Raw genomic sequence first — 72,089 nt, 5'->3', positions numbered from 1 at the left:
GACAAAAAAAAAAAAATCACAGAGGGAAGAAAGTGTATATGAAAACAACAAGATCTCTTGTTTTGGTTATTCAACTCAATGTGAAGGATGAATATTTGAAGGAGTAATGGCATGACAGGCCAACATTCTAGCACAGATGACAGTGAATAAGAGCAGAATGAGACAGACCTGTGAACAACCAGTAGAGAGAGAGATGGTAGAATTATTAGGTTCAACCAAACTTACAACATGGAATATAAAATTGTGTCTTTGGGGGAAAGGGTTACTTTAATCGGACCTTATGAATCCAATGGCAAAATGATGGTGAGAGAGGAAAGATAGCAGGAAGTCCATCATCCCTGAGATGGGGAGCCACCAGGGCTGGAGGGGCTCTTGGTGTGTGCTGCAGCCTCGGGTTTTGAAGGCAGACTATACCCTAGCAAAGCTGCAGGTGGTGACATTTAAAGCATCCTAAAGCATCTAATGTTTTCACTAGAATTGCATATAAACTCTTATTTTCAGTCTTACAGACTTCAGCAGACAAAGAGTGTAAATGGCATCTAGCTTTCAGAAGTCTAAGTGGAGGAGGCTGTTGGAGGTGCTGCAGGAACGCTGATATAAGAAGTGCTCTCCCTCTCTCTAGCTTGCTTGTTCTTGTTGTTGCCTATACTACCCACAGAGAAATAGCCACCTCCACCCCCACTGCCATGGAAATGTGTTACAATCATCATACCTAAGTGACAAAAGATGCTCATGTCCAAAGAGGGCAGGAGCTTTTCCTCACCTGGAGGGATGATGGTAACAGCAAGAGTTACATGCCTGTTCAAGAAGTGTCAAATACACCTACACATTCAAATTTCGTAATGCATTTACTGCCTTATACTTTTTTAAAAATCTGTTCATACAGTATAACTTTAGCATGCAATAAGTCTCATTTTTTTTTTCTTCCCACGCAGGTTAAGAGGAAAACATCTATAACTACATAAAATGCCTAGCTTTCACAATGAAGTATCTTCTTTTCTTCAGATTTGTGTTTACAATAACAAGTATAAAGCAAAGATGCTATTGAAAATTATAATTAAACTTCACCTGAAATAACATGTTATTTTATTTATGTTCACGTGTATACATTTTCTTAGCTTATTTCTAAACTCGCTAACTAGTTCACTTTTTAAAAGTGGGTACCCTATATACCAAAGAACGGCAAGAAAACGCTTGATGGAATAGGCTTAATACAAATAAAGTTCTGAAGAGCAAATCCATTTCTTTTCCATTCTAGCATGAGATAGAAGCCTTAGGTCATCCTTCCCCAACCTGGTGCCCTCCGGATGTTTCGGACTACACCTCCCAGAATTCCTGGAGACTGGCCATGCTGGTTGGGGCTGATGGGAGTTGGTCCATAAGATCTGGAGGACACCAGGTTGGGAAAGGCTCCTTAGTTTTATAAATAAGTGGCATGTATTCTTAAGTAGTTAAAGATTTCTTAACTTTTTTGGCTGGTGTTCAAGTCTCTCCCTCTCTCAGCATCTTTATTCACCAGCTTCTCCTCCTCCCCCCCCCCGCCCACACTAAGCATCCCCATTCCTTGATTGCAGCCCACCACCAGTGCAACTGATGATGAACATAACACAACATTCCCAAGGGGCAGGGGTGGGAGAAAATTGTCCCTGTGAAAGTAAAGATGTTTCAGCAACCTTTTCTCCCTACCCATTTGAATTGGCCATAAGAATGTGAATAAAAATGCCCTTTCTGAGAAGGTACTTCATATAGGAATCTTGACTCGATTCACATAAAGAAGCAGCCAAACGCTGACTGTGAAATCACACCGTGAGCCGTTTGTATACAATGAGACATGTTCCCCAATTCCACCTGCTATTCCATATCCTTGTTTTCAAGAAAACAGAGAGCAAAAGCATATATAGGATGAAGGTGGCATGAACACTTTAGAAAGGTCTCTTCCACTATAGCTGTGGGTACATCATTTTTATAACTGTATTCATTATTAACGGTGTCCTCTGTTCCTTGCTAGAAAGACTTGTTCCCACTTTTAGTCCAGTTCTATTTATTTTAAGGGACCTCAACAATATGGAAAAAATCTGTCATAAAAGTTAGATTAATCAGCATGTTTCTTTGTATTGCCTCAAGCAGTGTGCTTCGTAATTGGATAATTTGTCTTTGCTTTCATAACCATAGTGGATGGAATCAGGGGACAGCTCAACTCATTTTGTCAGAACAGCCATACATTTATTCAGAAGGTTACTTTGCAAGATGAAGTGTGAGAATTTGACACTGTGCTGTTTGGTGCCACTGTGCTATATTATGCACATAATACAAACACACAAGGAACAGTTTGTAATACATTTGATAAGTGAAAATTGTGAAAAAATTGAAAAGCAAACTTACTTCCGGAGGTAGCTTTGCTGACAGTTGGCAGGTTTTTCTGGTGTGACAGATACTTGTGCTATCATGATTGTTCAACTAGAGCCTTCCCCTCTCACAAAAATTAAAGTAAATGAACTGTCCAATTGTTCTCAAATTAATAGCTCTTATCCTCTTATCTTATTCAAGGGCTCCTATAGTGAACTGTTTTTATAACATGAAATTGGAAAATTATCCCAAAAGCATTAATAAGAGAGCTTTTATCCTGCTTAGACATGGGGGGGGGGGTGCATGCACACAGAATTGCATATATGCAACTACTACATATTCAATATAGTGTCCAAAACAGTTCCCACATGCATGGAGGGATTTCTCCACATGGTCAGGATTGTCATGGTTCCCTATGACATGGAAAAATCCCTTCAAGTGTACACTTGCATTCACAGTCGTCGTCCCCCAACAGCAATGTTTATTTCTATTTATTTTTGATATAAGCTGCCCTATAACAAATGTTCTCAGGGGTGGCTTAAAAAATGCACAGTGTTTGGGTATACATGATCTCCCTCCCTCCTTGGTCAGATAACAGCTGAATAGGGGTTATATACTCCAAGGTTTTTTTAAAGTTTATATTACAAATATGTAAGTAACTTGAAAAGCATGAGAACTATATCATTATCACATGTTACCAAGTAGAATTTCAATAATTTAAGTTGTAAATTTGCTGGGTATTCATACTGCAAAAAATAAGATAAAAAAGCATTGCAGATGCCTGAACTGAAACAATACTGTGGAATAAATTCTGACACCACTGCTGCATTTTACACAAAGGACATCATTTGGATGCCGCAGAGTATCCACAAGTGCGTTTGGCTGAGTGCCATACTTCAGTAGTAGATTATTCACTTTGCATACAGGAAAGCATGGCTCAGGTTCTAAACTCAATCCTGCATCTCCAATTAAAAATTTCATGTAACAGCTCTGTACATATCTCTATGTAAGGTTTTGGGAGACTGCTACCAGTAAGAACAGACAACACAGGACTAGATGTATGAATTTCCTGTCTCTATACAAGGCAGCATTATAACTTTGTAAGATGTTTTAAATTAGATTATGTTATTTGTAACTCAACATACACTCCAGGGATGGGGAGCCTGTGGCCCTCCAGATATTGGACTACAATTCCAATTGTACAATTCCACCGGGACGGGACTTACCTTCGGCGAATCTTCCTGGCAGCAGCAGCTGCAGCGGCGGCACGGCAGCTGCGGCGGCCGGTCCTCTGACCGGCTGCTGCCGCCGCCATTTCCAAGTTAAAAAAAAAACAAAAAACAAAAAAACGTGATAGGCTACGTAAAAATTTACGTAGCCTATCACGCACGGCTAAATTTTAAAAAACACCGTGATAGGCTACGTAAATGTTTATGTAGCCTATCACGGCTGACTAAAAAAAAAACGCGCGTATGCAAATGGCAGCGCCCATGGGCGCCGCCATTTGCGTTCCTTATTTTGGCACGTCTTAGTCTACGTAAACATCGACGCTATTTGCATTCCCCTTATTTTCGCCATCTTAGTCTACGTAAATGTTTACATAGACTAAGACGTGCCAAAATAAGGAACGCAAATGGCGGCACCCATGGGCGGCGCCATTTGCATACGCGCGTGTTTTTTTTTACTCAGCCGTGATAGGCTACTTTTTTGTTTGTTTGTTTTTCTTTTAAATCAGCCGTGATAGGCTACGTAAACATTTACGTAGCCTATCACGGCTGACTGCAGGGACGCAAATGGCAGCGGCTACAGCCGCCGCCATTTGCGGAGCCAGCCGGCCAGGATTCGGGGGGGGAGGGATGGAGCACCTCCCCCCCGTCCAGAATTTCGGGGGGGAGGGACGGAACGCCTCCCCCCTGGCCAGAATTTTGGGGGGGAGGGATGGAGCGCCTCCCCCCCACCGCAAATCAATTTCGTTAAAAGGTAAGTGACTTTCGTACATCCCTAGAAAATTCACTGATCCAACCTGTTGTAGGTCCTGGAAGAATTCCCATCTAGTTCCAATGGGAAGCCAGTCCAATATCCCACTTTGGTTCTCAGTCATGGATGACTGACTCTCTCTTATGTGATAATAAACATATACAGTTTTCTTAGGGATGCATCAACATTCCACTTACTGACACTGTGGACTAAAGCTGTAAAGACTGCAGTTCTAACACTGAAATCAGTGGAAATTACTGCCCAAGTGAATGGCTTGTGTCTAAAGAACTATGAGCATGATAGTGCTACCCATTCCCTCTTCAACCCCTTGCGTATGCTAAAAAGACACTTGAGACCCTCCAGAATAGCAGGCCAAATGGCATGGGGGCCTCCAGCTAGAATTGGCTGAGGAAGTTGAGGAATCCCCCTAGTGCAATTAGAAGCACCTTCCATTTGTGCTGGGGGTCTTTAGATACAAGCCATTATGGTAATTGTTTTGGTGCCAGTTTTTAGATAACATGAGCAGATAAATTGTTATCATATTCACACAAATACAAATTGAAAATTAATCTGTCCTAAAAAGTCAACCAGCCTTAAGACAAAGGTAGGTAACATGGTGCTTTCCCAATGTTTTGGACAACTCCCATCAGCCCCAGACATGCCACTATTGCTCAGAGGTTATGGGAGTTGTAGGCCAAAACATCCGGAGGGCATCAGTTTGCTTAACCCAGCATTAAGAAGAAACACAACATACTTAATACACATGGTGAATCACATTTTAATGCTTCACGCTTATCAAAATCTTATACCTAAAGTAAGAAACAAAAGTGTCTCCAATTTTTAGAGGGAAAATTACCTACAGTAAAGAAAACATCTCCTGTATAAAATAGCATATGGTAGACTGTACATGACAAACACAGGTTATACTCAATATCAACACTTCAAAGAAAAGAACTACTAATACTGCCATTACCAAGCAATTTAAATCATGATATAATCGCACAAACAGATGGAACTAGAAAGCTTGCCAGAGTCTATTAAGCATGTAAAGTAGAATGACAGATAACCGAAGAGGTTTTTTCCCCCTGTGATCAGAGAAGTAACAAAACATAAACAAAGTAGGCCAAATACAGCATTTTATTGTGTATATATGGGAGGGTCAATGTAACATTGGAATCAATAATCAAACAGCGAAATTTAGAGGCAGCTAAGTTTCCAATAAATTTAAATACTCCCATATTCCATTACAAATCTGAATTTTTAATGATGGTTATCACTTGCAATGGATGGTGCTTGTTCTACTCCTGTTTCCATAGCTGTATATCCCTTGATTATTGGTGAGGGGGACAGAACCTCGGTTTTTACTTTAATAAATAATCAGTCAATCTATTATTTTATTTATTTATTTAAAACATTTGTATCTTGCCCTATATCATTAAGATCTCAGGGTGGCGTACAGACAGAATCAGTTTAAACCATATAAAACAATAAATAATTTGTTGTTGTTCAGTCGTTCAATCGTGTCCGACTCTTCGTGACCCCATGGACCATAGCACGCCAGGCCATTCTGTTCTGCGCTCTCTCCTGGAGGGTGCTCAAGTCCATATTCATTGCATCAGTGATGCTATCTAGCCATCTCATCCTCTGCCGTCCCCTTCTCCTTTTGCCTTCAGTCTTTCCCAGCATCAGGGTCTTTTCCAGAGAGTTTTCTCTTCGCATTAGGTGGCCAAAATATTTGAGCTTCAGCTTCAGTATCTCCTTCCAATGAGCACTCAGAGTTGATTTCCTTTAGGATTGACTGATTTGACCTTCTTGCAGTCCAGGGGACTCGTAAGAGTCTTCTCCAGCAACACAGTTCGAAAGCATCAATTCTTCAGCACACAGCCTTCCTTATAGTCCAGCTCTCACAGCCATACATTACTACTGGGAAAACCATAGCTTTGATTAGACGGACCTTTGTCGGCAAGGTGATGTCTCTGCTTCTTACTATGCTGTCTAGGTTTGCCATAGCTTTCCTCCCAAGGAGCAAGTGTCTTTTAATTTCATAGCTACAGTCACCATCTGCGGTGATCTTGGAGCCCAAGAAAATAAAATCTGTCACTGCTTCCATTTCTTCCCCTTCCATATGCCAGGAAGTGATGGGGCCAGATGCCATGATCTTTGTTTTTTTAATGCTGAGTTTCAAACCAGCTTTTGCACACTCCTCTTTCACCCTCAACAACAGGCTCTTTAGATCCTCTTCGCTTTCTGCCATTAGGGTGGTATCATCTGCGTATCTGAGGTTGTTGATAATTCTCCCAGCAATCTTATTTCTGATCTGTGATTCATCCAACCCAGCGTTTCTCGTGATGTACTCTGCATATAAGTTAAATAAGCAGGGCGACAATATGCAGCCTTGTCGTACTCCTTTCCCAATTTGGAACCAATCGGTTGTTCCATGTCTGGTTCTTACTGCTGCTTCTTGAGCCTCATACAGGTTTCTCAGGAGACAGGTAAGGTAGTCTGGTGCACCCAACTCTTTCAGAATTTGCCACAGTTTGTTGTGATCCACACAATCAAAGGCTTTAGCATAGTCAATGAAGCAGAAATAGACGTTTTTCTGGAATTCTCTTGCTTTCTCCATGAACCAGTGAATGTTGGCGATTTGATCTCTAGTTCCTCTGCCTCTTCGAAACCCAGCTTGTACTTCCAGTAGTTCTCGGTTCATATACTGCTGAAGCCTAGCTTGTAGGATTTTGAGCATAACCTTGCTGGCATGTGAAATGAGCGCAATTGTACGGTAGTTCGAACACTCTTTGGCGTTGCCCTTCTTTGGAATTGAAATGTAAACTGACCTTTTCCAGTCTTGTGGCCACTGTTGAGTGTTCCAAATTTGTTGGCATATTGAGTGCAGCACTTTAACAGCATCATCTTTTAGGATTTTAAATAGCTCAGCTGGAATACTGTCATCTCCGCTAGCTTTGTTGTTAGTAATGCTTCCTAAGGCCCACTTGACTTCACTCTCTAGGATGTCCGGCTCAAGTTCAGTGACTGCATATTAAACCATTAAAAAGCTAAAACCAATTAAAATATAAAACAATAAAAGTTGAAACAGTGCACTACTTTAGGAAATGTATTTAGCCCTCAAAGCCTTTGGTAAAAATCCATGTTTTTACTTGGCGCCGAAATGAAACCAATGTTTGCGCCAACTGGGCCTCCAAGGGGAGGGCATTCCACAACCAGGGTGCCACAGCAGAGACGACGCTCTCCCACATCCCACCTTAGCATATGTTTCACACTGGTGGGACGCAGAGGAGGACCCCTCCAATAGATCTCAGTCCTCAGGCAGGCATATATAGGGAGAGGCACTCCCTCAAATATCAAGGTCCCAAGCCGCTTACGCTTTTAAATGTCATCACTAAAACCTTGAATTCCATCTGGAAATGTATTGTAGAGAGCCAGTGCAGTGTAGTGGTGAGAGTGACGGACTGGGAGCCGGGAGATCCGGGTTCTAGTCCCCACTTGGCCATGGAAGCTCACTGGGTGACTTTGGGCCACTCACAGACTCTCAGCCCAACCTACCTCACAGGGTTGTTGCTGTGAGGATACAATGGTGAGGAGGAGGATAATGTAAGCCGCCTTGAGTTCCTTGCGAGAGGGAGAAAGGCGGGGTATAAATGCAATAAATAAAATAAATAAATTGGCAGCCAGTGCAATTCCTTTAAAACTGGTGTTATATGATTTTTATGAGATGTTCCGGTCAGCAGTCTAGCTGCTGCATTTTGCACTACCATGATTCCGAGTCATTTTCAAGAGCGGCCCCACGTAAAGTGCATTGTAGTAGTCTAATCAGGAAGTTACCATTGCATGTACTACTGTGGCTAGGTTATTCCTGTCCAGGAAAGGCTGTAGTTGGTGGATCAGCTGAAGCTGGCCCCAAGTACTCTGGGCCATGGAGCCCACCCGGGGTTCCAGTGACAGGAATGGATCTAGGAGTACTCCCAAGCTACACACCTGCTCCTTCAGGGGGAGTGCAACCTCATCCAGGATAGGTTGCTTACCCAATTCCAGGACTCGGGAATCACCAATCTACAGAGCTTCCATCTTGTCAGGATTTAGCTTCAGTTCATTGCCTCCAGGCACTGGTCCAGCACCTTCACTGCCTCAGCTGACTCCGACAAGGAGAAATGGAGCTGAATATCATCAGCGTACTGGTGATGTCCCACCCCCAAACTCCTAATGACCACACCCAGTGGCTTCATATAGATGTTGAACAATATGGGGGATAGAATAGAACCCTGTTGCATCCCACAGCTTAATAGCCATGGGGTAGTAGAACAGGAATCCCCCTATACCACTCTCTGCAATCAGCCCTGCAGGTAGGGGCAAAACCACTGTAGCACAGTGCACCGAACTCCCATCCTGCAAAGCCAATCCAGTAAGACACCATGATTAATGGTGTCAAAAGCCACTAAGAGATCCAGGAAGATCAACAGGGTAGCACTCTCCCTGTCTTTCACCTGGAGTAGTTTGTCAGTCAGAGCAACCAAGGCCATTTCAGTGCCGTATCCTGGCCTGAAACCAGACTGAAATGGGTCCAGATAATCAGTTTCCTCCAAGAACAACTGAAGCTGCCCAACCACCACACACTCAAACACCTTGTCCAAAAAGGAGATATTAGCAATGGGGCGATAGTTCTCACATACTTCTGGGTCCAGGGAGGTCCTCTTCAGAAGAGGGTGCACTACAGCCTCTTTCAAGGCAGCAGGCACCACCCCCTGACAAAGTAAAGCATTTACCTAGGGTTGCAATCCTCTCCACTTACTTGATAGCAAACAGTGGGACTTGTTTCCAAGTAAACGTGCATAGGCTCAGGTTTAAGAGCTATTTCCTTTTTCACCTTGGCTTTAGATATAAATGTAATAGTTTCAAAGCTCATGACAGTACCTGTGCAAAAACATGCATATCGAATTGCACATTTAAAACTGCACGATTACCTCAAAGTATTAGGTTGGAACCAGACCTAGGGTGCAATTCTATGCATGTTTAGACTGAAAAAAGTCCTACGCTTCCCACCATTCCCCAGCCAGCATGCTAAGAGTAGGGATGGGCAAACAAGAGATATTCCAGCTTGCTAAAACTCTCCAAAATTCTCCAAACATCAGCTTGCTGCTCATCTCTCCTTGATTTGCACTCGTGTTTGCAATCATTGTTCATTTTGCATGAACTGAAATATTGCACAAAATGAACAGCTAATGAATGTGAAAGTTGCGAAAACAATTCACAAATTTCCAAAATTGTGCAAATTTCCCCAATGATTACGGTATGGGTGATTTAAAATGTGTGCATTTTGAGAAAGTTCCACATTTTGAGAAAGTTCCACATTTTTCAAATATACATTTTGTTAATGTGAAGGCAAGTTTTGGAATTTGTGAACATTTTCAGAGAAAATATGCTCCCACTCGCATTCAGGATTGTGAACAGGGCATTTTCGAGTGATTTGTGAACTCAGATGAAATTCTCATTAAGAGTAGCTCCACAGAACTCAATGGGATGTAAGTTAGTTATGATTAACTTAAGTTATGATTTCAATGGGTTTGCTCTAAGTATGACTGGATCCAATCCACTGGTTTTCATTTAAAGCGAGGATTCCTAAAACAAAGCAATTACAAGTATTTAGAGGAATATGAGTTGACTAGTGTTCTGTATTCTGATGTAATTAGACACCTAGAATGACATCTAGTGGAATCTGGAACCCCACTGGGAACACTGAATAAACATACACCCTGGTCTTTGTCTCTAAATCCAGAAGTTAATCTTCCCAACTGGAGGTAGCTAGCCAGACCTTTGGAAATATAATTTTAGAGTTGTTAAGCAGCTGGGATAATATTCTCATTGGCTGACATGAGAAATGAATTTTATCCTCCCATTGGCTAAAACAGTCTACATCCATTAAGGGTCCAGTGTTTACTGATCACACATTACCATAAATATGTGAGACTGCTCTCAGCCTTTGTCTTTTGGCAATATCTACTTAGGAGACCAGTTATGCTTTCTCTCAGACCATTTTTCTAGAAGGAACTTTACTTATGCTCTGAAAAACGCAAGATTCTACTCAGGTAGGTAACACATAACTAGCTCTGTTTGATTGATTTTATTTTCTTATTGTGTATGTGACTGTTATTTTCCTTTGTTCTTCTCTCCCCACTCGCTTTTCCCCAAATCAACATCTTTTTTAGATCTGGGCATTTAGCTGAATTGTCTTAAAATTGAATTTTTCAGTAACACCTTCCTCTGTGCAATGCTGCATGGTTGCTAAGTTACCCCACATATTCTTGGGCTATTTCACAAAGTTTTGCTATATTCTATGTTTTCTGGGCTTTGCATAAGGAAATCCGAAGAGTCTTCCACTGTGTGTAGGTGTGAGGTGGGGTGTAATTTTAGGCCTTGGGAATAGAGCTTACAATTTTCTAATTTATTTATTCATTCATTTCATTTCTATACTGCCCAATAGCCGAAGCTCTCTGGACAGCCTAGTGTGTTCAACAAAGATCAGCCTGTGATTGCAGCTCATTGGTGGTGGTGGGGGGGGGCCTTTACCTAAGAATACCACCAGTATGGAAAGTCATCTCTGTCCCAGATCCATCACATGCTATAACAGTAATGTACCGAACACAGAATATGAGCTAACATATGTCTACCTTAGAGAGAACACTGGTAACCCTAACATTTTACTTGAATGCATGAGGTAATCATCAAGAATTTGCAATTTGTCTCGGCTTATATACATAATGGCATCTGTGCTATTGTAATCCTATATTGTAATATTGTAATTCTACAATGCAATCCCATATATGCGTACACAGAAGCTTTAACTGGATTTACTCCCAGTATAGGACTGAAGCCTAAAATAGACCTTGGAAAAGATCCACTGCCCATGCTTAGACTTTATTTATTTATTTATTTATCATTTTTAGACCACCAAATAACCCAAGTTCTGTGGGTAGTGTACAAGTAAATTAAAAGTATAAAACACTGACCAAAAAATGTACATAATAAATCCAGGATACAACCAGCAGCAAGGGGTAAAACCAATGCTATACATAAAGTGAAAATAAAACCAGAAGCAAAAATAGTGCAAAGATCTAGAAGCATGAAAACATTTCTTAAAATGCCTGGGAAAATAAAAAAGATCTTTACCTGGAGCCGAAAGGACTAGAATATGCTTAGATTACAATCATATCAGTTTCCAACTGAAGGCCAAACTAGATGTTCTTTAAATCATTCATAGCAGAACTGTGTGTGACTGACTGGCTTACCTTGGTGTAAGTGGATTCCAATGGAGACTTTTTACACCCATGAGGAGGGAGATGGAATTTCAGCACAAAAACAGGTAGGGGGAAGATTAAATCCTCTCTTCTGGATTGCCATGGCCTCAATCCAAATCAGGGCTGCATGCCCTCACATGGAGATAAGACAATATGCAACCTTCCCAGTGCAATTGTATTAAAGGAAGTGGGGGGAAGACTAAGAAAAGAAAGTAACTCAGACAATCCTTAAAGTTAATGTAGTAGGTAATGCCAATGACTTAATGTCACTTAATGTTGATCAATAAGTAAGTCAGTCACAACTGACTGATTTCAGTGAAATCACTCACTGGGGTAATAATGAGCACTCCCTGCTCTGGAGAGTGACCGAGATGATAATGACTCAGGGAGGAAATTTTACTATTTGTTTGAGACAGTTTAGCTCAAATTATGTTGTGGAGATATAGGAAGCTGAGCTAGTCATTCCATAGGATAATGCTTGTTCAGTTATCTATGTTAATCTGAACAAGCAGAGATCCCAGATTAAAAAGAAGGTTGGAGGAATGGTTGGAAGAATTTAATTTTCTCTTTTGGACTGCAAGCCTTGCACTCACTGAGAAGTTTTAAAACTGAAAGTGTTATTCATAACTGTGAGGGACCAAATACCAATAAAGAAACTGAAATAAAAGGGGCAGGGAGGGGTTCCAGCAGCCTCCAGAAGCAAATTCCTGGCCATTGTGAGACCCACCCACCCACCCCCAAAAGGAAATCTCACAGTGGCCGAGATCTGCCAATATTTCAAGATTTCACAGTGAGACTTGGGAGGAGGCAATAACAGGACTTGTTCCATGCCTGCCAGCCTCAGCGTTTAGCCAGCAACCTATATGGTTGGAGTCACGGATTCAGGAAGGAAGAGTGAGGCCAAGTGAAGGACAAGTCCTCTGCTTGTTCTTCCTTCTTGGGTCCCATTTGCAAATGGGGAGGCTGGTCCAAGCCATCTATAAAGGTGAAAAGTCCAAGGGTTCACAGGCTTGCCAATAATATGAGTTCATTACAAGGGATGGAGGACACTGTTAGTTCTAAAATACAAAAAAAAAGAAGAAAAAGCATATTGTCAGGCCCACAACATGATCTGTTGGTGCCAAATGTGAGGATCTTACCTTTGGGAAAGGTCCCTAAGAAGACCCAGGGTGTATATAGGCTGATCCATTACTTTACTCAAAAGGGAACTTGCTTAATGACACCATGGACCCAACGCTATGCTCGATGAAGTATGCATGCTTTGACACAGCAGTTGCCATGGTCTGATCCCTGGGAAAAGGGGCAATACTGGCAAAAATTTAACAATGACGGGGTTCAGATGCCACACTGTTGGTGGCAGGTTGCATATTCCAGCCCCATTTGGGGATTATCATGTCAGGCGAACCTTGCAGGCACGGGATATGCTAGAGTTAAACAACCCTCACAACCCTAAACAGACTATGGGTTATGCAAGGGTTGTTCAACTCATGCATAGCCCACACTCGCTGGGTTTGCATGATACATCAACCCCTGTATGGGGGTTGTATATTTGAAATGGCAGCTGCATGTGGCCCACAGCCTCACCATGAGATAAATAACCTGTCGTGGCCTGTCATGTCATGTGAACAGCCCCATTAAATCTACCTTCAGGCTCTTGCTAGCATACCCTGATATTTTCCACCTTTTGGGATTCATGTTCAATGGTGCCTTTTATGGTACAATCATCTCTTGCTCTGCCTTTAAATGTTTCAGCACATTCTTAGAGTGGTACATCCATCATATGGCAACCAAGCCATCACACAATGTGGATGACTTTGTCTTTGCAAGAGGAATGCCACTACAGACTGTGCCAACACTCTGTTCCCTGTCCAAGACTCGGCTGGGGAATTGAGGGAGCCTATAGCCCATGAAAAAACAGGGAGCCATAGTAGTTATGAGTAAAGGTGATTACCTTCAGGAAGCTTATCGCCAGGTCCATAACACTACCCATTATATGCTGTCAGCAAAACCTAATCATTGAAGTAATAAAAGAAATAGTGAAGTTAGTGGATAAGGAGCTCCTTACAGGGTATATAGCTAAGTCCACACATAACTATTTACTGGAGTATGAGGGGAGGGTACCCAGATTTTATCTTCTTTGAAAGAAGATAAAATGGAGATTCCCTCCTTCACCATTTCTCCACCAGTCCCAGTCAACATCATGCTGTATTTAATAGACGCTGCAGCAACATTTAATCCAGCACCTGTGTCCACCTCTTTATTGTCAATGCAATAAATTGGCAGAAGTCCAAAACTTTTCTCCTTGTGTTTGGTGGTGTTTCTACTACACACGAGCAGATTAAATATAATATTATTGTGTTATCATGATGGGACTAGACTTTACAGATGGCTAGTACAAATGAATGCTTGGCTACCAAGCCCAGCCATGATTTATAGATTCTAGTTCAAAATATTTAGAGCAGGGATGGCACGGGCGCCCGATTCCATTTAGGAATCCAGCAAAACCTGCCTGCAGAACCTGCTTGCTGAGCCCCTGCCCCCACTCATCCCCTGCCCATGCTCAGTGAGCGGCCCACGCTCACCCCGGCAGCCTCATCAAGCTGCACGGTCACCATTTTTTAAAAAATAAAATAATCGCAAAAAGTGCATATTTGCATATGCGCAAAAACGTGCATTTTGCAAATGTGCATATTTGTGTATGCTAAATGCACATTTTACCAATGCACATAATTGCATATGTGTGAAAATGTGCATTTTGCATCGCCATTTTTTTTTTTTTTTAATGGCAACTGTGGAGCTCAACAAGGCCCCCAGGGTGAGTGTGGACTGCTCGCCGAACATGAGAGGGGCTCAAGTGCGGTCCAGGGGCCAGTGAGTGGAGGAAAGGGCTGGGTGGGTGCCCAGAGAACCCAGATGGGGTTGGGTTCACACATCCCTAATTTAGAGAGAATAAGCTTTTTACATGCTGGCTTCTATAGTGAGTTTATGTCCTTTCACATGTTAAAAATTCAAAAGGAGCTTCTGGAGAAGGGTGTGGGTGTGGGGCCTGACTGAAAACTGGTTACAATAGGATTTTAATTATTGGTACAAAAACTAGTATGTGTGACCTAGGCCCCGTCTACATGGCACTGTTTTCGCCCTTCACTCTGTTGCAACTGCACAGAATTTCAGCTTCAAATTACCTTCTGCTGGGATACACTCGCGATTACTGCATGCTTCCCTAACAGATTCCGCCATGCCCTCTTTTTTTGCCACTATACTTTAATGTGCAGCTGTGCAGTCCCATGAGTGTGGGGTGTGACAATTCATTGGCTGTTTTGTATTTTAGGGGTTCTGTTGTGTCTTTCCATCCCTTGTTAGGTAAAAAGTGCGTGTTCTGTGCTCCTTCATTTCCACATCATCTGTTTGTCAGTTCCCCAACCTGAGACTCTCGCGATGGTTTGCACTCACAAGCATGAGCAGTACGTGCATACCCATCAGTCTGAAATGGTGGCCAGAGTGAAGTTGGTCCTCCCCCAAGACCCCCTGGCCCTTTTGCACTGAGTCCAAAAGCAACCCCTGCAAAGATACGAAGCTGCAAAATGTGCGGAAGTGTGATTAAAGAAATAAAAACGGCTTTCTGTGCCTCTGTAACTGTGCAGAACTGTGAAGGAATGGGGGGAGTAAAGGGGCATCACAGAGTGATGCAAGCACTACACATGCCTAAAGCATACCCACTGCAAAATGCAAAGTCGGTTTGGGGAAGTGACAGATGGCTCACAACTGCGAGGAAACCTGCAGCAAACAAAAAACATTGCAGCAAAACGCCTCCTTGGAAATCCACATTTTCCAGGAGAAAACCACAGATGGCTGTGAAGTGGTGACCAAGTCGTCTGTCCCGAGGGACCTTGTCTCGCAGCTGCCCAGAGTAAAAGGCTCGTGTAGATGGGGCCCCAGTTTAATGTTATTTCTGGAGGGGAGCTGTATGGAGGGATGAGTGAAAGAGAAAGGGGCACACTTTCTTGTGCATGTGACTGACGTGCACCAACACATGATTGTTTTGTTGAACATGAATAGGCATATATAAAATACCACCACATGTAAATAATTATACAACATCAGAAACAGTACTGTGCTTCTTTATGTATGATGCCCTCCAAACACAGAGATACATAAAGTCACAGAATCATGTTGTCTTCCATGAACACAATCTGTACACCCAGATACTGAAATGAAACACAATTTGCCAGTATACTTCTCACCATTTTTGAGACAATCTATTTCTGAATTATGTATGAATAATTCGGCTTGGAAATACTGAATGTGATAACCTATTATGATAACCTCTTATTTAAAAGGAGAGGCATGCTTCATAAGAGAACTGACTTCTAGGGGAACACATTGTACATTTACACCCTTTTTGTTTGTCAGATATTGTTTGTAATGCAAACAAGTTTTTGTCACTCCTGTCTATCACATCTGCATCCTCAACTTTAAGTCTCTAAAATGTCTTCTGAAAATTGTACAAGGATTTTGTTTAAAAACTGTAATTTACATGTAAAAAATGTTGCCATACACAGCCGAGACAGAGACAACAGCTATATTTACTTAGCATATTAGGGAGAACACTGAGATAATCCAAGATTGACAACTATATTATTCATGGAATGATAACAGTAGCATTAGTATCAAAAAAACAAAAACCAGTAGCTGGGCTCAACATTGTCAGAGTTCCTTTGGGGTCAGCAGTGGACAAAGACACCCAGTATTTCTTTCTTCATACACATGTGCATTGCATTATCTCACATTTCTTCCACTGTTCATTTTGCAACAGTTTATATTATCCTCTTCAGATATTATCCACAAATTCATTCACCAGGGACAGTAAGAAGAATGCCCAGCAACACAGATTCTGTTCCCTGAACTCACACTTGTGGTACTATCTGGAGAGGGTAAGAAATAGTCAGCATTTATCATCTGCTCCATACCCAAGCACAAAATAAGGGAAAATTCTGACACTCTCCCCAAGCAAACTACATGTTGAAGACTTAGGAGAGACATGGGAATTGGTGATGAACATCAAGCCTTGGCTAGTAAGCCAAGCAGTTATTTGTGAAGCCATGCTCTTTTTCATGCAACTGTTTGCTTGTTTCTCTACTGCCAATGCCTACAAACTTATGTTTGCATCATTAAATCCCACAACACTGAACCGGAAGACTAATGATGATGGAACTGTACTAACATAGGACTGAAAAGTCAGGTCTTACTTTTAAATCTTTTTGCACTCTAGTGGCAATGCAAGCAGTGTAAGGAGAACATGGAAGATTCAGTCTACATGCATACATTATCACCACAGAGTGAGTGATATACACATTATGTATATTGGTACTAATATACATAATTATAAGCCGCGGTGGCTTAGTGGTTAAGACGCTGAACTGCAGACTGGAAGGTTGGCAGGACAGCAGTTCGAGACCCAAGTGCTGCGTGACAGAGTGAGCTCCCGTCTTCAGTCCCAGCTTCTGCCAACCTAGCAGTTCGAAAGCAAGAAATTGCAAGTAGATAAATAGGTACCGCTTTGGCGGGAAAGGTGACAGCGTTCCGTGCACTTTAGTGTTCAGTCATGCCTGCCACATGACCACGGAAACGTCTTCGGACAACGCTGGCTCTTCGGCTTAGAAATAGAGATGATCACCACACCCTAGAGTTGGACACGACTGGTTGGGGACACCTTTACCTTTACCTTTACTTACTATTTAAGTCCTACAATGTAAAGCAGCCAGTAAAATATGAAAGATAAAAGTGTTAAAACAAATTTCTGAAATCTAATTACATTTTCAGTATTTATGGTTCATGCATGAGTGAGAAAGACAAATAATATCACAGTGCAGTAGACAGGATGGATGGACCAAGATCTAGGAGATTTGGTCAAGCCCCAAATCTTCCCGGACTATTTGAGTCGCCTTGGGGAAGCCACTATTTCTTAGCCATGTACCTATCTGCAAAATGGGAATAAAAGTGACCAATTTCACAGAGCAACTGTGTACAGCAGACGTATGCCACCTGATTCCTTCCAGATATTTTGGACTAGATTTCCGATAAACCCCAACAAGCATGACAAACATCTGGAGGCACCAGGTTGCCTACTCCTGCTATATACATGCACACAAATGTAAAGCACTTTGGAAATGAGTGTACCCATTCTTCGCTATTCCAGTGACATATGCATATTTGATTATAAATGTCATTAAAACAGTTAGCTTGAAAATATGAAGAAGTACAAAATACTATGACATTAAGCATTTTAAAATAAAAAACATATGCTAGTAATTAATGAAAAGATTCAGTAATCCACATCCATTTGCAAACATCACCAGATCAGCTTCTTGTCAAATATGAAGCTGCTCCCGATCAGTTTCTTGATCCCTAAAAGCACTCCTGTTTTAAAGAGAGGAGTTATTTGATTGGATCTGTAGAACTATTGTCCTGGGAGACATCAAATTGCCATTCAAAGAAGAAATGCTTTCAGAAATCATTCAAAGTTGGCCCCATGTCCTGAAAACCACCAAAGGCTAATTAGTAGGACACTTAAAAGACTGATCCATATTGTGGTTAATGTGAGTAAACTGGCACATATCCAAATATTTCATCTTAATTGGGTTATAGATGGGACTACTAGGGCATAATCACAAAGTAAAAACTGGTAACAATCCATAAATCCCCAAAAAGTACTACCATGCTTGTTTAGAACATATACCTCTATACACATCGGTAGCCATCCTGAATACAAATTATGGTGGAAGGTATGTTGGATTTATCTCTAGTGCTAGACCAGGGTTGAGGGACATGTGGTTCTCCAGATGTTGGTGGACTGCAACTCCCATCAGCCCCAGGCAGCAGAGTCAACAGTGAAGGATTATGGGCACTGGAGTCTACCAGGCCTCACCTTCCCCATCCTTGTGCTTGGGGAACATTTTCCCTCATGGTCCGCACTGCATTCTACTTGTCAGAGTGTTGAGCTGGCCCAGTTACAGCACAAATAACTTTAATCTAGGTAGTAGAGTGCTCTTGTAAGGAATTCAGAAGGGAACACTGATGAGGTTGGAGCTTTTTCCAGAAAAGGGGTTTTTATTGAGAAAATAAAACAAAAGGGCAGTTTACAGTTTAACTACTGAAGGCTATTCCATAGAGAACGAAGAGAAACATAGGAAGCTGCCTTATAATAGGTCAAACCACTGGTCCATCTAGTCCAGTACTTTTGACACTGGGCTGGTTCACACGATCACTACAGGTTAAACAAGCCACCATGGCTTGTTCAACCCACGGTGATCATGCAAAACAGGTTTGTTAACTGTATGACACATTTACCCTGCTCTTCAGCTGACAAGGCTCCCAGAGTACCAGAAAAGGATTGATGGATGATGGGGTACACAGCCAGGCACCCAAAGCCAGGAGTCTCAAGAGTCTCCTGAAATCACACTGAGTTCTCAGCTCCACACCAGTTATGTATGATACTGAACTGTAAGTTTCCCTCTACTGCCACCCCATTTCTGCATGAAGAGGGTAGAGAATTTCTGTAACTTTCCCAGGGGGCACAAAAATCACAGCAAATTCAGATGGGAGGTTTACTTCTATTTTCAAGCATAAATGTGGAAATGAAGAGACGAGACACAAGTCATTGGTATCAAACTGGGTCACATTTACTGATCGATCTGCAAAGAGGGAGACCTGGATGGGCAATTAAACTGTGCCAGTCACTAGCTGGGTACTATATCAGGCAAAACAGTCAAAGCCTGCTGAGTGGCATCAAAGACATTGCTACCCTCAAGACTACCCCTTTGGGTGGAGGTAGGCCTTCCCTTGTCACCCCCTCCCAGGCTGCAAAACACGAGGTGGGTGAGGTGAGTTGGCTTCACAGATAACCCTTATCCCTCTGCTGGGCCGTGAAACCAAGAGCGGAAGGTCTCAAGCATCACCTGTCACCAAAACAGTGCCCCTGAATGTTGAGGAGGGGCACTGGAGAGCTAAGAGAGCATCACAATCCCCTCCCCTCCCACCCCTGCTGGTGCCACTAGAGTCCACCAATGGAGGCCACCCATGTCTCCTCACCCCACCACTGCCTGCAATGCCCCTTCCCCTGCAGCCAGGCAAGCCAGATGCGGGGTAGGACATTTTTATGAGGAGGTGAAATTTACTTTTTCTTCAGTATGCTCTATTGCAGCATGTTGTAGGTTAAAGGACAGTGTCAAAATAAGGTAAAATATTTTTTCCAAAACAAGTAAATAGCCTACATTCCAAAAGATGTATAACAAACGTAACATTCTCTTAATTCTGTATGTTTGATACATTTATAGATTCTCATGTGTCAGTTAACACACACACTGACAGGAGCACCCTAGCTGCCTCTGCAGTCCCCACCAATAGCCAACTCAGGACACAGACGACGAGGAATTCTTTCCAAGGCTTTATTCCTTTATTACTTTATGACTCTTCCAGAATACTAATCGCTCGCACCAAAGCAAGGAACAGCCCTGGGGAAAGACAGCTGAGTAGCCTAAGCTCCAGGTAAGGCAGTTGTTCCCCATCTGAAGGAGAATCACGGGAAGACCCTGAACTTATGGACTAGGGAGAGATCCTCCCTCTTTCCCTCGAGTCCTCGGGATGCAACCGTTGTTTGTGCGCCAAACGAGCGCTACACCTCCTTTCCACACCCTCCATCACTCGTCGCTCCTGGCGTCGGCGTCGAGCATCCAGCAAGCCCCCCTCCAGCGCCCTCTCACTGCCAGGGTCACTATCTATCCCAGGAATGCTGGCAGGAGGAATCTCTGCCAGCTGCTGTGCCTGTGAGAGATGAGTGTGCTCCTCTCCCACGGATTGCTGTTCCTCCTCAGAATCAGAACTGCTCTGGGGCTCTATTGGCTCAGTTTCCACCCTGACACACACCCCTCAAAACTATATAATATACACTCCACAGAAATACATGATACATGAAACATGCTCAACAGAATGGCATTTGTATAAAGGAAATATAGAGAGAACACGTTTACAGTAAAGTCAAACTATCCACTTTTATTTGTTAAAGTATGCATCGCTGCCTGCTTATTAAGAACTACAGGTATCACCAATTTCGATCTGGAGTAGCATTACACTGACTCAAAGCTTAGCGCTTCCTTCCATTAAGCTATTCTCACAAGCATGCACAAAAACACCTATACAAAACCTTCATTCTATGAATGCCTTACGACTTTCCCACGCCCAGCCCAACTACAGCATGTGCCAAGAGGAAGCATGTGAAAAATAATCCTACACTGATTTTCTCTTTTTAACTCATGGTTCAATCCCAAACTTGAGCTGGTCTACTACAATATAGCATTCTATACAGATAAATATGTTTACTCTCGCCCACACAAAGCATCAGCAAAAATATGGCACATGGCAAACACACACAAATCTGAATTAAAATGACTTATAGGGAGCAGACTATTTCTCATGGTGCAGAATCTGTGAGGGCCATCTGGCGGCTTACAGATTTGTGAGCATTCCTGAATTAGTTTATTCATGCTCCCAAGATAGGGCTTTGTTCAATCAGATGGCATTAATTTTCTACAGTATGTGTGACTTTCTATGCATGCCCTCAAACAAGATGTTTCATCCAACACCAGCATGGGGAATAACTTCCAGCTACCATTGCCTTAAGAGTGTTTCCCCATAGAACTAAGTGAATGGCACTCAAGGGAATATTCATTTATTAGACATCAGCTGCTCTCAATTGGGATCCCCTTGGAAGTATTTTCCCTAGCCCTTGCAAAGCAATTCATTTTAAAGATTCCCAAAGAGAACTATACCAAGTCAATTAAAGATCCTTTGAGAAGAGTCACAAAAATGCATGTCTCTGAACTATAACAGTAGTTGTGTTCAGTTCTAACTCATCCCTATTTTGTAAGACACCACTTTTTGTCTTCAGTTGGCTGCCATCCAAGCTGTATGAAAGAGACACATGCATTAGCCCAAAGTCATAAAACATTGTGTTACAGACTGATACTATTTTGAAAATGGTGCTTATGAGAAGACAAGACAGTTTCTAGTCCCTATGTATGTCATGTTTATTAACTGAACCAGATTTAAAACAAAAACAAAAAACAGGATGTCAGTGAAAAGAAACATACAGCTCCAGCGGAACTCTAGAGTAAGCCCTATTGGGAACTAGCATTTAAACATTTCAAATTACTGCTTTCCATATCAAATGTCAGTGGCCCTCTAATCTTTTATATTTATCAGGTATTTCTGTGGAATAACCAAATATAGCCTGAAATACAGATAGAGAGGCCCCTCTCCAACCTATACGGAATCCTGGTAATAATTCCAGAACATATATAAAAAATGTAGACATTAGGCACAATGGCTTCTTTAGAATTTGTGTGCTTCATCTTCCTACCTTAACTGACCCTGATGGAAGCTGTATTAAATTAGGATTTTTTGCTAGTTGTATAGATAGGATGGGTTAATAGAACTTCCACTGGCCTACACAGTTTCAGAACATGCATTCTAAGGATCACAAAAGCAGGCTTTGAAACATCAGTGCTGCAGACACACACAGACCATATTTGAAGTGCACACTGAGGCCTGGACTAGTAGAGGTATCCTTATTTGCTCTAATGTAGGATATGCCCATGAAACTGGGATGTTCAGTATCTCCAATAACTGCAGTGAATGAAGACGTCCTTCTGAAAGTAGAAACTATATCTGATAAAACAACCAGAACTGCAAGGTTTGTCCAGTGAGGAGGAGAATGGATCCATTTTTAGCAATGCAAATTGCAGGTATGGGGGGACCACAGCAGGGCAGTGGTTTAACCTGCCCTGCCTTCACACCAGGGTCACAATCTGGATCGAGTCACCCACACTTAATTTTGAGTAAGGAAAAATATGTAGTCGCTAGCTGCATCATCAAAGTAATGTGTAGTTTGAACCTAAGGTGCACAGTTCTTTTGCAGCTGGCACTTCAAATTAATAGAGAACATTATAAATGTGAAATACAGGGCTCAAAGATATATTGATAGATTTAATGACAATATTCTCATGAAACAAAATGAAATTGTGTGACCCAACTCACCCATGCAAGACTCAAGAGAATATATGAAAACAAGAACTGTTTAACAAAAAACCCATCTTGTTTAGTTTCAAGCTAAAATATTATTTTTAGTCAAGAGATATTTGTTCAAAGAAGATTCCTGTTCCATATCATGACTGCATACCTATCACTTAAAAGGTTCTCTTTAACATACTCAACTTACCATACATTTACATTTTTCTGATGCTGTTGGGTGCCCTTTTGTTCCTTTGGCTGCCACATGTTTGGTGCTATTTTTTTTCTTTCTTTTCAGTTACTGTTTTAGGCCTCATTTCTGCACACTGACATGGTAGCAGCTATGACAACTAACATGGTATTCTTACAGAATCCCTAATGTCACTTTGTCATTAACATGACACTTTCTGTCAAAGTCATGTATGTTGCTTATTAAATAGTAATAAAGGCAAGCAAGGTCATGTACCATGAGGCAAAGAAGAAAAACGGTACCAAGAAGCAGCAGCCTGGAATCACAAGGGCACCGAGCTGTATGCATGATATGTTCATGATGAGTGAAATGGGATATGCTTTTCAACATGCATGAAAACAAACACAAAACTATGCTAATAATCTACGATTCGCTATAGTACTTATTTCCTTGATAAGGCCTCGAGTTTAATAATATTCAGAATGATTTTAAATCTGCATTAGTTATTCCTTGATTTCCCCCAGACTGAACTATATTTCCAATTTTGATGCAAGGTTCTTTCACTCCCAAACCTTGACAAGCTAAAAAAAAAAAGGAACAAAATTCTTTAAATTCCTCAGATATTTTATGTTCTGTTCTACTCTGAAAAGATTTCTATCACAAATGCATCTTATTTGATATTCTTTGCTTTCCTATTTCCCAAAATTTATACTGTTCAGTAATACAATTAACAGACTGAATTGCTATGATAAAGACCATTCCCTCAGCTCTGTTAATCTCTCTTCTGTTACGAAAGAGAACAAGCACACAAAAATATACTGAGTCTGAAGTTTTGAGAATAATGATTTCATGATCATCACTGCATAATTTCAACACTTATTTGAAGTCTGCTGGATTCCAGGGTAAAATGCATTTGGTAAATTGATTCTCTGCATGACTGCTCTACCCAGATTTTCCCACAATATTCTGTTAATTTCTGAAATGGAGTATAATAGTTTTTGAACTCCGTTTTACAATGATCTTCATGACCTGACCCTTGTCATTTAAAAACCTCCATCACTTCATAAAAGTTAATAATACACTCCAAGAATCAAGTTTTTAAAATGACATTACTGTCATTTGCTGTTCTATTTTGCCTTTTTTCTTTTTTACCACTGAGTGCTAATAAGTGCTTGCTGCTGAAGAGGTTTACATTTAACATCTGTCACTTGCATCCAAAAGTAGCACCTACAGGAAACTGTCACATTGTTATTCTCGTCTGTAACACTATTGAATCTGTCTTGCATCATTTACATACAGATAGTTATAAGTATTCATTATTTCTTTCTGCTGACTGCTTCACTATTCCAGTGTATAATATCTTCTAATGAGCATTAAGAAATACATTATTTGGATTTATGATAACCTAACAAAAATCAAAATATACAACAAAGGAATACCTTACAATGTATTTTCATTTTTTCCCTACTTAAGTCTAAAGCTTTAAAAGGCTCAGAAGTTGCTAACAATTTAAAAGAACAATATACTTTTTAAAAAACACCAGAGATCATACAGGCATTGGGGGAGGGGGCTTTTTTTTTTTAAGGCTCACATGAAAAACTGTACTGCTTCTGTAACTTGGCAGTTTATAACTGATCACTTTTCTTTGGACAAACAAATATGCTAGTTTATCAGTTTTAGTCAAATCATATCACACTTACTGTAGCTTGTGTAAGTTATCATTTGGAATATTACCACATTTGTCCTCCACAAACAAATAATAGCCAATTTCCATGGTCTAGTAAAAATTAAACCTCACTTTACTGTTTAAATGCTGGCCACAGAAGATTTCCATTAAAAAAAGCCTTGAAACCACAGCTTATTAAAACATAAGTAGTATGTCAACACTAGCAATGAAGGTCATGGCATTAATAAAGCTTCAACTTCCTTTGGGTTATTACTGTTACATTTGATACTTCACTACTGAGCAGGAATTATAGGCAGGGGTGAATAGGAGAGGGTTGCCTGCAACAGCTCTTATGAGGGGTCCACAGAGACAGACTCACATGTCAGTCCACCATGGGAGCTAATGGTTAGCTGCACCTCCAGGTGTGTGGTGATGGAGAGCATGAGCAGTTCACACCATCTATATCCCTGAGTCATCTGGCAAGAGTGCTGGACATTCCACTGTTAGCTGGCTGTTGGCAGCAATCACAGGTCCCTGCCTGCATTATGCCACACACATAAAAGCGGTCAGTAAAGTTGTGGTTGCATGTGTATTCTTGTCCTTTCCTCCAGGACCATCACTGAGAGCACAAACAAAAGCATTGCTTAACACCACCCAGGACTAGCAAGTTGTATAAGGTTCGAGGCCCACAGCTTTCTGCATGGGGAGAAAGTCAGGACAAATATGGCACTGCCTCTAGACACAATCAAAAACCATATGGGAGCATAACCGAATCAAGATACGTATTTGAATGGGTTAGGGAGGAGTTCCCAATTCCACTGCTGGCATAAAGCCCCAGCAATGTTGGTGCAATGTCACAAAGCATTCACGCAAATGCAGCCTGTCACAGGACCGGCTGTACAAGTTATTTTTTGTTTCCTGAAAAATGAAGTTTAAAGCACATGTGTTGGACTGGATCTAGATCTGGGCCCACACCCCTCCTCCCCAGAGCTAACCCTCCAGCCCCCTGAATGGGTCAGGTCCTACAGAGGGTCAGCTGTGGTATAGGGGGAAAGGGAGATCCCCCAAAATCAGGTAGAGGCATCATCGTGTGCAAAGCCCTTCAGCCAATGGAAGGAAGTTCATTGATCTAACCCATTCATTACATATCCATTCAAATACATTTTTACATTATAAACACCCAAACTGCCTCAGGTTAAACTGCCTCCTTCTTGCAATAGTTTTCTATTGTAACTAAACAAATATATTTATATTATAATCTCTAAACCATATGGATTGCTGAATTTACTTGAGCTAAAATATTCCCTAGTAGTTAAATTAAGGGGTGTGAATGTGCACATGTGAAGAAAGCAAATAATGTAGTCAGGACTTGCATAGTATGAACCACAAGAAAAGAGTTTCTAGGGGCAAGAGGCAAAGGGGCCTGGTGAGTCTGATGCATCCCAAATGAACAACAAGATTCTGCACTATATTCCAAATATTTCTTTGAACATACAGATACAAAGACCAAGACAAATGTCCCATATGGATATCAGTTTCATGAAATAAATGAGCTATATACCTCATTAACATGGTCTTGTTAATGTTAATATATGTTAATATACCTCATTAACATATGCTTTTCACATGCTTGTTATAGCATAATTGCTTTGGCAGGAAACCCCAATTTGCAGTGGGCTACCAAGCCTGCAGAAAAATTGACACATGCACTCAAAACACATGTGACTGAGTATACAGTATACATGGGCTCAACATCCTTTACAGGAGCGACGTGTATAGCAAACTTTTATCAACTCATTCAGTGACAATACATTTTAACCTCCTTATGGCTTGTGTGCATGTGTCTGCATGATTAAGATGTCAATCAGATGATTAGACATAAATTCGTAATTATAAATGGATTTTCTATTTATTTATTACAAAACTTGCTGTGATTAAATACTTCATTTTTTCTCTGCACATGGAAGAAGAAATCGAAAGTAGTGGGGGGATATGCTTAAAAGAAACAAAAACATATGGAAATAAGGAATATACTAATGCAGATCATAGAGAAAAAATAGGACAGAACTATGCAAACACCACCTTCAATTTTCCTAAAATTGTCATTCTAAGGCCAAAGTTCTTCCTTTGCCAAATCCTATGAAATTGTTTCAAAATCCCTGGATTCCATGACTGGCATCAAGCACCACCAAACAGCTGTTATTGTTACACCTAAACACTCATCTGGGTGGTCTATAAGAAGAGCACAATGACCACAAAGGTAACTGGCAAAGTTTGTTTTCCCCTGAGCACCATTACTAGGTTACAGAACAGTATCTTCAAGAATGTTAGTATTTATCATGCAGTACACATAAAGCAATGACAGCCTTTTGTTGAACAAAGCTACTAGCACTAAAAGATTAGGAACAACAAGAACAAAAAGACAGGTTGAGCCAGAAATCACAAGCTTATTGTCTCTGTCTCTGTCTCTTACACAATAAGCAAATTAGACATCTCTGCACCAAATCTAGAACAGACTAGTTCTGTTCTGAATCCCCCGCCACTCAGCTTCATTGGATGACCTTGGGTTCCAACATAGTGAGAGGGAGAAGAAATAATGCATGTCTCTCTATCCAGTTTCCTCATACCACGTATAGTTGGATACACCTCCATTATGCCCCCCACCCTGCCTCGCTCCTTTAACTTGCCTGTTGTCCCCTAAACTAAGAAACAGGAGTTATACAGGAGTTACTCCAGCTCTGATCATTCTTGTTGCCCCTTTTCTGCACATTTTCCAACCCTACAGTATCTTGTTTAGAGGTGCAGCAACCAGGACTGTATGCATTAATTCAAGTGTGGCCCAGCCTTATGTGTTTCTTTAATTTATTTATTTATTTATTTCATTTCTATACCGCCCAATAGCCAAAGCTCTCTGGGCGGTTCACAAAAACTAAAACCAAACAACACACAATAAAACAATTTTAAATATATAGAACATTAAAACCACAATATAACAATACAACCACAATAAAACCTAGCAGCAGTACAGGAGTTTAAAATACAGATTTAAAACAGCAAAGATAAAAATTTAGAAAGCTAAAATGCCTGGGAAAATAAAAAGGTCTTCACCTGGCACCGAAAGGAATACAATGTAGGCGCCAGGCGAACCTCACTAGGGAGCTCATTCCAGAGCCGGGGTGCCACAACAGAAAAAGCCCTCCTCCTAGTAGCCACCCGCCTCACTTCCTTTGGCAGGGGCTCACGGAGAAGGGCCGCTGAGGATGATCTTAAGGTCCGGGCAGGCACATATGGGAGGAGGCGATCCTTCAGGTAACCTGGCCCCAAGCCGTTAAGGGCTTTGAATGTTAACACCAGCACTTTGAATCGGGCCCGGAAATGGACTGGCAGTGGGATTGGGCAGTGGGGTTCTGAAAGCAGTGGCAGGAAGGTGGAAGATGAAATATGGCAGCAAGAAACCAGGCTGGAGTTAAAAAAGGAAGACATCTATATATACTAACATTTACAGGAGGGACAGAGAAAGAAACTGCAAGATTTGTACCTTGTAATATAGGCAGTATATAACATAAAGGAAGTTGGAGGACAGTGTTTTGCCCATTTTGTTTTGTTTATCTTTTTGGCTTGTTGACCACGCAGAATTTTATGGAAGTTGCTGTTATTTCAAAACAAGAATTAAATGCATTGTCTCTTATCCAGTGTGGCTTGGACAAATTCAGTTCCTGCACTGTTATTCTCAAGACCAGCAGTCCCCAAACTTTTGGGCACCAGGGACAGGTCTCGTGGAAGACATTTTTTCCACGGACCGGGGGGGGGGAGGGACTGGGCTGCAGTAGGGGTGTGGGAACCCCCCTTACCTTGGGTCCGTGGGGAGGGAGACGATCCGTCCCTCCCCCCCCCCGGAATCCTCGCTGGCCCTGGCTGGCTCCACTCCGCAGCAAGTCCGCGGAGCTGCCAGCCAGCTCCGGCTGCTGGCGGACTTCCAGCCGCTGGGACGCAAATGGCATAGCGGACGCCATTTGCGTCCCTGTTCTTTGCAGTAATAGGCTACGTAAAGATATAGGTAGCCTGTAACTTGAAGAACAGTAGCCTATTACTTGAAGGCTGGAAGTCCACCAGCAGCCGAAGCCGGCTGGCAACTCCGCGGACTTGCCACAGAGCGGAGCTGGCCAGGGCTGACGAGGATTCCGGGGGGGGGAGGGACGGATCACCTCCCCCCCATGGACCCAAGGTAAGGGGGGTTGTGGCCCAGTTCCTAACAGGCCACAGACTGGTACCAGTCCATGGCCCAAGGGTTGGGGACCCCTGCTCAAGACTAATAGCTTTCACAGCAACAACAGGTGACATTTGTATATGAGGGTACAAGGTAAATGGAAAGGAACTTCTCAAGTGGTGTCAGGAAACTAGTAATACCAGCAACAGGCCTCTCACTCCTACAGAGCAAGAGGTCATAAAGAGGACAGGGATTTGGAGTAAGACCAGCATTTCTTTACATTATATTTCTAAATTGCTTATTTAATGTTTTTAAATGAACAACAACCAACTTGCAAGCTATGTTCTCTGAAATTGCAGAAAAAACAGCAGACACTGAAAATGGACAGGGCTCTAGTCAAGGGGCAGTTCATGCCCCCAAAATCACCAAAAGTTTTTCTTCTCTTGTCCTGCACAGGAAGCCAAGAACACATGAACCAAGAGACTACCTTTTGAGTGTAGTAAACCTATTTTGAACAGGGGCATAAACATAGGGAGTACCAACCATGTCTAAGAGTTTGGACAGGGGAATGATTTGAATTCTATTCTTAGAATGCCAGGACAAGGAGGAGAGAGTCAGCTAAATCTCAACTAATTTCCAGTAAACCTAGCCTCCTTTTTTCATTTCATTTCTTTTCTCATTTTTTGCTCTTATTTGACTTGTGGTGGTGTTGTACTGCTCTGGCTTTCTTTTTGCTTAGCTGTCTTACAGAAATAACTTACTATTTTAGGGCTGAATGTGAAGGTGATCAGAGTACACCTTCCCTCTTTCTCAGCTCCATTCAGGGTTGTGAAAGTACAGAGAAGGGCAATTTCTTCTCACATTCTTGGGTAGGTCTGGAAAGTTCTGAGGAAAGTCTCTGAGGGGTGGGAGACTTTAGCAGAGGGAAGCTCTGACTACTACTCTTTTTTGTTTTCAGTTTTTGTTCTTTCTTGTTTTTATTTAAACAGTTTTTGTTGTCACTTTTTTGTTTTTTTAAGGACTTTGATTATTGATATACTAATAGGATGTTTTCCAAAATGGCCTTGAATGTTTATTTCAAATGCCTGAGGGAATGTTCTGTATATGCTCAGAAGCACCTTCCTCTTTTTCTTGTTTTCTCTACTAGAGTCCCAATGGATTCAGTATACTGACAAACTCACACTCCCTCCCCACTGCACTTCCACTGTTCTTTCTCACACTTCCCTTTGGGTTTTTCAACTCCCCCCACCCATTTTAAATTAAAGTCTCTCTTTATAGTCTTTCCTTTATAGCCTTCTTTCTTTATAGTCTTTTCTTTTCTCATAGCCTGGAGAAGAGTGTATTCCCGAGCATGAGAAAAGTGCCTGCCATCACATCCATGCTGAGGATCCTACAAAGGTTTGAGCCTCAGTACCTATAACGTCACCTCAGATTCCTCGGCATCCAGCATCCCATCTAGAAAAGTAAAGCAAGGAAGTTCCCCCCTCCGAAAAAGACACCCGCCCCTGCATACACACACACTATAAAGAACAGGGAAGACATATCCCCCTCTCATCCTGCAAACACTCCCTTCCTCCCTCTGGGAAGTATCTGGGAAATATCTGATTCTAGATGTTGTGGGTTGAGATATCTGTCTGGATTTGAGGGGAAAAGCACGGAGTCGCTACAACTTTCATTTGTCACGTTGTTGTCCTTTGACACAAAGTCTTGACACACATTGCAGGGAAAGGGAGGGGAGATCAGCATGGCACATACAAAAATGCATAGTTCAAATGACTGCAGTAAAAACTTTATTTAAAAAAAAAATACAATTTTTGACCTTCCTATAACCCTGTGAAATAGGTCACACTCATTCCAACTGCTAAAGTTTTCAGACAAAGCACTAAAAGAATTTCTGCATTCCATGTCGATACAACACACACACACACACACAATCCCCAAATGATGCCTACACCAGTGTAGTGTAGTGGTGAGAGTGACGGACTGGGAGCCGGGAGATCCGGGTTCTAGTCCCCACTTGGCCATGGAAGCTCACTGGGTGACTTTGGGCCAGTCACAGACTCTCAGCCCAACCTACCTCACAGGGTTGTTGTTGTGAGGATACAACGGTGAGGAGGATAATGTAAGCCGCCTTGAGTTCCTTGCGAGAGGGAGAAAGGCGGGGTATAAATGCAATAAATAAAATAAATAAATAAAATACACACGCTAGTGCTTCACAAGACAACTGTTAGCTAGCGTCCAGTGAGAAATTAGCTAAAATGTATGTTCACAAAGAAAGCTTCTCCTTACATCTCTGGCAGAGGAAGGACAGGGTAGTGAATCATCCTACCATTCACCACTGTGTAGGGTTGACACCTCTCAGTTTTTAACCAGGACAGTTCAGGAACTGAAAATCTATGTCTGTTGCTATCTGCATACTCAAACTCCGGCAATGATCTCTTGATCCAGTCTTCCTCTGCTGCCACGTCACATGCTTATCTTTGTTCACACTGTGGCAGAGCACATGCAGTATGACAACACAAGACTTCAGTAAGTCAAGTGACTGCAGGGGAGTATAAAATTGATTGCCCAAGCCTCTAGAGGTATTATTGTATGCATTTGAATAGGGGCTCTTGCACCAGCAGAATCAAGGTGAGCTCACCAAGAGGCCACCATTTGGAAGCCTACACCCCTCTCCAAACAGAAGCACCTACACCCAACCTCTGCTTAGCTGATCTGTAACGAAGGAGGAGGAGGAGGAGGAACTAAGATTTTAGTCTGGAGCTTTGATCTCAAATGGATAGAAAGCAGAACAAATATCTTGCAGAAGGTGCTATATGCAGAATTTGTTTCTAATAAAAATGTGCTTTATATTCCTGTGACAAATTCATATGAAGAAAGATGGGGTGAGGGAGCTATGTTAGAAAAAAGATGTGAAGCTGACTTAGTATAAAAACTTTGGGTCTGCAATATACAATTCCTGCTAGCAGCAGAAATATGAGTTATGTGTTCTCCACCATGGGTAGTATTTGCACAAATGAATGAAGTTGCATCATATTGATATAAAGTGTGCAGTTCAATGCAATGCAATTTTGACATGTCTTGGAGTAACTTACATAACATATGCCAGAAACAATATTATATGAAATAAAAATATGGAATGCTATTTAAAAATATATATACCATAACACTTAACAGGTATAACTAATGATTGCATCACACTAGCTTTCATTCTTGCAATTTTAAAACTATAGCTACATACAAACAGCTTTGCACTGTATAGTGTCTCTAGGTTCAACTGGCATGCATATGAAGTTGCTGTGAAGTGCATAAAGTAAAAAAAAAGTAATCCTCTAAATATAAGATCTTGCATTTCAATGTTAATGTGATACTGAGGTTATTTATATTACTCAGTTTGTCATAAATACAAATGATATGCATTTTAACTGTTGTTCATTGCCTAACAGTTTAGTACTATGTCATTGTTTAAATTAGCAACACTACCTTTAATGACGCTTTCAATTATGGTCGTCTCCATGTTTGCCTGTGTACACAAATTAATTATAGGCTAGACACCAAATAAAATATCATCATGGAAAATGTATTTCATTACATCTACAATTATTTCATCTTTATTACCAAAGACCTTCTCACACTTGCAACAATACATTATGACTTACTTCACCAACTGTGATAGGCTACTATTTGTATCTTGACTGTGGTAACACTACTTAACTATTTTATTGGTTCTAGGAAGTCTGTAATGTCCTAACTCATAAAATTAAATCTTCATTGTCTCCTGAACCAGGGCAGTTGAGAAGGTCCTCTATGAGATAAAGTATTTGGTTATACTTAAAATTATTTTCTTAATAAAATTAAGGTGCAATCCTATGCACATTTAGAGAGAAAAATGACCTACAACTCCCTGCATTCCCCAGCCATCTATGTCTAAACATGCATAGAATGGCACCCTAAGGGTGCAATCATATGGAGATGGTCATCAGCTTCTGAACTTAGAGGCTGACAACTATCCAATGCAGGTGGCTGGAACCAGAGGTGATTCTTGCCACCATGTTCTGTCTGCCCTATATTTTTGGCTAGACAGGCAATTTCGCCTGTCTAGCTGGAGACCTTCAGAGCAAGAGAGGGGAGGCCATGCATAGCACATAGGTGCATAGGAAGCTGCATAATGCAACTTCAGCACTCTCCTCCCTTCCCCGCTCCCAGGACCGGCCCTTTTCCCTGTCTCCATGCTCCATTTCTGAGCACAGAGACATAGCTGGCACAAAGAGAAGGGAGGGGTGAGCACAGTTTCTGGGCTCCAAGGTTGGACCCCTAGTTCTGGCCTCAGAGCCCAGAAACTGAAAAATCCAAGCACTGTCTAGGGGGCATAGGATTGCTCCCTAAGTTATTTAATTTATCAAGTTTCATCTCTTTGAATATTTCCATTGGGGCACATTTTAGGATAGTACACAAACATGGCTCTCCATTGTGCTATATAAAACAATCTCATAACATCAAAGGATTTTTTTTCTGCATATCTAAAAGGTGCTGTCAATAGCCTGGGTGTCCTGCCATTTGAGCAATAAAACTATAGAAAAATTTACTCTGCACATTTGCTGTAATATATTCACCTATGTCCAACTCAGCAAAGTAGTAATAGCTCTTGGCAAGACGCACATTTATCTTGGCTGAAAAGCTGTCAGTAGCAACATGGTGGGTGTCAATTGGCATGAAGTATGCGATGCAAACACATTTGCCAATTACATGCATTAGGGCCTCATAATGACTGATGTCACCAGTGTAGTGTAGTAATAACTTATCTTAAGGACACTAATTGTGTTTTTTTCCCTTTAGCTGAATTTATTCTTTCCAAAGTTGCAAATGAAACCTATAAAGAGTTTCATATTATATTTCACAAACCCCAGGCTCAGTATAAGGATCAAATGGCAAGTTCAGGTAAACAGCCTAAATAGATACTAGGAGTCTCTAGGTGACCAAGTGAGTGATTTGAGCCCATCATTAACAACTGTCTGGCTTGGTTTAACAGGAACACCAAACATTAGTATTCATTTATTAAGAAGACACCTGTTGAGGAAACTCTAATGCCATGAGAAAAAAGTTTCAAGGAGGAAAAGGAAAAGCAGTAGAAATGTACACTCAAATTAGAATCTGGGAAGATATTTTGCCAGATAAATTCCAAGTTCTCTCTAGACATCAGATGTGACTTTTTCTGTGCTGGAAACTTATACCAAGGCCAGTTTTATTAAAAATGCCATCTTTCACCTTGGATTGTATCACTTTACACCATTTACACCATGACCATGGTGACAGGGACCATCTACACTGGGATTCTAATACGATTACACTGGAAAACCCTTCTCTGAAATTATTAGGGTTATGAAATCAGACAGATCTGGGCCATAACATGGGAGAGAATGCAAACAAGAGTGATGCAGAAAGTAAGGCTGTCACTTGATTAGCCTTAGGCCCAGTCTAGACAGTTATAGAATGAGTTAGTGAAGTCCTGATGTGGTAGAATGAAATGCACCACTTCAGGCTACAGGTAGGGAAGATACAATTGTAATGTTCTACTGTGTGTGTGTTTTAAAAAACATGCCCTACTAGTAGAAACTAGCATAAGAGAGATTCTAGCCTAGCCGTCCACTAATGCACTAGTTGTTAGGGTTAAGGTTTGCACATAGAGAATTCAATAAAGGCATCCTGCATCTTCTATCCCATCATTTTTCTATGTGCTGTTGAACAGATGATTTGTGTTTGTCAATTAAGTAAATTTACATTAATTAGTGGATGCATTAAGATTTATGTACATTTTACACAATCGTATATAAGAATTTTATTTAACAGAACTGTAAACTTTTAACTTTTTAATTGGGATCAGGAACAAGGAATTATCTTTTCAGGTATAAATTTGTCACATTAGTACTCTTGATAAGCTAAGGACTAGTAGTTCACAAATGGGGGACAGGATTTATTGAGTTAATTTACTTGATCATCAACCTTTTTGCCCAATCACAAGCCCTTCCTATTACACCTCCATCATGGTTGCAGGAGGGACTGGACTCTGGAGTAAAACACAAAGTGCTGGTGCTTATCTTTAAACCATCTTCAGCCATATAAGCCTGTCCAAATATTACCTTTCATTACAAGCCCTCCACCTTGTGCAGTCAGGTGTGTAGACAGGTCATTTTCAGTTGTGGCACTGGCACCCTGTACCTGGAATTGCCTTCCCAGAGGGGATTGCCTGGCACAAAATTTGATACCGTTTCTGAACCAGGCAAAGAGCTGGTTCACATTTGCCCAGGTCCAAGTGTTTATCTAGTTGGTCTCTTACCATTCTGCTGGTTTCATGGTTTTTTTTTATATATATACACACACACACACACACATACATATACGCATACACACACATACACACATCTATGCATGCTGTTATTCTGTAACTACTGAGTTTTTCAAACTGAAGTGTGGCAGTGAAGGGATACAATGGGTTGCCCAGACTCCCTGCAGTGTAGGCCATATTCTGCACTAATTGAAGTTTCCAAACTGTTTCCAAAGGCAGCCCCATGCTCAATGCATTGTAGTAATCTAAATAGGTGGTTACTAGGCATGGATCATGGAAGCCAGGCTCTGTCCATGTGCCTCTAGTAACCAAGATGGATCAAAGAGCACCTCCAAGCTTCTGACATGATCTTTTAGGGGAAGTACATCCCATCCAAAACATGATGCATACCACTTCCTGGGTAGATGATCTGGTCACTAAGAATATGTTTGTTTTGCCTGGAGAAGGTTCAGTTTTATTGATCCGCATTTAGCACCTCCACTGCCTCACCCGGATGTTAAGAAAAAAAGAAACAGAGCTGTGTGTTATCAACATTTTGGTGGCGCTAAATTCCTGGATAACCTCACTCATTGGTTTTCTGTAGATGTTTCAGTAACCCAAAATATCAGTACCATGGGATTGAACAGAAATCCACCACCACCACCACTTCTGAAAATTGCAGTCAGGGTATGAGCAAGGATATCGTAAGAATAGTGCTTCCCTATACCCAGTTTGGATAGCCTCTCTAGAAGAATAGCATGGTCAGTTGTATCAAAAGCCACAGCTGAGAGGCCCAGGAGAATCATTAGGGTTGCATCTCCCAATTTCTTTCCTGAAAATGGTCATCCAGGAAGACCAAGGCAGTTTCAGTGTCAAAAACAGGGGTAAATCACTATTGAAATGGGTCAAGGTAATCAGATTCATCCAAGAGTCCATGGAATTGATTGGCAAGCATTCACTCAAAACACCTTGCCCAGGAAGAAAGAATCAGCCCCCTGCCTTTTCTTGTTAAGATCTATGGTTCCAGAGAAGATTTTTGTGCTGCCTTTTTAAGTTGTTAAAGAAGATGATGACTTATAACTTAATAAAAACTACTCATTATGAGAAAGCAAGGCCACCATTTTAAATTTTATTTTAAATTCTTTATTAGTATAATCCACCAGAACTAAAAACAGTACCATAGTTTTCAAGCCAAGTCACCGTTCCACCAATTAAAATTAGCTACCTCCATTTAATTGACACTTACGTTGATCTGCTGATTAAACTGATAAAAGCTTGTAGGCTGAAAACTATGTTCAATAAATTAGTTTACAATAAATGTGTAATAATCAGACTAATGTTGTTCTCATTATCGTAACCTCTCTCTGGCAGAGGTGGTTCTTTTGCTTCGGGCATTTTAATTCTTCCAGCAACACTCAATTGACACCATTTGGGCCAACTGCCAAACATTCACTAGTCTGTTTGTATTGACATAACCTCATTGAACTCTGCAGCATAGAATGGGATCTAAACCAAGAGCGGCACTGCAGAAAAGAACAAGGAACAAAAATACCTAATGTTCTATTCCTATGAGATGAATAACATTACTCAAGGTAGTTATATTACCAAGGTTTACTTAATTTAAAAATTACTAGCCTAGAGAATTTTGACAGTGAGGCAGATGTTTTGAATTACTAGCTTTAGGACTTTTAGAGGGTAGTTCATCCTAGAAATTTACCTTCCACTCACAGTTCAATATTACAATATTCTGACAAGGCAATAACTAATTTAACAAGGAGAAACTGTATAGCTTTAAAGGTCTTGACAGTCAAAACGTTTTAGTTATTTCACTGATGTCATAATTGAAGCTGGTTCTCTGCATTCTTCAATGTACAGCCCTACTACACTTGAATGTACACTTTTCATACCCAGTTATTTTTTTCCTGTATACTTGGCCTTCTAATCAGAGCTCAGCCAACTATAACTTTTTCTCCATGTGTGTCATTTTGCCTACAGAAAATGCTCTAGTATTTTCCCCTTGCTCTTTTTTTCTAGGGATGGGGGAGAATTCCGCCACGGAGTCCAATGAGGCCAGATTCCAAGAATCCGGCCCCATTAGGGCCCATGGCGAACAGAGCACTCACCTCCGCCTCCCTGCGGAATCCGTCCATGTCGGATCCGTTGCTGCCTTGATCCTGCAGAGCCAGCCGCCTGCCCCGCATTCCTGGCGAATGTCGATATGGCCGGCAGCCATTGCTGTGCCATATCGCTGTAAGTAGGTCTCCGGACGCAAATGGCATAGCAGACACCATTTGCAGCCATAAAGCTGGTAGATTAGCCTAAATGCAGCCATGCAATAGGCTCACGTGAAAAAGCAGGGACACAAATGGCATCTACTATGCCATTTGCGTCCGTAAAGGTCTTAGTTTAAGCTAAATGCAGCTGTAAATGGCTGCATTTAGCTTAAACTAAGACCTTTACGGACACAAATGGCATACTGGATGCCTTTTGCATCTGGAGTCAATCTGCCCAGCCAGCAATATGGCAATGGCAGCCATATTGCTGGCACTCCGGAGCTGGCCTGCGGGGAGGATCTGGCCGGCGAGGATTCCTCCAGGAGGCGGAGGTAAGTCTTACAATCCTCCACAGATTCTGGGGGGGGGGGGATTCTTTTGAATCCAGCCTCACTGGGGTCTGTGGAGGATTTCTCCCCCATCCCTAGGAACTTCCCATTTCTCCAGATATATATAGTATATAATTCCCGCTAGTGTGACAGTGGTATCACCATTATGGGCATATATTTCTTGGGCTGTCCTTTTGGTTCTCTCAAAGCCCAGTGGTCACTCCGGCCAAGCCGAAACACAAACACACAAAATGCCACCACAATCAAGAGACCACGACCACACTGCCCTTTTTATTATTTATTTATGTTTTTATTTTTTTAGGTATTACATTTCTATTCTGCCCAATAGCTGAAGCTCTCTGGGCCACCGTTCACAAAAATTACAACCAACAAGCACACAGTAACTAGGGATGTACAAAAGTCACTTACCTTTTCAAAGGGTGACATTTGCGGTGGGGGGAGGCGCTCCGTCCCTCCCCCCGAAATTCTCTCCGGCCAGCTCCACTCCGCGGCAATTCCGTGGAGCCGCTGGCCAGGGCCACCCGCAGCCAGACATCCGGCCGCTGGGCAGCCTGCACAGGGACGCAAGTGGTGGCAGCTGTAGCCGCCTCCATTTGCGTCCCTGTATTTTGCCATGATAGGCTACATAAATATCTATGTAGCCTATCATGGAAAAAAAGAAAGAAAAACAGTGAACGCAAATGGTGGGGGCTACGGCGGCCGCCATTTGCGTTCCTTTTTTTTTTTTTTGGCTGCGATATGCTATGTAAATATTTACGTAGCCTATTACGGCAAAAGAGATGGGTGCAAATGGTGGCCACTACGCCATTTGCTCCCCTCTCTTTTGCTGTAATAGGCTACATAAATATTTACGTAGGCTATCACGGCAAAAAAAGGAACGCAATTGGCAGCTGCCATAGCCATTGCCATTTGCGTTCCCTTTTTTCTGCCATGACAGGCTACGTAAATACTTATGCAGCCTATCACGGCTTCCGCGGGGATGCAAATGGCGTCCCTGCGTTAGCCGTGATAGGCTACATAAGTATTTATATAGCCTATCACGGCTATAATGAAGCGAATGGCGGCCGTGGCCACCATTCGCAAAGCAGCGTGAACGGCAGCAGGTAGGTGTCCCGTTTCGCGCACCTTTCGCGGGGGGGGGCTTCGTTCCGCCATGGATTTTGGTGGTCCGAATGCACCGGCATTCGGCCTCACCGAGATCCATGGCGGAATTCTCTGCCATCCCTAAGTAAAACAATAATTTATTTCCCTATTGAAAAGCACTGTCCAAAGATATGCGCGCATATATTGATTTATGAATGAACTATCTTTTTCTTTCTGTATTTTCTGCTTTTGAACATTTTCTCTCAAATGTTGGAGTAAAATTCTCAATTTTAGGAGAGATTTGCCCCATAATAGCACATCTTCTTGCTCGGTGGCTCTCTCAACTTGCAAGTGTTAGGGAATAGTACTTTCTAATTGCTCTGAAGAAACTGAGGACAATGGCCCATTTCAATCTGAATGAAACGACCATCATTCAGGTAGGAAGGCCAGTGCTTGCTCTCATCTTTTTCTATTCCCCTCCTCAACATCTCCCCACCCCCCACAACACCTGGATCTCTCTGTGGATGTGGCATTTCTCAATTCATTGAATGCGCAAAAACAGAAGGGCCCTGGCAGCTGTGAAATCATTTTTTTTACCCAGAAAATGAGCATATATGAAATCAAATACATACACAAAATCAGAAGGGCAATGGCAACTGCAAATTTTTTTTTCGCACAGAAAATGTGCATATGTGCAGATGTACACATCAGGGGTCCAAATGCACAAAAATGAAGAGACAGCCAGCGAAGCCATTTGCCGAGCAGCTGCTCGGCAATAGCCAGGGGAAACACACGAACAGGCACGCCATAGTGCCCGCGATTTTGGGGGATTGCTCGACTGCAGCTGACCAGGGTCAGGCGTAGGGATGTCAGAGAATTTCTCCACAAATCTCAGGGAGACCGAATGCCAGCGCATTTGGCCCCCCGAAATTGGTGGAGAAATGGTCTGCTCCCCCGTCCCCCCCCCCCCGGGACAGGACTTACCTTGTGCAAATGTCCCTGGCGGTGGCGGCTGCGGGTCTTCTGACTGGCTGCCGCCGCCGCTGCCATTTCCAAGTTAAAAAAAAAAAAAAAGTGATAGGCTACGTAAAGATTTACGTAGCCCATCACGGCTAGATTTTTAAAAAACACCGTGATAGGCTACATAAATCTTTACATAGCCTATCACGGCTGAGGAAAAAAAAACACGCGCGTACGCAAACGGCAGCGCCCATGGGCACCATTTGCGTACGCATTGTATTTTTTTCACTCAGCCGTGATAGGCTATGTAAACATTTACGTAGCCTATCACGGCTGACTGCAGGGACGCAAACGGTGGCGGCTATGGCCGCCGCCATTTGCGTCCCGGCAGGACAGGATTCGCGGTGGGAGGGATGGGGCGCCTCCCCCCCGGCCAGAATTTGGGGGGGGAGGGACGCCCCAGCCAGAATTTTGGGGGGGAGGGACGGGGCACCTCCCCCCCAGCCAGAATTTTGGGGGGAGGGATGGAGCGCCTCCCCCCCACCGCGAATCAACTTTCGGGTTCAGGTAAGTGACTTTCGTATAGCCCTAGTCAGGCGAGAGGGAGGGTACGTGAACTCCAGTTCAGAAGGTCGAACAGCAAAATGATCATTAAACAGGAAGCTGGGGAGGATTCCGGGGGGGAGGGACAGATCACCTCCCCCCCCACAGACTTCCAGCCAGAACGGGGTAAGTGTTTCGCACACCCCTAGGAATGGGGCAGGGGAGCAAATAGCTTATCCTGAGAAATAAAAATAAGCATATCTCAATAGTATGCATGAACACACAGACACACACCCATAGACATATAGATCCTTGTTTCAAGCATGGAACTCCTAGCTTAAAGACTTGAAGCATGTCTATAGGCTCTGAGGTAAAGGCTCTGGCAGTATTACATTACTAAGTTCAATGGGGCATACTCTAAGGTAAGTATAGGATTGTAGTCTATGCCAACTCACTGGTAGGGGTATATGAAACCCCACTCACCTGCGTCCATGGGGGGTCCACTGGGGGGGGGAAGGTGATCCGTTCCTCCCCCCCCCCCGAATCCTCCCCGGTCGGCGCCGCTCTGCAGCGACTCCGCAGAGCCACCAGCCGGGCCCATCTGTAGCCGAACCTCCGTCCGCTGCTGGGCTGCTGCGGCCACAAATGGCGTCCTGTGTGGGGGACGCCATTTGCATCCCCCCTGTAGCCATGATAGGCTAAGTAAATACTTATGTAGCCTATCATGGCTAAAGTATTTAAGTAAAGTATTTACGTAGCCTATCATGGCTACAGGGGGACGCAAATGGCGTCCCCTATGCAGGACGCCATTTGTATTTACGTAGTATTTAAGTAAGTATTTACGTAGCCTATCACAGCAAATAGCAGGGACGCAAATGGCATCCGCTACGCCATTTGCGTCCACGCTTTAGCCATGATAGGCTACGTAAGTATTTATGTAAATACTTACATAGCCTATCATGTCATAACATGACAATTTTAACAATTTTGAACATGACAATTTTGTCACAACATTGGAAAAGTCTCAGCCCCTTACTACAACAGAATGGCTGATCAAAGAACCTAGATTTTACAGAAATAGATAAGCTAATTGAGGATGGTCATAGGAAGGAAAAGACTTTTCCTTGTAGGAAGCATGCTAAATTGCATCCAGAAAAACCACATTTGTCCTCATTCAATATGTTTGCTAATATGAAACAATGTGCAACACCTAGTGAAATCTGAACACTTCAAGAGCAGTAGGACTTCAATGGAACAGAGTGAAGGACATTCATAACTCTCCAATTGAGATTAAAGGGTTTTTTAATCTCAAGAATGCTTAACTCAGTCCACATCAATTCCACCACTTTTTTGAATTAATCTGTGAATTGTTTTTTAAAATGTTATGGGTGTTCATGTTTAGATATATATTTTGAACAAATTTTAACACAAAAGACACAGTTCTAAATGTTTTTTTACTGTAATTTTGCTGTATTTTACATTTTTGAGCCAAGAACTGCATTGCAAAATCCAGAGAAGTGCAAAATCCGAATAAAAACTGTGTTCCAATAAGCACATTAGTCAGGATGTGGCGATCAGGTCAGTTTGTATCAGAATTCACTAAGAATAAATTGCTCAAGAACCACTAGTTGTATCATAGCCAACAGACGGAAGATTTAATCACACACATTTTGTTCATCAATGGTTTGATTCAATGGTTTGATATCTCCAAGAACTAGAAGAGAGAATCAAAGATGGTAGATGAATATTCTTACTCCTGACAGTCTAAGATCAGATTTCAAGAAAAAAGGGGGGATCCAGAAAAGCCCATGTGTGTATGTGATATGGTTCTGTGTGCAGACAGGTATAGGTAGTTTTCTTCCCAGCAGAAGCAGCCCTTTGCATCTCATGATGCATTGCTCTTAGTGTCTCCTGACCTTTGAGGGAGAGCGGGGGGCCAGTGCTGCCTCTGAAAAGTCATCTTATGCTGCCTTTACATCATTCCAACCTACTCTCCACTTCATGATGAAATTTTCTTAAGTGTGGGTGCTAAGAGCTGAGCCAAAATTTCTTAGACTCTTTTCTAACATTTTCTTTTTTTCACCCCCCGCCCACAGGAAAGGGAGGCTACTTTGCAGAATTTACTTCAAATATTCTTCACAATTCTTTTGCAGCAGCCACCATTTTCCGCCATAATGTCCCAGAACAATACCAGGTTCCCCCAGGGCATTGTGGAGGATGCAAAATGGCTGCTAGGCTGCCAACATAGTTACCGCCACTACTAATGGTAAGCCCCATCCCTGAGAAACTGCTAGAGAATTCCTCCTCCCCTGGACAAATTTGGTGAAATGCCTCCCATTACTCTGCTCAGAAATAAGGTTAAGAAGTTTGAGAGGCCATTTGAAACCATGGTAACTACTTCAAAGTGTGTATCACTTTTTAGATTGGAGGGATAGCTATTAAAATAATGAGCACACCCTCTAAGGTATATAAATCAGGACCATTCATCAAGTGTTTAGTGCAAAATATATATCATATTTCAAGCTTATCACACCATAAGGAAAACTTGAAGCTCGTTTGTTTTTAAACATGCACCTCCGAAACATGTCACTAAATTTGCATTGTAGCAGATGGAGCTGGAACCACAGTAATTCACTGAGGAAGACAATTGCCCTTCCCCAGGCTACATTATTTGAATCCAGATTCCTAATTGCCTTATATTCCATAAACCATTCTATTTGTTTTTCATCTCTAGGATATACCCCCAGGCCTTGATATAATTCTAAAAGGTTTCACACCTTTCTATTCTGTGAAAAAAATTATACTTGTGCAAGAAATCACTTGGTCAATATTAACATCAGAGAGGGTCTAAAGCTAACTTTTATACTGCTATAACTTTGGGGGTGCCTATTCCCTCCACCAATTGCACTCAAGAGTGGCTTACGCTGCTTTGCAAGTGGCCATCAACTGCATTTTTGGGACAGTTTATTATAAAAACTTAGCCTTAGGGCTTCAGTCCAGTTAAACAAGCATGCTAGGTTTTAACAAGACACCACAAAGCAGAGGAAATCCACTTAATTTTCATCAATAATGCATGGGGTGTGTTTGGTTTTTTTTTTGTCTTGCTACTCACTTCAGGATAAGTTGAGGAGATGCAGAAAGAAGAGCTGGCTAGTAAGTCAATTGAGAAATGAGGGAGCTAGAACAAGGGATTTGGTTGAAGAACAAGCAAAGGTGTTATTAACTCCCTAGTGATGAGAGGAGTTAATTAAAGGGGAAGGGCTGGGACATGAAAGGAATGGGTGTTAGCTTTGCTTGCTTGAGAGAAGTGTCTTTATAAACATCTGAACCATACTTCTCTGTGTTCATGGAATAATTCCTTCTGGAACATGAGTGTGTGAGATTTGGCTCTAGAATTAGCGGAACCTTTTCTACTATGCAGCCTTGGCTCTATTCTGCTGGAGGACAAGCTGCCGTCAGACCTGTAAAGCTGGCCCAGAAACTACCACATTTACCAAAATACACAAGAGCACAGAACGTGCATAAGCAGCATCCCTCTAGCGGTCAGTAATGACCCGGTGCTTGCACAGGAGGAACCTTTCCTTTCCACCTTAATAAGGTACTGAGGAGGGAGCAACAGAAACAAGGTCAGAACCATTCCAGAGGAGTTTATTCATTAGAATAAAAACCGTAAGTAATTATGCTTTAACTATTGAAAGGAGGGATAGGTGGGAAGCAAGGAGCAAGGCAATGGAGAGCCTAAGGAGGCTGCACAGTGGTGCTTTTGTGTATGAAGAAAGACAGAAGAAAGAAGTAATGGAAAATGGAAAACTGGCAGGAGAGAGTTAGTTATATCTTTCCTTCCTTTCTGATCTCTCCCATTAGGGGGAAAGGGGCAGGGTTGCAGAGGCAGATGAAAGCGGCATTTCCCAGGCCAAAGACACAGCACTGATTGGCACCAAAACCAGAGTCACCAAGAGTGGATATGGCAAGCTGCCTATCAGCAAGTTGGGGGAAGTCCAGAAAAAAGGGTCCAAGTGAGCACTTAGTGGGTTCTTCAGCAAAGGGGAGAAGGTCATGGGCAATATAGAGGGGCCAGTAGGAACTTCCCCTAACACACAACAAAAGTGTTGTGAAGAACAGGAGAGTCTGGGTTTCAAAACAAAATCCATGGCAATTTCCAGGTGCAAAAAAAGGGGGAAATGACTGCCTGCCCTTCTAGACAAAGGGAGATGCTTGGCTTTTTGTGTTTGTCAGTATATAATGAAAGGTCATACAAGAGCTCAAGGCTCTGAAAAGCCAATTAATAGATGGCAGTGCCTTTACTGATTTTGGAAAAAGAGGTAATTTGACTTTTGCACTTCCAAGAATGCCCAGGCTAGCGTAAAGAGAACTGGACACTTTCTTTTCCATTCCAATAGAGGATATCAGCAAATGCATTCTGTTCTAATTTGTTAGACCTTGCCAGCTAACATTTCCAGACAAAATGGAAGCCTGAAGTCCAAATAGACACTGATAGAATAGATGGGCATTTTGCTAGTATAGTAAATAATGGTTTGGGAGAGGGCCAAAAGGCATGAATTATGGAGAAACAATAAGGTAGAAAACATGAGAAGTGTGGTTTTTGAGAGCTTAATTTTAGCCAGACTGCAGCTTAATACAAATTTGTACACCCAAGCATGTGCAGAGTTAAGGTGGCTGGTAAACAGAACAGGACAGAAGCAAGAGGCTTAAGCTGAACCTGGGTTCAGCCAATTATAAAAACTACTTTTTTCTACCTCTGTAACACATATAGACACTCTGACTCTTTCAGACTCAAGATTGCCATCTGTTACATTGGGGGCGGGGGAGAACACTGACTTACCCCAGAACAAGCTTAACCTCAATTAAGTTTGTAAAACACTTGCAAAGTGAAAGATAAATGGTTGTAGTTTAGAAGTGGTAAAAAACAAACACAAACAAATATTCCTTGTCATTGTAAAGTTAAGGTCCCCAGAAACACCTGTCAATGAAGTCTGTTAGAGACTTCAGGGGCAGGCATGCCAGATATAGTTCACCCAGCAAAAAGCTTTGATTAATGAAATCTTTTTTAAAAAATAAGGACTTGCCTGATTTAGGTGGAGGTGAGAAAAAGGCAAGGTCCATGATTCTAAACTCCCCCTCCCCCCAAAAAACAAGTTGGAAGTGCTCCAGAGGGGAGCAGCAATTGCCTTCAAACAAAATGTGGCAAAGGTTCACGCATTTCATAGGGCTGCCTTCAGCTTAGTTTTATACTCACAGGACTAATCCATTTGACACCCAGGCAGATAGATCTGCATTATCTCATATGTTTTTCAGAAATACCAGGAGAATATGGATGAGATACTGGAAAAATGTGTACTATTTTTTGGCGGAAAGGTGAAGTATAAATTAAATAAATAAACCACTGGCTCATGGATTTCTTTATTCATGCGTATAGATAACTTCTGCAAATGCAGGAGATACCCAAAGTAGCACCTGTATTAGTTCTCAGTCATACAGAAAACATATTTCTTCCACCAAATAATTGTGTGGTTTTGTTGTTGATCATCTTTTAATGTATCTGAAACCAGAAAATAGTAAGAGCCAGAAAGGGAAACTCCTGGTGTCAATAATTTTATTCTTGCTCTGTGCTGTAAGTGAAGAACTCAATTTTCTTTTTGTGTTCTGTGTGACCACTTCATTTGACTAAAATGAAATGGCATGTAGTGATCTAACTACCTGTGCCTGTGAGTCTTGTTATCTCGAGATAGCTCCAGCCTTCAAGGCCAGAGTAAGACTCAGTTAATTGGGACTGAATGACCTCAGCTGCATTCCTGTGGGACCTTGCCCCACTTCTTTACAGGGTTTGGGAAGCTGCTGTAGTCGACTTGTGATTGGCTCTTCAAATCTTATTTGAGTTCTCAGGGGTCTGAGAATAAAAGAGGCTTGGAGTTGCCCATTTGTTTTTGTCTACCTGTAGCAACTTGTTTTGGGGCTTATGAGCTCTTGGATCTTGGACTGGGCCCTGTCCTATTGGAAGATCTGTACTTAAGTAACACATAGGAAAGTTTCAGTTATTGCTTTGTTTTTGCCTGGAGAATTGTTCTGAAGATTTTCTCTGATTCTTGTATACCTTTTAATCCCTTTCCATTTTCCCCTATGTAAATAAACTTCATCTCTACCTCTAGAGCAGTGTGTGCTGTCTTCCAGGTAAACCTTAGTACTAGATTCAGAGCCTTCTGCTTGGCTAATTTCTACCATGTAAAGTTTCAGGGTTGGGGCTCGAAATAGAAGATGCTAGCTTGGACCCTTCTTTCTGCATCCGAAGTGTGTCCCGAAAGATCTGAGAGTCCCCTCGTTCGGGCTTAGGTGGTTATACATGGAGGGGGGCAGTCTACCTGGGTAATTCTTTGTCACTGCCTACAATGAAGGGAGTTTGGGCACCCCCCCCCCTTCACTTCTAGCTTTTTAGAATGGTTTATTTTGTAATCTGTGGCCCTTGTCCAATTGTAGCTTTTTTTTATTACATGAGATAAGTTAAAGATTAATCTTGTGGAAACCTTTGTTAGATATTCCATTGTTACCATGTTTTAAACTTAAATTGTTGTATATATAAAAGAAAAGGCAATACTGACCACTTGAGATCTGCAATATACGCAAGTATCAAAGAATACTGCACAATTAACCATTGTCAGACCGGTATAGCTTAGTTATTATGCAGTCAACAGCAATTTCACTACAGTAGGCTGAGATACCTCCTTCCTGATTGAGGTGATAAATCTGTGAATAACCTGTACAAATTATTGCTTTAACGGGTACACATAAGGTTTTCCTATAGCTATCCTAAAGTAAAGTTACATTCAAGTTTTGCAAGAGGAACAGAATGAAGTTTGGACAAGGGATAAAGAGAATACAAATGTACTACAGCGGGAAGAGTTGGCGAGACTGATTGATGCGTCTGCCTGAATTCATGGAAGTGAATGTATGAAAAATAACCCCAGCTGTCCAGACTGGCATTATATAATGAACAGGCAGTTGTATTTCCTTTAATTTGCCCTAATGTTGTTGCTATTAATTTGAACAGGGAGGTAGTAGGCTCTCCCACACTGGAGGCATTCAAGATGAGGCTGGACTGGACAACCATCTGTCAGGGATGCTCTGACTTCCTGCATTGAGCAGGGGGTTGGACTCAATGGCCTTGTAGGCCCCTTCCAACCCTGCTATTCTATGATTCTATGAATGAGCAATTGCACTAACGCTGATAGAATTTTAGACATGAAGCTGCAAAAAGGTTGATCAGCATTTAATTTCCCCTCCACAGTTCAGATAAACTCCAATCAGGCAAGTTCCAAGAGAAAGCTCTATCTTGTCTCTATCCATGGAAACCACTTTTTGCCTCTTTACCACTTATTTTCATATTTGCTATATATCTGCAAAAACAACAGGTGAGGGGGCAGTGGAGAGAAATGTACCAGGCCATGTGTGTTGAAGAGATGATTGAATTAGCACTTAACACATTAGAAGAATAGAGAATTTGCCATTCCATGCTATTTAGTGGGCAACTCCCTTTGCTGACAGCAATATTTGTGGGAGGGGATCATTCAAACCAATTTGTTCTTGCAATATTTACCTTTCTGTTTTTTCATTTTTCTTATTCTACACAGTACTTCACAATTTCAAAAGCTGTTTACCCAGCAGTGATTCTCAGGACATTTCCTAATAACTCTATTCAACAGTGGCCCTAACAAAACCAATACTATACTAGGTTCCAGTTTTCATATAAAGTTCCTAATAATTGTTCATGCGCTAGTTATATAAAGTGCCTGTGCCAGCAAAGGATATTAACATACCTGCTTCAGTACTTAACATACATATAAGGTTCAAAGAGAAACGAATGTGCCAAACCGACTTATAAGGAGCCAAGCAAGTTAATTTTAATCCTCTGGAACATACATATTCATGCTGTTTAGGATAGATATCCCAAATGAATTAAGTAGGACATGAATTCCATAAAATTGCACACGTTTTTTGCTTAACAGGTAGTTATCCTGCCCCTATCCTCTCTCTCTTTTTTTTTTTTTAACTTTAATTATGATCCTTAGGGCTGTTTTTTTTTACCATCTGCACCTCTAGCAGACTATTTCAAATTGCCTCCACGCTTACTGTCTTGGTATAACCTTTTTTATTTTGCCCTTTAACCTGCTGTTAAACTATTTCACTAATAAAAAGCCTGTACTTTCTAAAAGTTCAGTTATACTTTATACCACCTGAGAAAGACACCCACTCCTATTTTACTACATGTAGCTGTAATGTACTTTCTATTTCATACCAATATGCCTTTTACTCATTTCTAAATGGAAAAGGTGACACTTGGTTTCCCTCTCACCTCTTGGATTCAAAAAAACCCATCAGCTGCTTGAAGTGAAGGCACAATTAATTCACTGTTCAATTCCATGGAGTTATGAATACTTATGCAAAGGTTATTTAAAGCAACAACTTCTGTATTACTAGTAGTGTGATTTATTTTTTAACTCTATGGTATATCAAGAAGTTGCCATAATTAGCCAATAAAGGATTTACTTTTTCTCCATGAAACCATCCTACTAAGCACAAAGAGAACTTTCATGAAGTAAAACAATACCGAATCAGGCCATTGGTCCATCTCGCCCGGTATTGTTGACAGTGATCCGGTTCACACAATCGAACTTGGGACCTTCTGCATGCAAACTACCACTAAGCTATGGCCTCTCCCCAATGGGGCTTTCACATAAGTTTACTATTAAAGGGGGGGGGAATCCTCAGCCACCTCACCTCATAAAATCAAGGTATATATAACCCTCATGTAATGCCTACCCCTAAGAGCCTTGGAACGTGGGCTGTGTAAAGTTGGAGGGACATGGAATGGAGCAAGGATACAGAAAAATGCTAGTTTGAAAGGTAAGATGGTTGGTGCCAGAGAAGAGGAGGCGCCAGCAGGATGAAGGAGGAAAACTGAGGAGGAAATTTACAGAAACCATGGGCATGGTGAAGAAGAGAAAGAAACAGGTAAAGCAGCCTTCAGCTAAAATAAGAGTCAACCTCCATAACAGAGACAGGCAACAAAAGTCTAACACAATTGGGACAAGCAACTGTTGTTAGTCGAGCAACAATAACTATGCGCTTTGCATCGAACTGTGGCTTAAAGTTAGAGTTGTTCATATTTGGTTTATAGTTCAACTAGGCATTTGTTAATATTGTTATTTACCAAACATTGTAAAGTTAAGTAAATACTGTTAAATATTTGTTTGTCTCTTAAGTGATTGCAATCTACTCCTCCTCATCCTAGTTATAGAAACCTGAAACATTACACTCACACCCCTCCACCGCTCCCGAATTCTTCTGAAATAATACCCCCTCTGAAAAGAGCTATTTGGCTTGGAGACTTCTCTCTACTCCCACCACCCTCCATTTCCAATCACCATTCTTTTCCTTTCATTCCTCCCTGGGCCAGATCTACATGGCAACAGAATGTTGAACACTTTCATGTTTAATGCAGATTTTCATGAAATCAGCTTTGGTCTGTCAGGGACACAAGTAGCCAGAAAAGTGGAATACACAGTACCTTAAAACACACTTTCACAAGACACACTGCACATCAATCCTCCTTACTTTGGGGTCATGTGGGCGGAGTCCCGCTACCTGCTCTGAACGTCATCAAACACATAGATACTGATGAGCAACTGAGAGGCTTGTTCGCGACCCCTGTCTGCACTCCCCTGCTCAAGGAAGTTTGGAAGCACTGAATTAAGCCCCCATAGTTTAACCCCACACCTCTTCCTTTTCATCCACCATTGGGCTATTGTAAAAGTTAAAGATTAAAGATGAATGGAGAAAACAGGCAGCAGTCTATGATTGGTCAAGCTTCTAATGAGAAAGCAGTCCTACGGGGGGGGGGGTTCAGTTTTCTCAGTGGGAGAAAGACACTACAGAGGTGGTGGGGAGGGCAGGCGGCAGCAAACCGGCAGCTCCTTAAAGCACCCCTTCACTAGCCCTGTGACTCGCTTTCTTGCCTCTGCTGCTTACATCTGAGTAAACCTAATGGGCTATTCTTCCAACCCCTGCTCCCAACTTGGCACAGACACACCCAGTATGCAGGATTTAATTCGGGCGAATGGGGCACACTGCAGCTGAAGGTAGAGGCATTTAAGGTAAAATATGCACTAAAATGACTTTCAGAAAATGTGCATTTTAGAGGGGGAACCAGCAGGGTGGCTCCAGCTGGCCATGATATCATCTGTCTCAAAGTAAATCACACATGTAGACTGGCTCCTGGTCTTGCTTTCCCTTCTGAATTCCAACCAGAGCAACCCTTTGAATTCTCAAAAGGCTTTTTTTCCTCCTTCTCTTTTTTAAAACATGAAATTTTATTTTATTTTGAATAAAGTTGACAAAACAAAGGCAAGAAAAAAAGAAAAACGTACATAATAAATCAAAACACTAAAAAAAACCAAAAGGAATTGAGTAGTTATAAATGTTATCTATTTTATTTCTTATTTATTTAAAATATTTCTTGGCCACCTTTCAGAGAAGAAGCCCTCCCAAGGCAGCTTACAGAAATAAAATACATAAAAACAATTAAAATATTAAAAGTGATAAAAACATAATAAAAGCCAACAATAAAACCAGCAACAATGTTAACAGCAGTAACAGCAAACTAGCAGTCATATCAAAAGAAAGCCAAGATAAAATATGTTTTTGAGGCCTTTTTAAAAGCCTGCAATGATGGACCTCCGAAGCATGACGGACCTCCGATGGCAACTTGTTCCAAAGGTGTGGGGCCACTGCAGAGAAGGCCCTCTCACAGGTGGTCACCTACGTAGGGATGTCAGAGAATTTCACCATGAATCTCGGGGAGGCTGAATGCCAGCGCATTCGGCCCCCGAAATCGGTGGCGAAACGGTCTGCCACCCCCCCGCCACCCCCCCGGGATGGGACTTACCTTGGGCGAATCTCCCTGGCGGTGGCGGCTCTGGCGGCGGTTCGGCGGCGGTTCAGCGGCGGCCGGTCTTCCGACCGGCTGCCACCGCCGCCGCCATTTCCAGTTAAAACGAAAACAAAAAACAAAAAAAGGGATAGGCTACGTAAAGATTTACGTAGCCTATCACGGCTAGATTTTTAAAAAATACCGTGATAGGCTACGTAAATGTTTACGTAGCCTATCACGGCTGAGTAAAAAAAAAAACCGCACGTACGCAAATGGCGGCGCCCATGGGCGCCGCCATTTGCGTTCCTTATTTTGGCACGTCTATTCTACGTAAACATTTACGTAGACTACAGCGAAAATAAGGGGAACGCAAATAGCGTAGACGCTACGCTATTTGTGTTCCCCTTATTTTCGCCGTAGTCTACGTAAATGTTTACGTAGACTAGACGTGCCAAAATAAGGAATGCAAATGGCGGCACCCATGGGCGCCACCATTTGCGTACGCGCGGTTTTTTGTTTTACTCAGCCGTGATAGGCTACGTAAACATTTATGTAGCCTATCACGGCTGACTGCAGGGACGCAAACGGCGGCGGCTACGGCTGCCGCCATTTGCAGACCCAGCCAGCCAGAATTCGCGGCAGGAGGGACGGGGCGCCTCCCCCCCAGCCAGAATTTTGGGGGGAGGGACGGGGCGCCTCCCCCCCCGGCCAGAATTTCAGGGGGAGGGACGGAGCGCTTCCCCCCACCGCGAATCAATTTCGTCCTAAGGTAAGTGACTTTCGTACATCCCTACCTACATGGCTGCTGTCACAGGTGGGCAAATGAGAAGGGCCTCTCTTTCTGATCTTAAAGTGTGGGTAGGCTGATATGGATGAAGACAGAGTCCTTCAAGTAACTTGGTCCCAAACCATTTAAGGCTTTAAAGGTCAAAACCAGCACTTTGAATTGGGCTCATAAATGCACTGGTAACCAGTGCAGCTGGTGCAGTATAGGCGTTATGTAATCAAATAGCCTCACGCTCACCAGTACTCAGGCAGCTGCATTCTGCACAAGCTGGAGTTTCTGAACTGTCTTCAAAGGCAGCCCCACGTATAGTGCATTACAGCAGTCCAGCCTGGACGTGACTAGTGCATGGATAACTGAGGCAAGGCCCATCCTCTCCAGATAGGGCTGCAGTTGGTGTATCGGCCTAAGCTGGTAGAAAGCACTCCTGGACACCGCAGCCACCTGGGCTTCCCCAGTTAGCTCAGAGTCCAGGAGGACTTCTAAACTGCGCACTTGGTCTTTCGGGGGGGGGGGTGCAACCCCATCTAAGGCCAGTTGTAACCCTCCATCCGAAGTAGTTGGTTTCCCAACCCACAGTACCTCCATCTCGTCTGGATTAAGTTTCAGCTTGTTCACCCTCATCCATCCCAAAACAGCCTCCAGACACTGGTTCAGGAGTTCCACAGCCTCCCTGGGATGTGCAGATGGAAACGAGAAGTAGAGCTGAGTATCAGTTAGTCTATAACTGATATGTTTATGGACCATTACAGTAAAGCTGCCTAAGAAGGAGCTCAGTACCTAATGAAAGTAAAAATACAATTATACAATATATAAAAGGAGCATGTGTGAGTATGTCATTCTGTGTGTATTAATCAGAAAAAAATACAGGCAACTGTACTTGGTTGCAATTTTATCAAAAGTTTCAAGAGTTTCAACACAGGAAATAACTGGAAACCATATCATTCTTTGAGTTAGGATTCCTTGCTCGCTGCACTTGCTTAGTTTATATGTATTCACAGTCTCCCAAATTATGTATTCATAGTCTCCCAAATTTTATTGATCCACTGCTATTTAGTTGGTTGTTTTGGAGACTTCCATGATATACATAACTTTGCAGCTGCATACCATTGCTTAAGAAAGTCTTTATGCAGGTATCCCGGATCATTAAGTTCAAAAAGATGAAGCAGCATTGCTTTGGGCATTACCAGTGGTCTAACATGAAGAAATTTCTGACAATAATCAGCAACCATGTTCCAAAACTCCCACACTGCAGAACATTCCTACCAAAGATGAAAGTATGAACCAATGAGCTCCTTCTCTTCATCCAACTTTTTAGGAAAAGTGGGTTCACATGGTTGCAGAGGAAGGAATCTGTGACTAATCTGTTTGTCATTTGCCGTTATCTAGCAATAGAATGGTAAGCTTTAATAAAAACTGGAGTTAATCCGGGGGGGGGGGGAGAGGGATAAATACTGCTCATTTATACAATCCTACAGATCAACTCAAAGTATATCCCATTATGTTCAAAGATGCTTTCTCCCAAGAAAATGTACTGCAGCCCAAGTTATTCTTTGCAACCTAATCCTCTTCATGTTTACTCAGAAATAAGTCCGGAGCTGTGAGCATGGTACTGCCTGGAGGTTTAATGAACTGCCCATCCCATTCCACTACACTGACTTGGGTACCCTTTCAGCTCAATCCTGAGCCTGTTTTGTCATTTGTGCTTTGTCATGGACTCTAGCTTCAGTGGTGAGGGAAAGTCACTTCGTATATGCTCAGAAGTACTTTCTCTGTAACGTAGCCCTAGTATTGAAAACAGGCTCCTTAGCTGAATTGTGGTGAAGTCTTGGCACAAATTAAGTTATGGGGAGGAGGAGACAAGGAGAGCTTGTACATAACAAGGGGAGATAGCATCTGTTTGATGAAGCACTGCTGGAGGATTGAAAGATGAGGAGGCACTGCTGTTGGAGAGAACAGAATGTATGCAGTCTGGTTGTAGTTTTCTTGCAACAGGTGTGGTTGGTGCTTAAACTCTAAAAAGAGAATTCTGAGGCTTTAATCTGTGTGGGATATATTCCACTTATTCCATTAAGTGTGTGGGCAGGGGTAAGCTGCAATTTCTCAGTGGTAAGAGAACAGCATTCTGCAAGACTCAGAGGCACTCTTTACTTCACTGTTATTTTTTTGCTAACAGTGAAATGTACATAAATTCTAGTAATTCTAAATTTGCATACATACACATACTCACGCATACAAAATTATATTTAATTTATAAATTATATGTTTTTGTTTGTGTACATACACATGTGCATATACCATGAATGGACAACATGCAGCCTGCGGGCCATATGTAGCTCCTGCTGCCCCCAAAATTGTGTGTGCATGTGTGTTTACACACACACACACCCCTCTCAAAATGGCATCTGGAGTGGCCATTTTGAAGCTTGTCTGGCCCACCAAAAGGGTCCAACATAGCTCAAAAACAGGAACATCTTGATCCTTTTGGTGTTCTGCAGCTGCTCTGGAGGCCATTAACATATATGTATTTTCTCAGTGCCATGGGAGGGGAGTAGAGCTGGGGGCAGGTGTCTGGAGAATGAAAATGGTTCCCAGACCTCCCAAAGTTGCCCACCCCTACTATATACATATACATATGTATATGCATACAGATGCAAATTTATGTCATGGGGTTGTGCCCTGGCTTTTTCAATGCACCTGATCATGACCACTTCCTGACTGTTACTTCCTGTGACTTCCTGATTGAAAACTTCCTGACTGTTAGAGCAATACGACAATGGAACCAATTACCGAGGGAGGTGGTCGGCTCTCCCACACTGGAGGCGTTCAAGACGAGGCTGGACAGCCATCTGTCAGGGATGCTCTGACTTGGATTCCTGCATTGAGCAGGGGGTTGGACTCGATGGCCTTGTAGGCCCCTTCCAACCCTACTATTCTATGAGTCTATGATTCTATGACCCTCAAAAAATAAGTGGTAACTTTATATTTCAGATCATAAAATGTATCCTTTTGAAATTATTGCATTCTCTTGTCTATCAAAACACAGCAACTCTAAGCGCCTACCCATGTAAAATGTTCATATCTCAAATACAGTGTTGTTCACTATTTCAAAGAAAAGAGGAGTCTTTTCCAAGCCAGAGGAATTCCCAAAATAAATAATCTAACTGTGGACCAAGAAATCTACAAGATCTCAGTCTTATTAAGAAATTTTGTTTTCAATACAATTTAAATGCACATAAGGCTAAAACAAACAAACAAAAAACACCCCACAATATTTTAGACCTAAAGACAATATTTTGGTCTGGCAGTTGGAATGTTCCAGCTATATTCTTAGAATTATACGGATAGGCAAAACTAGAACAATATTGCAAATGCATTCCCTTGATTATCTCTCAGGGAGCCCTATAAGAATTGAGCATCTTGTAAAAAATAGCTACAACATATCTGCCTATCCAACTGCATTACACAAAAGTGCAACAAAAACGTTTTACAATTGTTCTCAGTCATTAGTTTCAATTAGTTGACATAATATAGCATCTATTGGGTACTTACAGCCTTTCCTTTTGGATGCTAAGCCATAGGCCTTCTTGAAGACATATACAAAGCAAACTTGCCACAAAAGCTCCTAAAGGATTTGCCAGTAAGACCTAGAACTTCATCTTGTCACCTCTAGTTCCCTCAGTACTTCAGACACAGGTGTCTCTTCTCCATCTTCTGTACTGAAGATAGACAGAGAATTCATCCAGCTTTTCTTCAATCTCAGTATTGTCCTTTAGCACAACTTTCACCCCCTTGTTATCTGACAGTCCAGCTACCTCTCTTCCTGCTTTTTAAGTTTTAGCAATATGCTCCTTAGATTCAAGAACAAAGGCAAATAGAGACCTTTAAATTTAGGAGCCAGAAGATCATTTCTGATTTTTTGCAAGAGTGCTCTCAACAGAATGGAAAGGACATGAACCAGATTGAAGGGGTCTAGGGAGCACTTAAAGGAGACAAATTTAAGACAGCAGATTTAGTGGGTAAGACACATTTAAGTAACTTTGAGACAATGGCAATGAAAGTTATTGGATGATAGAAGGGATGGAGAGGTCAAGTGAGATTTTAAAGAAGGGAATAAAAATTGCATTTTTGAAGGCTATAGGCAAAGAACAAGACAAAGTGAAATTGTGGCAGAAGTGTTAAAAAGAGGTGGTGAATGGAGTCAGATGAGCAGGTAAGAGATGTTATCAATGCATGGCATCAGAGTTAAAGGTAGAAAAGAAAATTAGGCATTATATGGACAGGGAAAAGTAGCATCAGGAAGCAAGGGCAAAAGTCAAAGCAAACCAAGTGAGAAGGAGATAGTATACTGAGAAATGCTAAAATGTCGTGCTTTAGCCACAGCAGATTAGAAACAGAGAAATATATAAGTACACACTAGTTATTAGGTCAATTGCTACAGTACAGCCTCCATCCAGGGAAAGTTAATTGTGGTGAGATAAATGAGATTTAGGCATGTATAAGTTTGGATCAGTACCTATATATTACAAAGAGAGAGAGAGAGATACATACACACGCATAACAATTTAGCCCAACTTACATAATTTGTATTTATTGTTCATCATAAATTGTTCATCCCTTCATAATATCATCACTTTAAACATTGGAAAGTGCAGAAGATACATGGATCAACATCTAAAATGAATAGTATCATCAACTATTTGGAGAAGCACCTAAATAAGACCAAAATTTCAAAAGATTATACCACTAGGATTGTACAACAGTCCTCAGAAATCAGAAAGCAAGTGGAAATCATGGCCATCTATTCCATGTACAGTTTATTACATCTGGGAGAAAATTAAATAAACTTTCACACCCTCAGCTGAAGAAGGGGCAAGCTTGTCTTCCTCCTAGAACATTTCTGCAGTCACTACATAATAACCTTGTCAGATTACTACACTAGGAACCTACCTTAAGTACTTCAAAACATCACTATGTATATTAGTGCCATGCTGAAAATTTCTCCCACATTATTTTCAACCATTCTCATTCAATCAGAAAAGAAATTACTTTTGGGAAAAAATTGAAGAAGAAATTTCAGAGAAATTCTCATGGGTTGTGTTCGGGGTTCTTGTGCTTCACTTACTTAGGAGGTGACTGAGGTGTGTGTTGGAGTTTCATGCTTTTCACTGTGCAATCATCTCTCTGCACCTGAATTACAAAGAAGATGTATCCACAATCACCCCTCAGAAATTTAACGTTTGGAACATCCTGGGTAAATGTACTGAAACCTAAAGAATAATAACTAGAGCGGAGCCAACATTTCTCAGAAGACATTTTCTCAGAAAAGTCCTGACATTTTTCTTTTTCCTACTCCCCTAGAAATAAAATGCCACTTTGCAGAATTTCCCCAAATTTTCTTCCCCATATTTTGGTGGGGGTTGCCTTTCCTCCCTCCCCCCTCCCACACAATGCCCTGGAATGATGCTAGGTATGGGGTATTGTGAAGAACGCAAAATGGAAGGCAGGCTGCCAACACATTGTTGCCACTTGCAGTGGCAAAACCGCTTAGGAGAAAAAAAAAAAAGAAGAGGCTGTGCAACAACGCTTGCCAGTGATGAGCCCTACCTTGGAGAAATTGCTGGAGAATTTCTCCTCCCACCAGAAAAATTCTGTGAAATTCTCCTCCCAATTTCTCTGTCCACAAATACAAGTGGAGAATTTTGATAGGTCATTCGTGCATACATCAGTGCTAGACCAAAAGTTCCCAATTGCATTTGGGGGGGGGGCACATTCACTGGGGCTTGAGTGCATGAAAGACAGGGCAAAGGTGACAACAGTCTTCAGTGGCCTGGCAAAACCTTTAAACTTTCAGGTGGGAGAAACTTACATTTATGACAGCCGACAGCAGACACTTTTCTGCCTGCTTCTCTTTTTTCTTTTAAACATACATTTCACCACTATGACAATGCCTACTGTGTAAGGATGCAATTCATTATGTAGCCTCCTTCCAGAGGCATTGTTTGAGGGGTGGCAGGAAATGGCAACCACTCTCTCAACAATGCTCCTGAAAGGATTCTGTGTCATGAAGTAGAATCCTTCTACATGATCCTGGAGAGCCCCAGGAGTGCTGCCACTGCTTGCGGCAGCCGTCAAATATATATTTTAACGAGGGGGAAGGGAGATAAGCCTCTACTGCAGACTATTATAAACATGTGTTCCCCTGCCCCCCCCCAAGTTTAAAGATTTAATGGGTCCACCTGAGGAAGTGTCAAATGTGCCTCTTGCCTTCCACAGTCAGAGAACAGAATGGAAAGGCTGGGAAGACTCGGAGGGACTTTCAGCTCAGCATCAATCTGTACAGTTTACACAACTGTGTGCAACTTGTTACTTCAGACTCAAATTGTAATGAAGTAACACCTGAAGCAATTTTGTTAGGACTGTAACAATTTAAAATTACGGTCGAAGTAACCAACTAGTTTTCAAATACTACATTCAGCCTAAACCATGGCAGCTTCAGAATAGATCTTTAAAGATGCCTGAGAAACAAGCTACTCACAATAAAACACCGTGGTCATTTTCATTTTATTTATTTCCTTTCATTCTTCTTTTTGGGTAATCAGATTATGAAACAATTAAGTACACCCAGTTTCATCACTTGACCTAATAACTGACATCAAAGTATACTTGTATATTTTGGGGGAATGCATATATAATCCAATGTCAGCAAGAGAATGTCTGCATTTAGTATGTGGAGGCAAGTAAACTTCTCTTGCATTTGGATGATCCACTCTCCACCAGTAGCAGCCTTGCAGCTAGTTTTCTGCTAGTCCACATGAGGAGAGTACATTATTCGACTCATCCTGGGGGATATGTTCCATTGTATTCTCCTTGCTGAAGGATGCCCTTTCAGTAGAAGAACACTCATTCCTTTTTATCATTGACCTACTTCTCACTGTATTCTGATGAAGTTCTGAAAAGTAATTGGCACCATTCCCACACACTAACAGGAGGCTGAAAGCAAGAGACTTTCCTGTCTCTTTAGCTACATTCAGTATTTGTTGGAATGAATGGGCATGTTAAAAAGGTGCATACATACCTTAGTATGTTGAATGCATATTAAGTCAAGGTCACACTAGAACCAATCCATAGTTTGATGCATCTGTCCACAGAATAAGTTAGGTACTACCACAGGGAGTAGCTTCCAAATAAACCCTGCCTATATATTACCTAGTCTTGCATGCACTACAGCTAACTTCTATAGACCATGGAGAAGAGCCATAACACATTGGTAGGTCCCATGTTTGTTCCATCATCACAGGTTCCGTCTCCAACATTATTAAAAAAAACCTTGGGAACAGGGCTTCAAAACACCTTTGCTTGAGACCTTGGAGAGCTGCTGCCAATAACCCGCATGATGGACTAATAAGGCCTAATGATCTCAGTCGTAAGTATGAAACAGTATAAGGCAGTTTCATATGTATCTAGCAGGGTTCATGGTGCCTCAGTTACAAGTCTGTGTTAAATCTATACCTAGTTACATTAGAAAAATCTGTAGTAATTCTGAAGTACTTACCCTATAAGGAAAGAAACTGCAGAAGGGATGGCAAATTGTTTCAAAATGTCTCCTGCTCCTCTCCTTTAAAAAAAAATAATGTAAGGGCAAATTCCACATTATTAGATTCTGTTAAAGCAGTTTCTTCCCACACTTCTCTAGTATTGTCACTAGGAAGCCCACATAAGCTGGCAACTTACATCGTTACTTCCCACACCAACAATTTAATCTCCCCATTGAGAACCAAGGATATTAGCATGGGAACAGCTAGATCAGTTGCAAATCCTAACTGTTTCTAACTGTATTACCAAAACAATACTAAAGTCACCCCATGGTAGCAACTCCTAGATAGCACATAACCGAACTGTACATTATATGAAGCATGCTTTTAAAAAGCACGCTCAACACTGCTACTTTTATTCTGAAGGAAAAGAAGCCTCTCACTGCCCTGATCAGAAGCATGGTGAGTAGCTGCTGCTTTTCCTTCAAAATAAAAAGCAGAAAATTAAGCATGCTTTTTTAAAAGTGTGTCTAGTGTAAAAAGTAGTTTGACTCTGAATTAGTAGTTTGACTCTGAATTAGAATCAGCGTGACCCGCCACATGCTACCAGTCACTGTTGGATATTGCCCATAGCAACCAGACTATGGCATCTCAACAATAAAATGCCAGTGGTGCAAGAACTAACTTATTTGGTCCGTGCTTTACAGTAAAAAACATTAACGGACAATGATGCTACAGAATGACAGAATTAATTTGGGGGCGGGGGGGGAACAGAAGACTGTGTGGGAAAGCTTGACAGCTTTACTGTAAGAAAATCGGGTATTTAGGTTTCACACCTAATCTGGGGAGTTTGTAAAACAGGTTTACAATACATTTGTGTCCAATTTATAAAACCAGGTTTAATTTATTTACTATGATCAGGAACAAGATCTGAAAATGACAGACCTAGAGGTAGAAGAAAAAAATATGGGGGAAAGGGAAAGGTTGGGGAAATTTAAATCACTTGTTACTTATTGTGGCAGGATAATTTCTGTAACTTAGTCAAATTATTGCAAGACTATTCGTGTAACTTAGTCGAATTATAAGCAAGTAATAGAGTTCTACTGGGAAATGACAAAAATGATAAAAATTATGAAGGAAGTATTGATTAATTTAGTCCAGGTTCCAATTTGAATACCACAATTAATCTTTATGGGGTCTGCGATCTCACCATACGGTCTTATCCTTTCCATGTTTACTACTCAGAAATACGTCTCGCTTAGGGGGACATATTTCTAGGTAAATGGATTACAGCAAGAATCACTCCTCTGAAGGAAGGTTTAATGTTTGAAAGAGGTTTACACAAGTCTATCTGCAAATCAGATAATAGTATGCTGAAAATTCTGGACACAACTCAGCCTTTGAGTTAAAAGTTCCTGTAAGTTTCCCCACTGTGGTCTCTTCATTTCACTTCAAGGCATTTCAAGGACTCTGTTGCCACCTACATTTAGAGTGAAGATGTAATATGCATGGTGTTGCTAAATCAAGAAGAGAAATCAAAAGTTGTCAGACTAGAGCAAGAGTCTCTGACCTAGGTAGACTCAATAGAACTGTTCTCTTCATTTTTAGAAAGCTTGCTAAAATGTTTATTTCGTCTTCTGTAAAGTACTTGGGCTTAAAGGATAAATGCTTTTAAATTTTGCGACTCCCTGTATTTTAATTGTATTTTAATTGTAGGTTTATTGCAGTTTTAATAATATTGTTTTTTTTTATTTTTCAACTACTTTTAATTGTACTATGTGGTTTATAAGCCACATGAGACCAGTTTGGTGAGAAAGAAGAATAGTGATTTAATTATATGCATCCTTTACCTTCAATTTGATGTTTTATTGTCAATGCCACTCAAAGCCCAAAAGCAATACTGTACCCAACAAGATACTGTGACATTCATACTGAAATTGATCTGGATATCATACAATAATAAATATTGACTTTAAATTCTTACGTTTGTAAGAATGGAAGGGAAAACTGGAGACAGCAAGCATCTGCATTTGTACTACATGGCACATAAGGCATAAGAATCCTTAGCATTTCCTTGTGCCTGAAAATGTTTCTAGAGCATATGGTTGTTAACCAAAATAGAAAGTTTCAGAGAACTGTCACTGTCTCAGGGTCCAAAGTTATGGCTAATGTTTGGTAATAGCATGGAAGGGTGAATTGATACATTTTCCAGTGTCAAATGGTCAGACTCCTGCCCTGTAATTCCACCTTCGTCAGTAATTGCCTCCCCATGTCCCCAAAAGGATATTATGCTAATCTATGCACCTTCTTTAAAGTTCCAAACTCTAAAAAACAAGCCATATCTTTAAAATAGAATTATATAAGATTAATGTATTCAATATATGCAGACACACAAGGTCTGGCTCACACCGCTATTTTTCTAACATGTGAGGAGAACAATTGGGAAACTAAATTAAGATTGTATTACAACCTGATTCAGAGAACTAACTTGGCTGTCTAGAGAATAGGGTACAGATTACTACAAAGACTTGTTCCCCTAAGCTACTACTGCTGACTAGCTAAGTGCCCTGCAATAGCAAGGGACTGTTCACACTTATTCTCCATTCAAAGCACTAGCCAGATTACAATTTCACATGGTTCAAAGACATATTGCTACTCACATTAACTTCTAAATTGACTTAGGGAGCAATCCTACAGTCCCTACATAGCGTCTGGAAAGCCATAGCATTTTTTAGATTTCCGGATCTGAGGTCGGAGTCACCAAGCCAACCTCAGAGCCAGGGATCCAAGTTCCCCACCCTCTCCCTCTTGCAGCCCGTACGGAGAGAACCACACCAGCTGCCTCTCCAAGGTCGCAAAAGCAACCTCAGAGAGGAGGGAAAGAGGGCAGTTCTGTGGATGGGGAGGGGAGAGGACTAGAGAGGCCGGCTTATGCTCCTCACAGCCCCAGCTAGACAGGCAAAAAAGCCCATCTAGCAAAAAATGCAGGGCAGGAGGAGCACAGAGGCAAGGATCATGTCCGTGCTCCTCCCACTCTGCATATGCCCATCAGCTTCAAAGTTTGCCCTTAGCTGCAAAAAGTGCTTCTACAGATGTGGCTTTTATCCTGCTACTGAGATTGGTTACTCATAGATGTCCTTTACGTGATGTTGTCAACCTCCAGAGCATCTCCCACACTAAATGACCTTTGTGGCATATGCAAAGAGATTGCATATCAGAGATTCTTTCAAACTGTATTGTCAGTACGTTGGCAACCACTGATCACTTGTCTACTGTGTATACAGTCAGATTTCTTTTACAACTAGATGCCATCTATAGCCAGTTCAGTACTTCACTCTGATATGGGTAATACAGAATGTTAGCTCTTAAGAAACACTCTTTTAGACAAGATTTGTCTTTTATACAAAGTATTAGCATAACAGTACTAAGTACAAGAACTTCTGCATGTATACATTCAAACACATGAAACATCGAACATCATTTTTAAACAAGGTTTCTAAGCAGAGTCAAGTACATTTGCTAGTTTCTAATGATAATCGATATCAACCTTCCTAGGTTGAATCTATAGGCAACACATTAAAGAAAGCTTATCCTAAAGGATAGCTTCCACTGTTGCATGTTCTGAGTCTCATTTATGTACTTTTTGGATGCTATAAAATATGTCTAAACTATTTTTGCCACAGTTTATATTTCTTATCCAAGAATTCTAAAGATAACTTTTTTTTACTTTAAATCTTCATATGTCTAAATATGATTATCGAATTTTGAAGTCTCTTATAAAGATTAATGTGAATACCAACATAATTATTTAAACATTTTCGCTTTCGTTGACATATTACAGTTATGTTTTTGACACATATTTGACATCTTGTCTTGTGAGCTTGTTTTTCATACATATTTACAGTCTGGAGTGAGGCCTCTCTTGGTCACTTATCTTACGGCCCATTTGACTTAATAGCTTTATGATACTCTACTAAGTGAAAGTCATAACCCTAAATTTAACATTGACACCTTTTTATCTGGATTCCTTCCTAATTAGTAAAAAGGCACTAATGATCTATTTCTAACAGTCTGGTACAATTGTCTGTCATCTGGCAAACTTCAGAGATAAAACATTTTAATTACTCTTGGGTGAGAAGAATGTAGTGGATGGTATTAGGCATTGGAATCTCATTTTTAATTCCAGAATTCTCTTAGAGGCATTTGATTTTAGAATTTCCTAATCAAGATCATGTAAATATGAAAGATTTGCTTCATCTGCCACACCTTTATCCGATTTTTTAGAAGATGAGCTAAGCAATTACAGTGCACTGAGTTCCCTCATGAAAAGAGGAAATCCTGCAATAAGAGAAGCTAGACCACAGCACCATCTAGTGGCTGTATAATGAAACAGATAGAACAATGCAGAAAAGGGAGAAAGGGGGAAGGGAAGGGAAGGGAAGGGAAGGGAAGGGAAGGGAAGGGAAGGGAAGGGAAGGGAAGGGAAGGGAAGGGAAGGGCAAGTAAAGGAAGCTCATTGTGATTCTGCACTCAAAACAGAAGCAGAAAGCCCCGGTAAAGTTGCAGGATTTTAGCCAGGTGCAGAAATGCTCAAAATCTTGCAAAAGTGGTCTATTTTTTAAAAATGGTTCTATGATAATGTTTCAGAAATGTATTACTTGAGATAAATTTCCACAGCTGCAAATATTTGATATTTTCTTTGGAAAGCAAAATAAGGTATAGTTGATGTATTGCTAATACTACTGTTTTGTTTTTGTTTTTCTGGAACAGCAAGTATCAGTGAAAGACTTAAAGGCCTAATAACACCTGCCTGTAGTTCCACTTTTTATGTAGATATTAAGCGACTGATTCAGTACATTGTTGGATTTCAACCAAACAAGATCAAGCAGCTCATCTAAAAGAATTCTCCACAATAAAGTACCTTAATGTGATAGCTGAACCACTAGATAAGATATATGACCTCTATATAAAGTGATTATTGACTATGAGAAGCTTTCAATTTAGCTGAAAATGGCTTTGTGTAAAAGCTCTCAAGAGGCAGTGACAAAGGTTATCTTCAGTGCCTTTAACATATAGTAGAATGAAATGGTACTTCCAGCAACCTTCTTTATATCAAATGATCACACTAAAGAAAGAAAGTAAGTCACAGTCGATCACCTCTTTCCATATCCATTCTTTGCATGTCCAGATGGCATCTGCCACCAAACAGTGTGGAAAGGTACTTCACTGGCCAACTTGTGACCCTAAGACTGTTATCCTAGGCTCGTATGGAAAAGAAGCCCAATGAAAGCAAGGGAATTTGCTTCACAGTAAATCTATTTAGAATTGGAGTCTGTACACAAAAGCGTAATGCTTAGTGAAGATTAAAACATTTGTAGAATAATGGGAAAAATATATTCTAGTTCATACAAGTGTTTCAAATAAAGCTTGAAGCATTTGTCAGTTTCAATTTCTCTCACTCTTATTTTTATTATATACAAACATATTTAACACATCTTGATTAAACAAGACAATGGGCCAGATCTCAACAACCATGAGTGGTGTTTCAGTCAAAGTATGGGGCTTTTCTGTCCCTCCTCCCTGCTGGAGGCTTCAGTACCAACTGAAATACTGTTCGTGAGAGCTGGGGAACCCCCCCCATTTTTATTGTGAGTTTTAACAAACAAAACAAAAACATAACCAAAATAGAACAAAATAAAAAATACAACAGCATATTCTAAAATCCTCATTTTCAAATATTACAATATTCAAGAATAGGGGTGTACAAACCCCACCTACCCAAGTCTGCCAGGGGGTCCACAGGAAGGGAGGTGATCTGTTCCTCCCCCCCAGAATCCTCCCCAGCTGCCGCTGGACTGCCGGATTGCGGACGCAATGGCGTCCAGCATAGCGGACGCCATTTGCATCCCTGCTCTTTGCCGTGATAGGCTACGTAAATCTTTCTGTAGCCTATCGCATGAAAGAACGGGAACGCAAATATGCTATTTACGTCCCCGTTCCTTCATGCGATAGGCTATGTAAAGATTTACGTAGCCTATCACAGCAAAGAGCAAGGATGCAAATGGTGTCCACTACGCCAGACACCATTTGCACGCGCAGTCTGGCAGCAGATGGACCCGGACCCGGAGGCAGCAGGTAGGATCCGGCTGGCACGAACTTCATGGGGTGGTGGAGGTGAGTGGTCCGTTCCGCCATGGACTCCGAGGTTCTTAGAATCCGGCCTCATTGGAGTCCATGGTGGAATTCTCTGCCATCCCTATTCAAGAAAGGGGAAAAAACTGAAAAAAAATAGGTTACACATACACTTCAGTAAAAGCAGACCAAATATCCACATAAAAGTCCATCTGCAAGTTACGCCTATATACCACTCTTTCAAATGTTGCTAGTGTTGTTAGATCTTCAGTCCATTGCACTATAGGCGGTGGGCTTTTATCCTTCCAGTATCATAATATCAATCTTTTAGCAACCAAAAGGGCACGAAAAATCAATTTACATTGACCATATGTTACATTCCAAAAAGCAGGTAAGTAATTTAAAAGAACATTTATATCAGTAAATATTAAACAGCTTTCCAATACAAAATTTAACCATATAATAACTTCCTACCAAAAGGAGGCAACCATTGGACATTTCCAAAACATACGAAGAAGAGAAGCATTGACTGCATTACACATCCAACAATTAGCCAAATTTGACAAGCCTTTATTAAAAAGACGTTGTGGCATCCAAAAGACATGAAACAAGTTTTTGCTGAATAAGGCATAGCCGAAGATCCATTGAAATGTCTGATACAGACGCCAAAACGGCAGTCCACTGTTTAACAAAATAGATTGTTCCAGTTCCCTGTTCCATTCCTATTGTAACCACTTGTATCATATTTATTCATTGATAATAAATATTTATAAACTTGAATTGTGGGTCAATATATCTGATCAGCTTCAATAAGTATTTCCAATAGCAAAGGAGACTCCAAAGCAGTAAAAGCAGCAGGACCGAATACCAACAAGTGCTTCAGTTGCAACTACTGCCATTCCCCTGTAGCAGTCAAATCAAATTGATCTCACAAACTTGAAAATAACAAAAACTCATCCTCAACCCCCACTAATTGATCCAGAGTAAAGATCATTTTATCTGTCCAGGTCTGCCATAAAAACATTTTCTTACCAATTCTTAAATCTGGATTTCCCATAAAGTCAATTTAGCATGGGAAAATGGATCAAACTGTCATTGACATGACATTATACGCCAAATTTCTCTAACTGCCAAAATTGTGGGAGGAGCTCTTTCTACCTTGATATGCTGAGAACCTAATGCCGTCCATTTAAAGACAGGCTCCAGACAAGAAGATTCCAACACTGACCAAGGTGGAAAATCTAATCCGAATGGAAAAGACCAAAATATAGTAGAGGTCAGCAAATAGGCCCAATAGTACATAGTTAGATCTGGAAAACTGAACCCACCTTCATTAATTGCAACCTTGTCTGGTACCCTGCCCAAGTAAAATAAAGACGCTGAGAATAAACCATTGGTCATTACTCTCACTCTAGGAACTGAGTATAAAATGTTAACCCATTTCAAAAATTCTATAGGAAAACCAAAATTAGTCAGTGTAATAAACATAAATTTCCAATGAATTTTATCAAAGGCCTTTTCTGCATCCAAGGAAATGATGGCAGCCTGGTCAGTTCTTTCTAGGGATGGACAGAACACTTACCTTCCGTTCCTTTCTGTTTCCGCTGGGGGGGGGAGGCGCTCCGTCCCTCCTCCCGGAATCCTCGACGGGGGGAGGTGATCCGGTCCTCCCCCCCCCGACTAGGGATGTACGAAAGTCACTTACCTTTTCACAAAATGTGATTCGAGGTGGGGGGGAGGCGCTCCGTCCCTCCCCCCGAAATTCTGGCTGGGGGGGAGGCGCTCCATCCCTCCCCCCCGAAATTCTGGCCGGGGGGAGGCGCTCCGTCCTCCCCCCCGACATTCTGGCCGGGGGGGGAGGCGCTCCGTCCCTCCCACCTGAAATTCTGACCGGGGGGGAGGTGCTCCGTCCCTCCCCCCCCGAATCCTGGTCGGCCGGGCCCGCAAATGGCGGCGGCCATAGCTGCCGCCATTTGCGTCCCTGCAGTCAGCCGTGATAAAAAAAGTAAAAAAAACAACAACAACGCACGTATGCAAATGGCGGCGCCCATGGGCGCCGCCATTTGTGTCCCTTATTTTGGCACGTCTAGTCTACGTAAACATTTACGTAGACTATGGCGAAAATAAGGGGAACGCAAATAGCGTAGACGCTATGCTATTTGCGTTCCCCTTATTTTCGCCGTAGTCTACGTAAATGCTTACGTAGACTAGACGTGCCAAAATAAGGAATGCAAATGGTGGTGCCCATAGGCGCCGCCATTTGCGTACACGCAGGGGGGGGTTGGTTTTTTTACTCAGTCGTGATAGGCTACGTAAACAATTACGTAGCCTATCACAGTATTTTTAAAAAATCTAGCCGTGATAGGCTACGTAAATCTTTACGTAGCCTATCACTTTTTTTGTTGTTGTTTTTTTACTGGAAAATGTGGTGGCGGCAGCCGGTCGGAAGACCGGCCGCCGCAGCCGCCGCCACCGAACCACCACCGGAGCCGCCACCGCAAGGAAGATTCGCCCAAGGTAAGTCCCGTCCAGGGGGGGTGGGGGGGCAGACTGTTTCACCACCGATTTCGGGGGGCCGAATGCGCTGGCATTCGGCCTCCCCGAGATCCATGGGGAAATTCTCTGACATCCCTACCCCCGGAATCCTGCCCAGCCGGCTCCGCTCCGCAGCCCAGCCGCAGAGCCGCCGGCCGGCTCCGGCCGGCCGCAGCCAAACATCTGGCCGCTGCGCAGCCCTGCAGGGACGCAAATGGCGGCTGTCGTAGCCACCGCCATTTGCATCCCTGTATTTAGCCATGATAGGCTACGTAAATATTTACATAGCCTATCATGGCAGGGGGAAAAACCCAGCATATGCAGATGGCGGTAGCCACCGCCATTTGCGTACGCTGGGGTTTTTTCCCCCTGCCGCGATAGGCTATGTAAATCCTTACATAGCCTATCACGGCCTCCGCAGGGACACAAATGGCATCCCTGCATTAGCCGTGATAGGCTACGTAAGTATTTACGTAGCCTATCACGGCTATGAAGAGGAAGCGAATGGCGGCCGCAGAACGGCCGCCATTCGCAAAGCAGTGCAGACGGGAGCTGGTAAGTGCTCTGTTTCTCTCGCCTTTCGTGGGTTGGGGGGTGGGGGCTTTGTTCCACGACGGATTTCAGGGGGCCGAATTCACTGGCATTCGGCCTCACCGAGATCCGTCACGGAATTCCCTGACATCCCTAGTTCTTTCAGAGTTTAAAGCAACTAAATCAACAACTAATCTAAGATTATCAGCCCCCTGTCTATTTTTAATAAATCCCACCTGGTCTGGTCTGGTCTAACCAATACAGTCATGACTTGTAATCTATCAGACAAGATTGATGTTAATATTTTGATATCTATGTTAATTAATGATATAGCTTGGTAGTTAGTGCAATAGGTATGGTCCTTTCCTGGCTTACGAATCACAATAACATAAGCATCACTTATTGATGAACAAAGGGAGCCAGCTTCGAAAATATGATTATAGAGGCAATACAGCTTTGGGGCTAAAAAACTAGAGAATGTTTTATATAGGGATGTTAGAGAATTCCACCACAGATCCAAGGGAGGCCAAATTCCAGGGAATTCACCCCCCCCCCGGAATACGTGGCAGAACGGAGCAACCCACCCCACCACCCCGCAAAATGGAGCCTACCTGGCTGCGGCTCCAGGGCCGCTTGCGCCCCTGCTCTTTGCCATGATAGGGTACGTAAGTATTTATGTAGCCTATCACGGCAGCCTGGCAGGACACAAATGGCCGCCGCTATGACGGCTGCCATTTGCGTCCACAGCAGCTGGCCGTGGCCGAAACTCCGGCTGTGGACGGCCCTGGCTGGCGGCTCTGCGGAGCTGCCGCAGAGCAGAGCCGGCCCAGGGAGGATTCCGGGGGGAGGGACAGAGCGCCTCCCCCCCACCGCGAATCCAAGCTGCGAAAAGGTAAGTGACTTTCGTAATCCCTATATACTATACAGATCAGAGTAAAACTTTCAAAATTGCGAATTTATATCTGAAGGAGAAGTATATATTTTGCCACTCTCATCTTTAATAGCTGAAATGACATTCTGATGTTGATGCCGTTTAAGATGATGTGCAAGGATCTTATTAGGACGTTCCCACTTCCACAATATTTCTGTCATAGAAAGATCAGAACAAATTCCGCCTGTTGTGAAAGAATATTATTCAACTAATGCTTAGTATTCTGTAACTCTTGATAAAGTTGTGCTGTGAGGGAAGTGGCAAACTGAGTTATAAGAGATTTCAGCTTCTTATTTAAGTACATCTGTTGAGGTTTTTTAAGCTTCTTTTGATAAGAAGCATAAGAGATAATTCGACCCCTTATAAAAGCTTTGCTAGCATCTCATTCAATGGTGCACGAACCTGCTGTAGCCTTGATAATATTAAAATACTCTGTTAGTTCAGCTAATATCTGGGTTTTAAACTTCTTATAATTAAGAAAAGAAACATTAAGATGCCAAAGACCGGGGGCCCTAGGAATATCAGAAAATTGCAGTTCCAAACATACCGGGGTATGATCTGACACTACCAATGTGTCAATCCTGCAATCTTTTAATTGACATACTAAAGTTATAGAAATCAAAAAACAGTCTAATCTAAAACAGTTATGGTGAACTGGTGAAATAAAAATGTACTCCATCAGCAGAGTGTAAAATTCTCCAAGCATCAATTAAAATATATTCCATCATATAATCCTGGAGTGCCAATCACACAGCAGACTGAGTCTTAGGAGAAAATGTACTCCTATCTAACAAAGGATCTAAGACCTCATTAAAATCTCCACCCACAATCAAATAACCATAGGTAGTATCAACCAGTTTAGCAAAACAATCATGAAACGTAGCTGGAGAATCAATATTTGACCTATATACATTGGTCATAGCAATTAATTTACACATATACTTTCCTACCAAGATCAAAAAATGCCCCTCAGTATCAAAGATCACCTGTTGAACTGAAAAAGGAAGTTACTTATGAATTAAAATTGCAACCCCTTCACACCATGTTGAAGTATCTGTGACATAGGTCTCACCAACCCAGTCCTTTTGCAACACCTGAGCTGGGGAATATCTGCTGAAAGTGAGAGTCAGTGGAAGTAAACAGACCACACCCTCATGTAAGTGAGAGTCCCTTCCAAAAGGGCCCCTTTGGATCCAACACAATAAATGCAGAGTATATGCAACACTGGCAAAACACCTGAAGTTCTCCCGCAATCTCTTATTATTAAAGGGGCACGGGACTATCCTATTTTTAAGGTGAGTTGCAAAAACAAAGCAAAACAAATCTGCCATTTTAAGCCTCAAAATTGTACTGCTTATAAAAATGACACCTGTAGCACTAATAACTTGAAACCTGTTATTAATCATCTATCTGATAAGTTCTACAACTGTGACTGCTTACAACCAAGAAACAGGCATGGGTCAAATCACAAGACGATTCCTCTAGCAATACAGTAAGCAGGGCTGTTCACATGTCACACTAACCCATGGTGAGTGACAAGCTACAAAGAGTAGGTTGTTTGACAAACAACCTACAGTGCTCCTTTCAGATAATCTGACAAGCAACTCAGCATAGTTTATCCCCCCCCCTTTGCCCCTCTTCCCCCTGTAGTCCTCCCACCCAGCCGGGCAGGTATCCCAGCTTCCTTTGTGGTGGAAACCATATCCCGCCAACCTTCACACTCCTGCTACATCAGCAGCCTGTTTCTGATTGGTCTGCTTCTAGGGATGTACGAAAGTCACTTACCTTTTCGAAGGGTGACATTCACGGTGGGGGGGAGGCGCTCCGTCCCTCCCCCCAAAATTCTAGCTGGGGGGGAGGCGCTCTGTCCCTCCCCCCCCGAATCCTGGCGGGCCAGCTCCGCAAATGACGGCGGCCGTAGCCGCCACCATTTGCTTCCCTGCAGTCAGCTGTGATAGGCTACGTAAACGTTTACGTAGCCTATCGCGGCTGATTTAAAAGAAAAAAAATGCGCGTATGCAAATGGCTGCGCCCATGGGCGCTGCCATTTGCGTTCCTTATTTTGACACGTCTTAGTCTACGTAAACATTTACGTAGACTAAGACGGCGAAAATAAGGGGAACGCAAATAGCGTAGCATCTACGCTATTTGCGTTCCCCTTATTTTCGCCGTCTTAGTCTACGTAAATGTTTACGTAGACTAAGATGTGTCAAAATAAGGAACGCAAATGGCGGCGCCCATGTGCGCCGCAATTTGCATACGCGCGTTTTTTGTTTTTTGTTTAAATCAGCCATGATAGGCTACGTAAACATTTACGTAGCCTATCACGGTATTTTTTAAAAATCTAGCCTTGATAGGCTACGTTAATCTTTACGTAGCCTATCACGTTTTTTTGTTTGTTTTTTACTGGA

The sequence above is a fragment of the Heloderma suspectum genome, chromosome 5 (genome assembly GCF_057233095.1).
Source record: "Heloderma suspectum isolate Gila_16-S chromosome 5, 16-S_ref, whole genome shotgun sequence".
Taxonomy (NCBI): domain Eukaryota; kingdom Metazoa; phylum Chordata; class Lepidosauria; order Squamata; family Helodermatidae; genus Heloderma; species Heloderma suspectum.
Note: the sequence above shows the minus strand (reverse complement) of the source record.